The sequence below is a fragment of the Silene latifolia genome, chromosome 10 (genome assembly GCF_048544455.1).
Source record: "Silene latifolia isolate original U9 population chromosome 10, ASM4854445v1, whole genome shotgun sequence".
NCBI classification, from domain to species: Eukaryota; Viridiplantae; Streptophyta; class Magnoliopsida; order Caryophyllales; family Caryophyllaceae; genus Silene; species Silene latifolia.
Genome location: NC_133535.1, coordinates 100,209,201 through 100,281,289, shown reverse-complemented (window position 1 = coordinate 100,281,289; position 72,089 = coordinate 100,209,201). Strand labels below are relative to the sequence as shown.

Below are 72,089 nucleotides of genomic sequence, written 5' to 3'. Positions count from 1 at the left end.
GCTTTATTATTGGAATCATTAGTAGGTATAATCTCTTAATCCCTTTTTAATTATTGCTAATTACTTTCATTTATTCATCATGTTTCATTATGTTAGTATGATTGACAACCTTTCTAGCATGATCAATATGATAATGAGTGAGTAGTCTCTTAGCTAGGGTTTAATGGGTGATTAGGGAAACCAACATGGGGAATGATTCATGCTTAAATCAATATGCTTTCATATCTTATTTGCTTGCTTGTTTTGATCTTAATACATGCACATGTTATGTTTGATGAAATGCTAAGCCTATGAATCCTTGCATTTATTATCATCTACTATCTCTTCAACTTGACTTGTAAGACATAACCCAACTCGAGTCTTGTTAGATCATGCATGTGTTAAGTAGGAAAGATTAAGTCGACTTGTAGGTGTTGTACAATCTATGTGATTCGGCTCCGGGACCCAAACTTTCCTAGGATTGTAAGATATAACCCAACTCAATCCATCACAACAATAATTGCTTGCTTATAAATTGAGAACATGTTTGTATGATCATATCCCATGAATCCCCTATGAACCCATGACACCCTAGTGCTTTTAATCAATTGTTTACACCCTTATTCCATTTACCTTGTTAGTTTATTTTCATTGCTATTTTAGTTTAGTAACCTTCTACATCAACCCAACTTGTGACACCCCTAGACACCACTAGTAGCAATAGAAATCTTCGTTTTCAATACCCGTCCCTTGGGATCCGACCTTTACTTGCCTCTTTACTAATTTGTAGAGTTGTTTGTGAAGTATAAATTGTGTTTTGTATCGACCATTGACCAACGACCACAATTGCTTAATTTGTGAACTAAATGGCTCCGATCAGGGTGTTACAGGTAAGTCTCCTATGAAACCGTCTCGCTCTCACTATTTAATGATAAGAGACAACCAATAAACAATTAAGAACTAATTAAAAAGAAAAGGATAAAAAAATGGTAACTACCTATTAGGTTTAGTAGATGAACCTAAGTTCTAATGCGTAATTTTTCAATAACTTTGCTTAATGAGATAGTGATGATACGAAAATTGTTTTTGTTGGCAATCGATTTTGTGTGACGACATAGGACTTGAAATGAAAATGGATGATGCATATTAGTTAGCGATTTAAAAACCCAGTTTCTATTATCACTAAACGATTTAACGTAATTAACTCAGAATTTTTTATTTTTTTTAAATAAAAAACATCATACAGGAGTAAAGTTGAAATCAAAGTCAACATCTAAGAGACAATTGCATAATGTGGGTCCCACGTTTTTACCCTTTGCACATTTAGCTTCCGTGAAGATTGTTAACGGTAGTCCCTTAACTGTAAACTTCAAAAGTTGGAGTCCGTAACTGTAAAATATTGCATAGTATAGGTCTTATCATAGGCTTGACTCTTAATAACTGTGTCATGAAACAAATTAATCGCATTAAATACAAATGCAAATTGACAAAGTCAAACAAAGACACAAAGCTAGAAGCCCGGAAGAATTCATCATGGATAAGAAAGTGTCTAACCCAACACGAAAAGTTGTCCAAGACTCCAAGTCATCATCAACAGGAGCGGATCCACCCGGTAACATGAGGCAGCGGCCGCTACTCGAAACATAAAAAAAAAATGGTTTAGAAGACGAATTTTTACTACCCCAATTATTGTTGAATAGTAGTTAAGTAAGTATTATTCCACTAAATGTAAAATAAATTGCTTATGATTCAATGACAAAGACATTTGGTTTAATTTTCCACCAATTGCCCCGGGTTTGAATCCCTTTACATGCATACATAGATTTTTTTTTTTTTTTTTTGCTATCCGCCCTTGAATTCATCAAAGATACATCTATTGATAAACGCTTCATAAATTTCACGGGTACGAGACCTAGTTAAAATTTAAAAGCATTTTGAAGAGTCAACAAAAAAATACTTTATTTATCAAAGCCAACTCTTCACTGTTAAGAGTCATGCATGATTAAAATTGTACAAGTAATAAACAAGTAAAAGTAAACCAAGCAATTGATACAATGACTTTGTAGGAATCTAAATCGCACAATAATTACACAAATACAGTACAGTTGAACCTCAGTTCTGCAAATTTAAAACTGTTCTAAATTACATAGGAATATAATCACGTTAGCAATCAGACTCTGAGATAACACGTAAATAGAATTATAGAATCCTATATAGAAGGTGACAAAGGAGCGTTATCCGCTTGCATTCACGTAAGAGTAACATGACATATCAAGTACGGAGGTACTAAAAGATTACTTATCTCATGCATTCGTCGGTCGTAACCAATCAAGTGGTATGTTAGAACTCACCTTATAGGCTTACACGCTGTCCCACCAATCCTAAGTACGGGTGTGCAAAAACATGTTCGGAGCTGAAAAAATGGACCGGTTCGGACCGGACCCAGAATTAAAAATTTCAATGTTGTCGCAAGGTTTTACATGTTTTAAGATTCCGGTTTCCGGTCTGGTCCAAATCGAAAAGACATGAATTATTGTTATTTTGTTTTTCCCTTTAAATATTATTTTAAAAAAAACATTGCAGGCTTACTTAATCTGGTCCAACTAGTTCGATCCGGTCCAATGAACCGAATTTTGAAAAAGTGGGTATGTGAAGACAAATTTCGGTTCAACCGGTCCGATCAGGCCATGGACTGGATTTTTTTTTGTCTCGTCCCGGTTCGAAATTTTTGTAATTCGGTCCATTCTAATCCGGAATTTTTGTTGCTTCAGGTTCCTGTCCGATTTTAGACCCGTGCACAGCCCTAAATTCCTAAGTTCTGAATTACGACCCTTGCAAAAGCTGTTTGCCCATTGTTTGAAGTTTGACTATATTTAGTATATCCCCGTCGCAGTTATTTATTTACCTATTCTATTTTTCGGTGTAACATTTATTATGTATTATGCTTTTTTACATACGAAATTTACTCTTTCACATACACTTTTTCCTTTTTACCCTTTGCATTTTTTCCTCATTCCCTCCCTCAAATCAACTACCCACACCTTCCGTCCCCACCCACTTGTCTACCTTCTCTGCTCCGATGTCCCAATGACTCAACAACTCACCACCCCAACGTCACCCCCACCACCACTACCCTCGTAAGCGACCAAGTCTTCATCTTTATGAGATATAAACACGTTTACACAACCAATCACAAAGAAATCAACCTATCATCCTCATGTTACAACATCATATTTTATCACATCATTCAATCCATAACAGAAAGAGAACTATACCGCATAAAAAATTACTTTTGCAACTTTAAGAAATAAATGCAAAAAATTCTACTAAAACATCGTAATATCTATTACTCTCTTTTTTCTAGTGAATGGTCTACAATTGCTTTATTTTGTGAGGGGCACAATATAAAACAAGTGTAAACTATTAACTGGGATGGAGGAAGTGGGTTTTTATCATAATTAGCCCCATTTCAAAAAATTAACTAATTATTTAGATAAAATGGTGAAAAAGCAAATTACGATGTAAACATAGTATACATCATCGTGAATGACGAAACACTCAAGAGGGTCGGTGTCTTCAATGTGATCAATTGATTGATGTTTATTACCAGTTTTAATTGACATGTATTTATCATCCACCAAAGTTTCTATGTCATTTGATGATTTATCTTCGACCTGATTTTGTTTAAAATCCGAAAAAATAAATTCTCCAATGAACACCACTACCACCGTCCTACAATTCAGCGCGTTACTAGTTGTCTCCAACGACTGGCAGTGTGGTTGGGTGGGTGTATGATTGAGGGTGGAGGCAGGGTGGTTGTTTGGTTGGGACTTGATTGGGAGGGCGCTAATTGAGGATGGTAGAATATAATTTGGGAGTGAGGGTAGGTTATGAAAATTTTATGAAAAATTTTACTCCCTCCGTCTCGGTCAATTGTTGTCCTTTGGTTTGGCACAAAGAACAAGGAAAGAGGAGGACCAATTACTAAATGACAAGTGGACCAAATTGTGTGTGAATGATCAAATTTTTCATCAAGTTCATTCTTAAAATAGAAAAGACAACAATTGATTAAGACACCAAAAACGGACTAGGACAACAAATGACCGGATATGTGATTGAGTTGTTGGATTTGGACTTCCATTAGTCGGTTTTCTTATATGTGTGAAAATGGGTTGAATGTGACCGGTAAATGTTGGAGTTTTTGTCCTCCACAATAGTGCGTGATAATATTATTAAATCTCATTAAGGAATATGCATGGGATATTCATTGGCAATACTAGTCAGCTGATCAACATATATCGGAAACGGTTGGCCAACTAGGGTATAAGTCTAGGGAAGTCGTTAGAGGGTCTCCTCCTGTTGTCACTCCCCATCCCTTTGTTTCTCCTAGTTTAGCATCGTCTAGTAACAGTAGCTCGGGGAATGCCCCAGAAATTGTCCCTTTACCGCCATTGACTACAATGCAGATGGGTTCTTTGTTTCAGCTATTTTCAAACATTAATATGAACAAGTCTAATTCTGCTTACTCTTCGTGTTATCTTGATTGCAATTCTGTTTATGATGATACTGAGGATGATCCTGACCCAAACTCAATCGAACTACCTCCCTACATACATAAAGAAATATAAGAGGAGGGCAAAGGGGAACCAGTTATAGAGAACACTGAACCTATCAATGTAGCGACAGATTTAGAACCCCAAGAACTTAGGATAGAGACAACCCTAGACCCGAATAAAGAGCTCGCTTCATCGACATTCTTCACGAGTTCAAAGACGTCTTCGCTTGGTCCTACAAGGATATGCCAGGGATAGACAGGGATATTGCAGAACATCGAATCCCAATTAAACCAGGTTTCAAACCCGTAAAATAGAAGCTTCGTCGAATGAGAACAAAATGGGCTCTCAAGATCAAAGAGGAAGTGGACAAACAGTTTAAAGTCGGGTTCATCAAAGTTTCCGAGTATTCAGACTGGGTGGCTAACATAGTCCCCGTACCCAAAAAGGATGGACGAATTGTGGATGGTGGACATGATACGTATTTTGCAGGTACATCTTTTCCATCTCATGAGAATTGAGTGGGAAATGTCACATTATGGTCTAGAAAACTCGGCCGAGCAACCCGTTACTCGGTCGAGTATCGCGTACTCGACCGAGTTTACCACGATAATCAACCGAGTACCCGGACGTTGCATTCTTAGTTGTTCATGCTCATTGTATAATAAACTCTAGTGTTTGCTTTTATTCTATATGTATCCTTGGGTGTTCTAGTATCGGTATGAGTCTCGGATGGTATAATACAGTATATATGTTTGGCCTGGAATTGAGACGGTAACGATATAAGAATTGGTATGGATGGTGGCATGACAATCTAATTGCACTGGTTAAAGTTGTGTGTAGTTTATCTCTCTCCTTGTTGATGTTTCATGTTACTTTATTTATAGATTTCGTGAATGTCGTGGTGGTCCTAATTATGTTGCATACATGTTTTAATTGTTAAGAGATGTGATATATGTTCCATGATGGTTGTTTTTGTGTGTGTGTGTGTGTGTGTGTGTGTGTGTGTGTGTGTGTGTGTGTGTGTGTGTGTGTGTGCATATATATATATATATGCACGTCTCGTTTTAGGGGTTGGTGAATTTCGGGGACGAAGTTTCTTTTTAAGAGGGGAAGATAACTGATGTGAACAATATTTGAGCATATTTAGTCCCCGAATTAGCCTCGTTCCTATGCTTTTTAGTGCATAATTGGGTCATTTACTATCTTTAGTCCTTTGTTTTGCATATTCTTTGAGGTTTTGTTTCCTTGGTAGGAGAGGAGTGCAAACCTTGCATTTTAATGGCAAAATGGAGCTAAATTGATCGAATCTAATTACCAAGCATCAAAGTGAAGACAAGACTAGAAGGCCTTTGTAAATAATGGGCAATGATGAAGACGATCCTTGCATCTCCGACAAGATCCTTGAGGATTGTTGGAAGAAGAAAAGAAGAAAAAGCTTGCTGAACTAGAATCCGGCCGTCGCAGCATCGGGACGCTCGTCCAACCTCTACAATCCGAGCGTCCCTCCAGCCAATCCGCTCGTCCAACATCCCCACAATCCGAGCGTCCAACCCTCCCGTCCGCTCGTCCAACTCTCACAATCCGCTCGTCCCGACCCCTTGGCCGCTCGGATTGTCATCCAGTACAGCACGCCCTCTCCTTGTTCTACTCGGGATGCGCATATTTCTGAAAGCCTAGCAAAAAGGAGGCTCGCATCTTTCTTCGAGAGGAGCAGTTCCTCAACTTTTCTTAAGGGTCTTAATCGTCATTTAAGCCCTTAGTAACCCTAATTTATGTACCTAATCCCCACTATAAATACCCCATTGTACTAATTAGATTATCATCAATCCTTAATATAATTTATGTTCTTCTAATCTCTCTTTAATCTTGTAATCAACTTTTAATTAAGCATTAATACAAATCTCATTTCCTTAATTTCTCTATTGTTCATCATTTTATCTTGGGTAATTGAAGATTATTTGGGGTTTATTTGGAGGATTGACAACCTTTCAATCATTCATCAAGTACTTCTATTATTCTTTGCTTATTATTTTGGAATCATCATTAGGTATAATTCTCTTAATCCCTTTTTAATTATTGTTAAGCATCTTCATTTATTCATCAAGTTTTGCTTTGTTAATATGATTGACAACCTTGTTAGCATGTTAAACTTGATAATGAGTGAGTAGTTTCCTTAGATAGGGTTAATGGGGAATTATGGGGAAACCAACATGGGGGATGATTCATGCTTAATCTAATATGTTCACATAATTTATTTGCTTGCTTGTTGTGATCTCAACTTATGCACATGTTATGTTTGATGAAATGCGAGCCTATGAATCCTTGCATTCTTTACCCATCACTTATCTTTTCAATGAGACTTGTAAGACATAAACCAACTCGAGTCTTATTAGACCAAGCATATAGTTGAGTAGGGAGGATTAAGTCGACTTGTAGGTGTTGTACAATCTAATCGATTCGGCTCCGGGACCCAAACCTTCCTAGGATTGTAAGATATAAACCAACTCGATCCTATCACAACAATAATTGCTTACTTATAATTTGAGAATATGTTTATATGATCAATTCCCATGAATCCCCTACGAACCCATGACACCCTAGTGCTTTTAATCAATTGTTTACATCTCATCTTAATCATCTTTCTTGTTCATTTACATTGTTATTTAGTTTTGTGATCTTCTTATCTCAACTCAAATTGTGACACCCTTAGACACCACTACTTGCAATCAAAAATCCTACATCAATACTCGTCCCTTGGGATCCGACCTTTACTTACCTCTTTACTAATAGTAGAGTAGTTTGTGAAGTTATAAATATTGTTTTGGTCTAGGTGCTCCTAACGACAAGTAACCGAAAAATATAGTCCGACCAAAAATGGCGCCGTTGCCGGGGACGGTGTTAACTTGATTTGATTTTCGTTGATTGTTATTAGTTCTGTCTTTCTTTACCTTGGGGAAGTAAAACTCCTGAAGGTTTGTTCTAATTGTTTTCGAGTTGTTTGATATTTTGCATGTCTAGAAGATCACAAGGTAACTTGTTACTCATTCATCACGAAATTGAGAGAACTTTGAAACCAATAGAAGACTTGCTAGAAATACTTTGAGAGGTATTGGTGAGGTTGTAGATATTCAACTAAATACTATTGAGGTCATCAACCATTTTGCAAGAGAAGGTGAGGAGAACCCAACACAAAATCAACCACACAATCAACCCACAATGCCTAAATTTTCATCACATTCCGTACCAACCGAGGAGAGCCTACCCAATGGTACTCCCACACCACAACACTTAACCGGAAATTTCATTTCAAAATCCGCATTTATCCAATTAGTCGAAAGAAGGCAATTTGGGGGGATGCCTAGTGAAGACCCTCATTCTCACATGGAGACTTTTTGTGACTATTGTGATGCGATTTCACAAACCGGAGTGACTTAAGACCAAATTCGATGGGTCTTATTTCCTTTTTCTCTAATTGGTACCACGAAACAATGGTTAAAAAGCCATGATAAGGCTACTCTTGGTATCGACTCTTGGAAGAAGTTGGCTCTTGCTTTCTACAAAAAGTTCTACCCTCCGGAAAAGACTAACATGCTTAGAGCTCAAATCACGGGTTTTAAGCAAAGGGACGAAGAATCTTTGTATGAAGCTTGGGAGCGATTCAAAGGAACTTGTCGCTCATGTCCTCATCATGGACTTAGCGAGTGGTTCATTGTACAACAATTTTGGAATGGTCTTTATGAAGACTCCCGAAACATTCTCAACATGGGATCAAATGGTATGTTCACCGAAGTTGACGATAATCAAACTTGGAACAAGATTGAGGAAATGGCGGTCCATAACTCACAATATAGTAGACCTCGCAAGGCTACTAGAGGAGGAAAGCATGAAGTGGACTCTATTACTCAATTGGGTGCTCAACTTAGTGCTCATATTGATACCATCAACATGAAGTTTGAGAAGCCTATGGCTAAACTTGAAGAAGCCTCAAAATCACCAAAGCAACATGTTAATGCCATGGTGGCATCTTCATCAATTCCAAGTGGAATATGTGAGAATTGTGGAACTTTGGGACATGACCAAAGTGAATGTAGGGGAACAAGTGAGCAACTGAATGCTTTTCAAGCATACAAGAGTGGTACCCCTTATTCCAACTATTACAATGAAAACACCAAATTCCATCCAAATCTCTCATACAAAAGCCAAAATGTTCAAAACCCTCAACCAACATACACCCCACTTCCAATGAGAAACCAAAATCAAAGACCCTTTTACAACCAAAACCAAGGTTACCAAATTCAAACTCCATACAATCAACAAAATGACCAAGGTTTTGATGTTCAAAAAGCGGTCCTCCAAATGCAAAAGAACTAACAAGAGTTTTTCACTCAAATGCAAAAGGATAGCCAAGTAAAAGACATCACCATCAACAACATCCTAGCCCACACAAAGATGTTGGAGACCCAAATGTCTCAATTAGCATCTTCAAGTTCACAAAGACACAAAAGGGGCAGTTACCACCCCCAAGGTAATCCCCCAAGACAAGAATCGGTGAGTGTCATCCATTTACGGAGTGGTACAAGGTATGAAGGGCCAAAGAAACCCGTTGATGAAGATGTTGTGAATGCTAGTGACAAGGGAAGAGTTGTTGAAAACTCTAGGGAAGAAGAACCCAACAATCAAGAAGTTTCAAAGAAGAATGAAGAAAAGGCCAAAGAGAAGGAACCCATTCTGATTAGACTTCCTTTTCCAAGTCGTCAAGCTAAGCCTAAGTTTGATGACCAACTTAGAAAATTTATGGAGATTGTGAAGCATTTAGAAGTCTCGATTCCATTCACGGAATTAATCAATCACGTTCCGGCCTATGCAAAGTATATGAAGGATATTCTTACAAAGAAGAAATCAATCCGGAAGTTTGAGACTATTTCTTTCACTAAAGTAAGTAGTGCTATTCTTCAAGGGAGTTCACCTCCAAAGCTCAAGGATCCGGGAAGTTTCTCCATTCCATGCACTATTGGTGACACTACAATCAACAAAGCTTTATGTGACCTTGGAGCAAGCGTTGGTGTCATGCCATATTCGGTTAGCAAGAGGCTAGGAATGGGAGAACTCAAATGCACCAACATCACGCTTCAAATGGCGGATAAATCAACAAAGACACCTTTAGGGGTATGGGAAGATGTTCCCGTGAGAATTTAAAAAAAAAACTTCATCCCGGTGGATTTCGTTATTGTTGACATGGAAGAAGACTCCAACATTCCTATTATCTTAGGAAGACCATACTTGCACACCGCGGGAGCTGTGATCGTTGTAAAACATGGAGAGCTCACCCTTGAAGTGGGAGATGAAACCATCACTTTCAATCTTGACAAGACTATGAGAGCTCCCCGATTGCATGAGCCGTGTTTTATGGTTAATCACTATAGCCGGAAAGATGATAGGAAGAAGTTGGAATTTCAATGAAAAAAGAAAGTGGATGATGGTCCATCAAAAGAGCAAGGAAATTGCAACAATGAGAGCTTAAAAAGCTCATCCATGACAAGTGAAGAAGAAGGCCTCATTGGCCAAGACAAGAAAGAAGAAGAGTTGTCTTCATCAACTCAAGACATTTTTAGTGATCAAGTAGACGAAGTATGCGGTCTTTGGGATGATGAGTTCGAAGGGATATTCAATCCCTATATTGGTAATGCTATGACCCAAGACCATCATGGAGAACAACAAGTGCAAAGATCTATTGAGGATCTTTATCATGATAACGAGCAAGCTTTCGACTACTTCTTCAAGGTGTTGAGTAACATCAACAACACCTTGAACATGCCCCCTTGACATCTCACATTGGATGAGAATTTGGTGGAGTCCTCCCTAAACCACCATTTGTAAATATTCTAACTCCCTAACTTGCATTTCAATTATTGTATTGCATTTTTGTCATCTTTGGATTTACATTTTTATGCCTTGATCAAGATTTTCATCATTTTGAGAGAAGTGAGGGAGGGACTTATGAGTTTATTGATGTGTAGTGCTTTGCCTTAGTGTGGGGAAAACAATTGCCTAGGCTATTCATGCCTTTGTAGTGCCCCTACAATGAAGAACACGAGAATTGAAGAATGAATTGACATGGGTTACGAAACACCCACGGATGGACCTGAATCCGTGTGGCCAAGGAATAATCCGAGCGGCCCGAGGGACAATCCGCTCGTCCTGAAAGAATCCGAGCGTCCAAGTCACAAGACGCTCATCTTGTGAAGCTGCAGAAAACATATTTTGGGTCTGACTGAGAATCCGAGCGTCCAAGCCTGGAATCCGCTCGTCTCAGTCAGGACGGTCGTCCAACAAGAAAGACGCTCGTCTTTTTACTGCTAAAATTTAGGATTTTTCACTAGAAAGGAATCCGAGCGTCCTAAGCCAAAGACGCTCTTCTTAGCAAAGGAATCCGCTCGTCTTTCTTGCAATCCGCTCGTCCCATGGCGTCTTTACCTGAACCCAATTTTTGAAGAATCCTAGCGTCCCGACACTAAGTCCGCTCGTCTCCCTCTGCATTTCAAAACCAACGGGTCTTTTAAAACCCTCCTTTCCCATTCATTTTCATTCTTTCAAAACACAAACACTATCCAAAACCCCAAAACCCCAAAACCCTCATCCTCTCCATCAACAAAAACCAAATTCATCAACCAAAATCAACCAAATCAAATCCAAACTTCCTCAAAACAAAAATTAATCACTCCTTTAGCATCAACAATTGATTCAAACACCAAAATCTTCAAGTTTTGAGTCGATTTTTGGGATGTAAGGCAACTTTCATTCATCCTAAATCGGTTTGGGCATTACTAGAAATTGAAGATTTTAATCTTTCATTGGTTTAATTAAGCAAAGGAGTATGACAAGAACAAAAGGTGGAAACAAGGCACCCCAAAAAAAGACCCTTTCTAAGAGGCAACAAGCCCTTCTTGATAAGCAAACATCAAAGGCATTGGTAGTCCATGAGGCAAGGTCGGAGATTCCAGAACAAAATTCTCATATGGAAGCTACTACTTCTACCACTCTGGTCATTGAACAATTAGCCGACTATCCGGAGGTAATCTTCACTTCCGACTCCTATAGGAAGAAATTTATTTCCTTTGCTAAGAAAACTATCATGCCTACTAAGTTCATATGTGAACATGCATTGTCAAAATTGGGTGTCCTTGAGCAAACTAAGACCTTTTTCGAGTCTATGGGGTTGAGTAAATTGTTTACAATGCAAGAATTGACATACTCCCCCCTCACCTTAGAGTTTTTGAGCTCTTTGAAAGTCACAAAGGTGGAGACCCGAACCATTATTGAGTTTCGTCTTGAAAATGTTGATAGATGCTTATATTATGACGAATTGGGTAAGATATTTGGCCTTAGTGATAGTGCGAAATTTACAAAGATGCCTACCAAGTATGACCCCGCTCCTCTTTGGATGGCAATTTCCGGAAGGAAATTCACACGTTTTCATGATTGTCGTGCTCTCTTAGTCCACCATCCGGGCATTAGATTATGGCATAAGGTCATTGGGAATACTTTGATAGCTAGAAATGGCACAAACTATGTAACACCCCGCGCTTTCCTCATATTTTAAATAAACTTTTAAGTAATTTTTATTAAATAATTATTATTTAAAGCTCATTTTTATAAAATATTGTCATAGTCGTATAACGATAATAATAGTGTAGATTCTAATAATATTATTCTTCGTCTTAAGTTATAGTAGGCTTGAGACGAAAATCCTAGTGGAAACCGACTCATTTAGAGTTATTGGGCTTATCTTGACTCATGGGTCTTTTCCTTCTCTTTTCTCTACACAAAACCCCAACTAAACCCTCACAACTTCATCTCCCTCACTTCTAATTTCTGAAATTTCCCAACAAACACATCACCATTGTTGAACCTTCTCTTATCAACCCTAAAGTCACCATCTTCTCTCTTATTTCAGAATTTTCATCTTACAAGAACATGGGTTCTTGACTTAATATCTTTGTTTTTGTGTTTAGGGGAGAATTTGGACAACCCGGGGGAGGATAGCTACATCATTGACGAGTCTTTAGAAGATTGAAGTGCAAAAAGGTAACGGTGATGGGTTACTCGACTTTTATGTTAAAATTGTGTGGTTTTATGTAGTAATAATCTCATATGAATGTTAAAGGTTGTATCTTTCATGATTTGTGCTAATTTGGATGTTGAATCTCATGCTTCACCTCTTGAATTCGAAATTACTCATTCACATGCTCAAATATGTTGTTTTTCCGAGTTAGAATCATGCTAGGAGACGTAAACATTTGATAGGAAACGATTTTGGTGGGTTTCCAATGGTTTAAAAGTCGATTTGAGTCAATCCCGTGTAAGTGTATTCCCAGCCAGTGGCCCGGCAACCGGTCCACCAACCGGCTGGGAGGTTCCTGTAAGTTTTGACGAATTTTTAGTAAGCCTGTATTCCCAGCCGGTGGCCCGGCAGCCGGTCCACCAACCGGCTGGGAGTTCTCTGTAAGTTTTTTGTAAAATTTGAGATTGGCATGTAATCCCAGCCGGTGGCCCGGCAGCCGGTCCACCAACCGGCTGGGAGAGCACTGTATGTTTTATAAATTTTCAACGAATGGTAGGTAGCCCCAGCCGGTGGCCCGGCGGCCGGTACCCCTCCCGACTGGGAGTCCCATGTATGTCTCTTTTTACTTGTGACTTCTAATAATGATTGAGTTATGCATGTATCTTCTTCCTTATTGATAATTGGTTATTTTAAGACTTATTCATGTTATGATCATGCAAAATCATGGACATTAACTTTGGACCCAAGTGTGACGATTTACATTGTGTGACGGCTTGACAATTCCTTATTTACCCTTTCGGACCTTTGGTTACGGATATGTGTGCCATATTTCCGGATTGGGTTATCCATCCGCCTCTTCGGACCTTTGGTTACGGACTGTGTGCCATGTTTCCGATTTGGGGTTACTCGACCTTTGGTTACGGTCTGTGTGCCATGTATCGAGTCTTGGATGCGGATAGGTCACCGCATGTCGAATCGGGTGACGTCCATCCCGAGAGTCTGGATCCAGGTTTAGACTAGGACCGTATTATGATCGTCATCCTACCAGGAGGTTGGAGTCTAGGTTGTTCGTCTTGTCCGTCCATTCTTTGTATTTGTCTTACATTTGAGTCGAGTTAATATGTGACAGTTGACCTAATAATTCTTCTCTCATTTGTGTACTTCTATTCCTATTCCCCTATGCTTACTAATCATGATTTTCTTATTACCGTAAGTATCCATTCCTATGCTTGTTTGTTTAATTAAATTCCTAATTACTTGTATTTTGACATATTGTGGCTGGGAGAACCCTGAGTTACTCCCCACTGACTGTGGCTTTCATATTTATTATGAATGATAGGTTTATGATGAAGCATAAGTGGGGAAGACCGTGTGAGCTAGCGAGTTCTTACCTTGGACCTTATTTAGTTATCACTTTGATAGACTCACCTACTTTTGAACTTATGTTAATTCGTGGGATATCTTTTCCCCAATAAATAGACTTGTGTTGTAAACTTAAACTTAACTATCGAAACTTATTTATCGTGTTGGTGATGCCTCGCGTTGGACTTTATTAGAAGCCTTAAAAGTTTTAAAAATCTCGTGTTTCCGCCACGATTTACTAGTTACTTTTAGTTACCTAAACGAGGGGTGTCACAGTTGGTATCAGAGCATATATTGCTCCCGACGCACACACGTGTACCCCGACTTAAAATTTCAACTTGACCTTGAATAATGAATGAGAGATGGGTAGAATTAAGGACCTAAGTTGGTAGCCTTTTTGTGTATGTTTTGTGATAGGCTCTAACCTGTTTGCTCTTGTGCGAAAAGATGGTACGACCAACCAATGTGGAAAATGCTATCATGCAAGCCCTCACTCAAGTGCTTGCTAATCAATAAAATGCTCAACCCACTCCCCCTCCTCATGAAGCTAACCGTCAAGGAAGCTATGCTTGGATTGCAAGTCAACTAGCAAGGAACAAGGCTAGGACCTATGGTGGTGAAGTGGATCCTGTTGCTCTCTCGGAGTGGTTTCGCGATATGGAGAAGAACTTCTCTCTCTTTCATGCCCGAGAGGAGGAAAATGTGAGGTTAGCCTCTCACTTTCTTGTGAAGGAAGCCGATAGGTGGTGGACTTTGACCGGTCCTACCGCTACTCAAGACCCCAACTTCGATTGGAGCCGCTTCAAGTCACTTGTGGAAACTCGCTTCTACCCTAAGGAGCTCAAGCAACAAAGGTTGAAGGAGTTCATGGAATTCAAGCAAGGGAAGCAAGGGAAGCTATCAATTCAAACTTACACCGACAAGTTTAATGAACTTGCTCATTATGCCTCCAAGTTCGTGAAGGATGAAGTGGATCATGTCTACTTCTACAAGAACAAGTTGAATCCTAAGGTGGAAAGCATGGTGAGAAGAAGCTCAAGTACCTTTGTGGAAGTTTATGATTATGCTATTTGGGCCGAAAACTCTTTGAAGGCCATTGAAGAAAAATCCAAGCCCCACTCCTCTTCTCACTCTTACCGTTCTAACTTTCATGGCAAGAGACCATTTGTACCTTCTACTTCCAACTTTGCCAACAAGAGAAGGTTTGTGCCAAGGATACAAGACTACGGAGGACAAGAACCAAGAGTTCAAGAACCAAGAGGACAAGCTCGCACATCAACTAATAGGCTTCAGAAGGACTGTAAGTGCTACCATTGTAGGCAAGCTCTACACCCCGGAATTGGATGCTATGGCAAGCCCTTGACTTGCTTTCATTGCAAGAAGCCCGAACATCGTGCCGTTGATTGCCCCGAAAAGAAGGATGCTCCTACTCCAAATGCTAGGCCAAGAGGAACCATCTTTGTCATGAGTCGAGCCGAAACCGCCGCTCATCCCGATATCATTACGGGAATGTTCTCAATTTTTGATCAACCTTGCCTTATTCTATTTGATACCGGCACATCTTTATCCTTTATATCTTCCAAGTTTTCCGAAAATCGAGCCCTTGAACCTATTCCTAGTGAGGAAACTTCTATATCTTTACCTTCCGGAGAAATGTTCTCTTGTTCCCTTTCTTTCACCGACATTCCTATCTCTATTTCGGGAACCTTATTTCCCGCTAACCTACTTCGTTTTCCCCTTGAGGAATTCGATGTAATTTTGGGTATGGATTGGTTGTCAAAGTATGATGCAAGATTTGAGTGTAGAGACCAAAAGATTCGCCTCAAGAGTCCGCTAGGCACCCGTGTGTCCAATAGAGGAGTTCGTTCCCAAGAAGGTGTGAAATTGATCTCCGCTTTGAAGTTGATGAGTATGAGGAGGAAAGGTTACCAAATCTTTCTTTGTGTGGTGACTTCTACCTCCCTTTCCTTACCAAAGATCGAAGAAGTGCCCGTGGTTTGTGAGTTCGCCGATGTCTTTCCGGAAGAATTGCCCGGAATTCCTCCCGAGCGTGATGTTGAGTTCTCTATCGACCTTGTACCCGGAACCGGTCCGATTGCTAAAGCCCCGTACCGTATGGCGCCAACCGAGTTGAAGGAGTTGAGAAAGCAACTTGATGAGATGATTGAGAAAGGATTCATTAGACCTAGTACCTCGCCTTGGGGTGCTCCCGTTCTCTTTGTGAAGAAGAAAGATGGATCCATGAGACTTTGCAGTTACTACCGTGAGCTAAACCGTGTTACCATCAAGAACAAGTATCCTCTACCAAGAATTGAAGATTTGTTCGATCAACTCAAAGGTGCTTCTACTTTTTCCAAGATTTATTTGAGATCCGATTACCATCAAATTCCCGTTCGTGAGTCCGATATCCCCAAGACCGCCTTTAGCACTAGATATGGACATTTCGAGTTTAAGGTGTTGCCCTTTGGTTTAACCAATGCCCCTTCTATCTTCATGGACCAAATGAACCGGACCTTTAGTGAGTTCTTAGACAAGTGTGTTGTGGTCTTCATTGATGATATTCTCATCTATTCCAAGTCCGAAGAAGAGCATGCCGATCATCTTCGTATCATTTTGGAGATCCTCCGTCGTCAAAAGTGGTTTGCCAAATTTTCCAAGTGTTATTTTTGGTTGTCTAAGGTGTCTTTTCTAGGCCATGTTATATCTAAGGATGGTGTTATGGTAGATCCTTTGAAGATTGAAGCCGTGATCGAGTGGAAGAGCCCAACCGATGTTGGTGAGATCCGTAGTTTCTTGGGTTTGGCGGGTTACTACCGTCGCTTTGTGAAAGATTTCTCCAAGCTTGCTAGACCGATGACTCAACTTTTGAAGAAGGAGACCAAGTTTGTCTGGACCGAGGCTTATGAAGGTGGATTCCAAGAGTTGAAGAAGAGGTTGACTACTGCTCCCGTGTTGACCTTACCCGAGGATGGAGTTGATTTTGATTGTTTTGTGATGCTTCTAAGATGGGTTTAGGTTGTGTCCTCATGCAAAATAAGAAAGTTGTTGCCTATGCTTCGCGACAATTGAGAGTTCACGAGGTGAACTACCCCACTCATGATTTGGAATTAGCCGCCATTGTTCATGCTTTGAAGATGTGGAGACACTACCTCATTGGAGTCCATTGCCGTATCTACACCGATCATAAGAGTTTGAGGTATATCTTCACACAAAAGGATTTGAATATGAGACAACGACGATGGTTGGAATTGGTGAATGATTATGACTTGGAGCTGTTGTACCATGAAGGAAAGGCAAATGTGGTTGCCGATGCCCTTAGTAGGAAGCCTACTCATTCCTTGAGTGCTATTCGTGTACTCCCCGATGACCTTTGTGCCGAGTTTCGTAAGTTAAGTTTGCAACTTGTGGAGAGTGGTTTTGATTATCTTGGTGCTATAGTTTCCGAGCCCGTTCTTCACCGTGAGATTCTAGATTTCCTTGTGGGCGATGCTACCTTTAAAAGTTTTCAAGCCAAGCTTCTTGAAGGGAAAGCTAAGGATTGTGAGATTGATGCTAGAGGTTACCTTCGTTACTGAGGACGCATGTATGTGCCCGATGCCGTTGATTTGAGGAAGAGAGTTCTAGATGAAGCTCATGTATCCCCTTATTCGATTCACCCTGGAGGAGACAAGATGTATAAAGATTTGAAGCTTCAGTTTTGGTGGCCTAACATGAAGAATGACATTGTGTCATATGTTGGAAGGTGTCTTACTTGCCAACAAGTGAAGATTGAGCATAAGAGACCCGGTGGTTTGCTACAACCTTTGGATGTTCATTTATGGAAGTGGGAGTCAATTTCCATGGATTTTGTGATGGCTTTGCCTAAGACCGTTGGTGGAAAGGATGCCGTATGGGTGTTTGTGGATAGGTTGACCAAGTGTGCTAGGTTCATTCCTATCAAAGAAACTTGGAGTTTAGACTGTCTTGCTAGGGCTTATGTTGAGGAGATCGTTCGCTACCATGGTGTTCCTAAGGAGATCGTATCGGATCGTGACCCGCGTTTTTGTTCGAGATTTTGGAAAGCTTTGCAAGATGTTATGGGTAGCAGGTTGTTGATGAGTACCGCTTTTCATGCCGCTATCGATGGACAATCCGAGAGGACGATACAAACTTTGGAAGACTTGTTGCATGCTTGTGCCCTTGATTTTCACGCTAGTTGGGAGAAGAGCTTACCTTTGGTGGAATTTTCCTACAACAATGGTTATCATGCCTCTATCAAGATGGCCCCTTATAAAGCCCTTTATGGAAGGAAATGCCGTAGTCCGATTTGTTGGGATCAAGCAAGTGATGTTCGTGATCTAGGACCCGACAAGTTAGCCGAGACAATTGATCAAGTGAATCTCATCCGTGAAAGAATGAAAGCCGCCCAAGATCAACAGAAATCTTATGCCGATGTTCGCCGTCGACCCTTGGAGTTTGAAGTTGGAGATAAGGTGTTTTTGAAGGTGGCCCCAATGAAAGGAGTAAAGAGGTTTGGAGTTAAAGGAAAGTTGAGTCCGAAGTACATTGGACCTTATGATGTGACAAAGAGGATTGGTGTCGTGGCTTATAGGTTGGTTTTGCCCCCGAGTTTGGGTAACGTTCATGATGTCTTTCATGTTTCTCAACTTGGGAAATAAATTAGTGACCCTAGTCATGTGTTGCAAAATGAGATTCCCGAGCTTGAGCCTAGTCTTTCTTTCGAGGAGAGACCGATTCGTATCTTGGACAAGAAAGAGAAGCAGCTAAGGAGCAAGGTGGTGCCTTTGGTGATGGTTTTGTGGAAGTGTGGTGATGTAGAAGAGGAGACTTGGGAGCCGGAGGCTTCCATGCGTGTCAAGTACCCTAGTTTGTTTTCTTAAGGTAATGCCTTTCGTTTCAAGTTTCGAGGGCGAAACTTTTTAAAAGGTGGGATGATTGTAACACCTCGCGCTTTCCTCATATTTTAAATAAACTTTTAAGTAATTTTTATTAAATAATTATTATTTAAAGCTCATTTTTATAAAATATCGTCATAATCGTATAACGATAATAATAGTGTAGATTCTAATAATATTATTCTCCGTCTTGAGTTATAGTAGGCTTGAGACGAAAATTCTAGTGGAAACCGACTCATTTTGAGTTATTGGGCTTATCTTGACTCATGGGTCTTTTCCTTCTCTTTTCTCGACACAAAACCCCAACTAAACCCTCACAACTTCATCTCCCTCACTTCTAATTTCTGAAATTTCCCAACAAACACATCACCATTGTTGAACCTTCTCTTATCAACCCTATAATCACCATATCTCACTCAATTCTTCACCAATCTCGTTCCTTTTCGCGCCATTCTCTTCCTTTTCTCATTTCCCTTCTTTCTAAGTAAGAAAGTCACCATCTTCTCTCGATTTCAGAATTTTCATCTTACAAGAACATGGGTTCTTGACTTAATATCTTTGTTTTTGTGTTTAGGGGAGAATTTGGACAACCCGGAGGAGGATAGCTACATCATTGACGAGTCTTTAGAAGATTGAAGTGCAAAAAGGTAACGGTGATGGGTTACTCAACTTTTATGTTAAAATTGTGTGGTTTTATGTAGTAATAATCTCATATGAATGTTAAAGGTTGTATCTTTCATGATTTGTGCTAATTTGGATGTTGAATCTCATGCTTCACCTCTTGAATTCGAAATTACCCATTCACATGCTCAAATATGTTGTTTTTCCGAGTTAGAATCATGCTAGGAGACGTAAACATTTGATGGGAAACGATTTTGGTGGGTTTCCAATGGTTTGAAAGTCGATTTGAGTCAATCCCGTGTAAGTGTATTCCCAGCCGGTGGCCCGGCAGCCGGTCCACCAACCGGCTGGGAGGTTCTTGTAAGTTTTGACGAATTTTTAGTAAGCCTGTATTCCCAGCCGGTGGCCCGGCAGCCGGTCCACCAACCGGCTGGGAGTTCTCTGTATGTTTTTTGTAAAATTTGAGATTGGCATGTCTTCCCAGCCGGTGGCCCGACAGCCGGTCCACCAACCGGCTGGGAGAGCACTGTATGTTTTATAAATTTTCAATGAATGGTAGGTAGCCCCAGCCGGTGGCCCGGTGGCCGGTACCCCTCCCGGCTGGGAGTCCCCTGTATGTCTCTTTTTACTTGTGACTTCTAATAATGATTGAGTTATGCATGTATCTTCTTCCTTATTGATAATTGGTTACTTTAAGACTTATTAATGTTATGATCATGCAAAATCATGGACATTCCCTTTGGACCCAAGTGTGACGATTTACTTTGTATGACGGCTTGACAATTCCTTATTTACCCTTTTGGACCTTTGGTTACAGATATGTGTGCCATGTTTCCGGATTGGGTTATCCTTCCGCCTCTTCGGACCTTTGGTTACGGACTGTGTGCCATGTTTCCGATTTGGGGTTACTCGACCTTTGGTTACGGTCTGTGTGCCATGTATCGAGTCTTGGATGCGGATAGGTCACCGCATGTCGAATCGGGTGACGTCCATCCCGAGAGTCTGGATCCAGGTTTAGACTAGGACCGTATTATGATCGTCGTCCTACCAGGAGGTTGGAGTCTAGGTTGTTCGTCTTGTCCGTCCATTCTTTGTATTTGTCTTACATTTGAGTCGAGTTAATATATGACAGTTGACCTAATAATTCTTCTCTCATTTGTGTACTTCTATTCCTATTCCCCTATGCTTACTAATCATGATTTTCTTATTACCGTAAGTATCCATTCCTATGCTTGTTTGTTTAATTAAATTCCTAATTACTTGTATTTTGACATATTGTGGCTAGGAGAACCCTGAGTTACTCCCCACTGACTGTGGCTTTCATATTTATTATGAATGACAGGTTTGTGATGAAGCTTAAGTGGGGAAGACCGTGTGAGCTAGCGAGTTCTTACCTTGGACCTTATTTAGTTATCACTTTGATAGACTCACCTACTTTTAAACTTATATTAATTCGTGGGATATCTTTTCCCCAATAAATAGACTTGTGTTGTAAACTTAAACTTAACTATCTAAACTTATTTATCGTGTTGGTGATGCCTCGCGTTGGACTTCATTAGAAGCATTAAAAGTTTTAAAAATCGCATGTTTCCGCCACGATTTACTAGTTACTTTTAGTTACCTCAACTAGGGGTGTCACAAACCATCTTACCAAGCTTGATTTTATCCTTCTTGAGTCGGCTTTGAACATTGGGAGAGAATTTACCAAGCCATAAAATGCTTTACGAATTTTGGTTGATCGATGGCTTAATGTTGATTGTGGCAAAGAAGGCACGGCCTTTATTGCCAATGGAGGATTAGTTACCTATTTGGCTAAGCATTTTAACCGGGATTTCAACAAGAACAACACTTATAAACCGGTTAAAGGAGGCCATCTTATTGATTTTTCCATCATGATTCTAAAGTTTAAATGGGTCAAGAATGATACTCTGGACAACAAATTTGAGTGGTTGACAAATGAAGCTAGATCCTTCACTTTGCCTAGCAAAATTTGCCAATTGAATGTTCATCGACCGAACTACCTTCTCCCACTCTCCGAGGAGACCGAGTACATCATTCAACACCAAGGGGAAGAAGTTGCCGAGCCCTCCCCCTCCATTATCACCCCACCTTATCCATTTGAATACCACGAGTTCAACCCCGAAAATGCCAAGGCGGGAAATGATTACTTGACTCTACTAATGAAGGAAATGCATAAACAAGCTTTTAATGATAGAGTTGATGCTTACAAGGCCCAATATCCGCCCCTCCTACATCTTGCTAGGCAAGGACTTCTCGATCCATCTTGTCCTTTACCTAGTTGGGCGGATAGGGAGGTATTCTTTCCTAGCACTTCTAGTGGTGGTAGACCGGGTGGAGAGGAGATGGTTGTTGATGAGAGTGGTGACCAAGAAGGTGAAGATGAAGAAGTTCAAGAAGAAGAGGAAAGTGAGGAAGAACAAGAAAGTGAAAGTGAGAGTGGACATGACTCCACATCCATGGAGGTTGATGATGCCTCAAGTGAGGAAGAAGATGATGATGATGACACGATGGGTGAGGACTAGCAAACTTTTGGAGGCTCCTACATTTTTACACCTCCTTTATGGTTTGTCTACTTCTCTTGTTTTTATTTTATCTTGATCATTTTGTGGAGTCCTAGCAACATTAGAGGACTAACACCTTGGCTTCATTAAGGTGTTCATTTTTATTGTTCCCAACTTTCAAAATCCAAAATGATAAATTTTAGTTTCATGCATTGCATTTTATGTGCATGAACTCCCCCAAAAATTTTGACATTAGAAATAGTGTCTATTTTGGTTTGGGGAAGTTTATGCATATGCATTGGGAGCTAATCTAAATTATGCTCTCCACCATAACAAAAACAATGCATCATATAGCATAGTTTAGTTTGCATTCACTCTTGTTTATATATCATTTGCATTTAGTTAAGAAATCATGCATATTCATATAAATTGCATAATTTCCTATCGTATTGGTCATTGAGGACATTGCCCATACTAGTGTGGGGATGGGAAATTCTAACTTGACCTTTTTAAAATCAAAAATTAAAAAAATTAAAAAATTTTAAAAATACAAAAATATGTCCTTTAATTTAATTAAAACAAAATACAAAAAAATTTAAAAATTTAAAAATCCAAAAACAAGTTCATTTCCTTTATAGTGTAGTCTTGTATATATTGTATATATTGTGTTTGTTCATCCTTTTTCACAATGATTGACTACGCCACATCCGAGACATGCGGATATAGAAGACCGCATGGTATGATCTTTTCAATCTCATTTTTCTTCTTTATGTTAATGACTATGTGGCTTTATTTTGATTGATGCGGTATAAACAATGTGAATTTAGGACTTGCATTTAGATTATTTGGCATATTAGTTGGTAGAAGCATATGCATTAGGATGTATATATGTTAGTTGCGTCATGGCATGTAGTTGCATTTAGGAAAACTTTGTGTAACCGTCTATTTGAGAAGCTTGACAAGTGTATATAGGCCCTTGTAGATGCTTTTTCTTCTTAAGATTTTTCTTGTTAGAATACTTGTAAAACACACTAGGATGTGTCATGCTAGTATCCTGTGACCCATGGATTAAGGCCTAGTCAAGAGTACCTTGTGGTGTAATAACTCCTTGGCTACCGTTTATTCCAAGGTGACCCTTGAAACCATGCAACCAACCATCATCCATGTTCTACCACATTTTTGTCATCAAAGGGAATAAGCACAAAATTTGTTCAAAAATTTGAGTTCAAGAAATGAAAAGAAAAGAAAAAATTTTCAAATTGCATCAAAAGAAAAGAGGAAAAAAAAATTTAACTTCTAAAGCTTCAAATATAAGCACCCTCACTACAAATGGGGTGACTTTGAAAATGTTCAAAAGAAAATGCAAAAAGTTGAAAAATTGTCAAGTATTGAAATGCCAAAAATCAAAAGAAATGGCAAAAAGAAAGTGTTCTCAAATGTCAAATGCCACAAGAAATTGGGGGGAAAATCAACCACAAAAGCAAACTCCCATATGAAACTCAAATATTATTGATACCTTTTCCATCGTATCCACTTTTGTACATGGTAGAGAGGGGACGACCCTTCTTCTTGTCTAGGCAAGAAGGGGAATTCCGCGATCCTCCAGTGTTTCTAACACCATAGGGAGTCTACTCATGACGAAAGCATTTAACGATTGAGGACAAAGGTACCCTAGCTTGACACAACTTGGAGGTGATTTATTGATATCCTTCTAGGCTTAGTAGTTTGAACAAACCATATCTATAATGGAGTGTGTACCCTTGAATTGCTTCCCCTTTAGATAATTTCCGCCACTTAGATAAGGAAAGTGGCTATTCTTTTGTAGATGCATCCATTACTTGATTTTGTGTGCTTTAATGCTTGGATGTGTCGCCATTTTGGCAAGACCCACCTTGCCTTGCAAAAAGGCATCCTACCTCATGGTTGTCTTGTTGTGAGTTGAAGGGGCGGAGTGAGACCCGCTAATTATCTCATATCGTTTATATTATTAGGATAGTTTAAATAAGGGTCCTAGTTTTTGTCACCTCTTTACTCGGGACGAGCAAAGGTTCGGTTTGGGGATATTTGATGTGACCAATATTTGAGCATATTTAGTCCCCGAATTAGCCTCGTTCCTACGCTTTTTAGTGCATAATTGGGTCATTTACTATCTTTAGTCCTTTGTTTTGCATATTCTTTGAGGTTTTGTTTCCTTGGTAGGAGAGGAGTGCAAACCTTGCATTTTAATGGCAAAATGGAGCTAAATTGATCGAATCTAATGACCAAGCATCAAAGTGAAGACAAGGCTAGAAGGCCTTTGTAAATAATGGGCAATGATGAAGACGATCCTTGCATCTCCGACAAGATCCTTGAGGATTGTTGGAAGAAGAAAAGAAGAAAAGAAGAAAAAGCTTGCTGAACTACAATCTGGCCGTCGCAACATCGGGACGCTCGTCCAACCTCCACAATCCGAGCGTCCCTCCAGCCAATCCGCTCGTCCAACATCCCCACAATCCGAGCGTCCAACCCTCCCGTTCGCTCGTCCAACTCTCACAATCCGCTCGTCCCGACCCCTTGGCCGCTCGGATTGTCATCCAGTACAACACGCCTTCTCCTTGTTCTACTCGGGATGCGCATATTACTGAAAGACTAGCAAAAAGGAGACTCACATCTTTCTTCGAGAGGAGCATTTCCTCAACTTTTCTTAAGGCTCTTAATCGTCATTTAAGCCCTTAGTAAACCCTAATTTATGTACCTAATCCCCACTATAAATACCCCATTGTACTAATTAGATTATCATCAATCCTTAATATCATTTATGTTCTTCTAATCTCTCTTTAATCTTGTAATCAACTTTTAATTAAGCATTAATACAAATCTGATTTCCTTAATTTCTCTATTGTTCATCATTTTATCTTGGGTAATTGAAGATTATTTGGGGTTTATTTGGAGGATTGACAACCTTCCAATCATTCATCAAGTACTTCTATTATTCTTTGCTTATTATTTTGGAATCATCATTAGGTATAATTCTCTTAATCCCATTTTAATTATTGTTAATCATCTTCATTTATTCATCATGTTTTGCTTTGTTAATATGATTGACAACCTTGTTAGCATGTTAAACTTGATAATGAGTGAGTAGTTTCATTAGCTAGGGTTAATGGGGAATTAGGGAAAACCAACATGGGGGATGATTCATGCTTAATCTAATATGTTCACATAATTTATTTGCTTGCTTGTTGTGATCTCAACTTATGCACATGTTATGTTTGATGAAATGCGAGCCTATGAATCCTTGCATTTTTTACCCATCACTTATCTTTTCAATGAGACTTGTAAGACATAAACCAACTCGAGTCTCATTAGACCATGCATATAGTTGAGTAGGGAGGATTAAGTCGACTTGTAGGTGTTGTACAATCTAATCGATTCGGCTCCGGGACCCAAACCTTCCTAGGATAGTAAGATATAAACCAACTCGATCCTATCGCAACAATAATTGCTTACTTATAATTTGAGAATATGTTTGTATGATCAATTCCCATGAATCCCCTACGAACCCATGACACCCTAGTGCTTTAAATCAATTGTTTACATCTCATCTTAATCATCTTGCTTGTTCATTTACATTGTTATTTAGTTTAGTGATCTTCTTATCTCAACCCAAATTGTGACACCCTTAGACACCACTACTTGCAATCGAAAATCCTACATCAATACTCGTCCCTTGGGATCCAACCTTTACTTACCTCTTTACTAATAGTAGAGTAGTTTGTGAAGTTATAAATATTATTTTGGTCTACGTGCTCCTAACGACAAGTAACCGAAAAATATAGTCCGACCAATAACATCGCGGCATAAGTTATGGCAAAGTTAGCAAAACTTTTTTAATGTGTTACTTTGAGTCTTTAAGTCGTCGCTTCATAACTTAAAATAATTTTTGACATCGGCTTTGTTTCCTAATTAGTTGACGGTTTGCATATAATGATTGTATAGTGCCTTCATGGTGGTCAAAATCATATCAAATAATGATAATAACTTAGTCTTTTATGTGTCATAGATTTACATGGTGTTCTTTGTCGCGCGGATATTAGGTGATCCCTTGAGTTGCCTTGACGTGTTGTTTTTGGAAGTGTGGGACGAACTTCGGGGATGAAGTTCCTTTTAAGGGGGGAAGACTGTAATACCCGCCTTGTTTAAGGACTCTTTGACCGACCTACTGACCAAAGGAGACCCTAAGCAAGGGATACGGGAGAGATTGGATGACCGATGTAGCGTGTTACTCGACCTACTTAGGGTTACTCGGCCGAGTAACTTGGTTACTCAACCGAGTCGGGCGTACTCGGCCGAGTATGTCTATACTCGACCGAGTACCTCGTCAGTTAACGCGTTATTATAAAACACAGAGTCTAAAATGTAATTCATTTTTCGACGGTTCCTTTATCTTTCTAACCCTAATTTCTCTCTCCTAACCTTCTCTTATCACCCTATACTTCTCACTTGACCTTAGACAGTAACACAAGAAGGGAGATGGTTTGTGAATGAAGTCATCGAGTCAGGTTGTAGCCATCGTCGGCATCTGTTGCGTCTCAAGGTGAGTTGTGTTTAGTGGTTATCTTTCAGTAGATCTTGATTAGTTTAGTAATAGGATATGGTTGTTACTTATCGGGTTCATCGTCGAGTCTTACTTGGCTTGTATGATGGACGCACTGTCATGGAATAGGGAAAAGGTAGGGTGTCCCTACACAGTTGTATGTTTAATTAATTTAAGATGGATTTATTGTTGTATTGACATGATTAGTATCATTGTTGGAATTGTCTTTCTTGGCTGTTGATTTGTTGTTGTTTGTCTATGATTGCGAGGTGCGTCCTCGGCTGAGTAGAGTCATCATTCGAGAATGGCTTCACGCCCTTGTGGTTCCCGTCACAATGGGGGATGTGTACATTAATGAACATGGGTTATTGCTCGTTGCGATGAGCGGGACTTAGGTAGGCAAGGCTGCGGTCCCCCACTGGCGGTGAGGATTATCCGTTGCGATGGGTAATCTGGCGGGGCTACACACTTGAGTGTGTAGCCAGTTATTGGTTATTGGTGGAGTCTGGAGGATGATTGCATGATTGGATTGAATGTCATTAGCTGTCTTTGTGCTTTACTTATCTTAATTACTTAGTGAACTGACCCCGTGTTGTGTTTTCAAAACTGTGGTGATCCATTCGGAGATGGTGAGCATTTGGTTTATCAGGTGTTGCTTGTCACGGTGCTTGCGGGACATGGAAGGGAATTGAGTCATCACGCTGTCGAACTAGATGCCGCTGTCACTCATGTCTAGTTGTTCTTCCAGTTGTTTATGTTGTAATCTTTCTCACGTTGGGTTATGTTGTAAAGGATAAAGATATTTAATAAATGTTCTGTTATTGTTTATTTGATCTACTTACCTCGGGCAACTGAGATGGTAACACCTTTATATGCTGGGGTGGTCCTTGCTAAGGCACCTCGGTATATGAGGGTGTAACAGATACTCCCATCCATCCCGCGAGAAGCTCAACTAAACGAAACCTGCTAGACATCTGCTCACCATCCCTCAATGGATCACCGCAGGTTTAAAACAAAAAAGGGGTCAGTCAACTACACAATAAAACATCAACTACAATAACAACAACAACAAACCATCCAATTAAGTCATGCAACAATACAATCTTTAACCTCCAATTACATTATCTGAAACGCAGCCAAGATTTGGCAGGTTACCCATCGCAACAGGTACCTATACCACCAATGGGAGACCGCAGCCTTGCCACCTAAGTCCCACTCATTGCAATGAGCGTACCCAGATAATTAATGTGCACATGCCCCTCGTGACGGGAGCCACAAGGGGCGAACATTGGGGTGAAGACTATCTCCTAGCAATGTCTCCACAATCGATACCAATAATGCCAATAACGTCAAGTCAACATAACACTACCACAACAAGAAAATCATACAATATCACATCACTTGTAAACAATCGTACAAAAGACTGAGTAAGGAAACCCTGTCTTATTCGCAAATCTGAAAGACAAACAATCAAAAGAAAGAAGTTGCCCAATATTAAATATAAGAAGGATGAGAGAGAAGTCCTAGAGAGAGAAACCTCTAGATTTTGAGATTAGTGAATTTCATGGAGAAAGCTAAGAAAAATCCGCGTCATAATCCTTCAAAAATACAAAAAATAAGAATAATGACCTTGAAGCTGCTAGTTCCTCGTTTAATAACAGGAATAGAGCTAGGGTTTTGAATTTTGGGAAAGATGCACTTCAACCTCTGGATCTGGATGATGTTCAAGAGTCGATTGGAGAGGAGAATGATGAACTTCTTGCCCACGATGAGGAGGCTGAAGAATGGCAGGTTGTGGGTGGGAAATTTGTTAACCCTATCCTTAAGCTGACTTCTGATGATGTCAAGGAAGAAGTCTCTTTCTGGACTCCGTCGGTTTATGGGTATGTTGTTGGCGCTAATCCGCCCTGGAATGTGATATCGGGTTATCTGTGACGGGTTTGGCAGGGTGCTCAACTTGACAAACTCTCGTTTATGCCTAAGGGTATATTCATTGCTCGTTTCAAATCCATGGCTGACCAGCAGAAAGTGTTGAAGGAGGGTTATTTGATGTTTGATAACAAGCCGGTTATCTTGCGTGAATGGACTCCTGATACGGAGCTGGTTAAGGAGGAACTCACAGCTCTCTCGATTTGGGTCAAATTGTTTGACCTTGATTTGAAGTTTTGGGGGAAAACTTATGTGTAGAAAATTGGACGCATAATTGGGAAGGTTATAAAATCTGAGGAGGCGACTGAGAAGAAGAACTTCCTTGGATATGCGCGATTGTTGGTTGAGGTACAGGTGAATCAAAAGTTCCCTGAGTGTATCAAATTCTTTGATGAGACAGAAAGGAAAGGATGGTGAAGGTCGGGTATGACTGGCTACCAATTTCATGTGCTGTTTGTAAAGGGATTGGTCACAAAACTAACGATTGCAGAAAGAAGAAAGAAGCTATGAAACCCACGAAGTATGGAGGATAAAGGCGCGGCCAGCTGTCTACAAGACACCACCAGTCATGGGTCCTAAGGAGCTGAGCATTCCCCCTCATCTACAAAGGTGGTAAGTAGGATGAATAGATAGGAGCATTCTAGTGTAGTCTCTCATGGGGAGGCTTCATATATGGAAGCTCTAAACAAATTCTTACAAGAAACGGCTCAGAAAAATTTGCAGTAGTCTGGTCAGGAGGAGCAGCAGCTGGATCTGGACTAGCCACCTGGTCTGGTGTTGCTACAATCTGATCAGGAAAGTGAGCAACAAGGAAGTGGGTCAGGTGCTCAATAAGATCATGGGTAGCCTGGGATACTGGAATGTGACAGGTATGAATATAATGAATAAACAATTAGAGGTTAGGCGTTTTCTGCATATGAATAATATTAGCCTGTTTGGTATCATTGAAACTAGAATTAAGATAAAAAGTTGGTTAAATGTGAGGAATAATTTGTGGACAAACTGGTCAATTTGTACAAATAACTCTTGTCATAGTGGAGGACGAGTTTGGGTTATTTTGAATCCTAACATTTTTCACTTGGTGATCATTACTGCTCAATCAATTCATGTTAAAGCCATAGATAGAGGGAACCAATGTCAGTTTTGGGTCACTTTTGTGTATGGTTACAACAGATTGAATGACAGGGTACCACTTTGGGATTCTTTGAGATCTTACAGAAGGGAGATAGAGGGACCTTGGCTCATTGGAGGGGACTTCAACAATGTGTTGTTCCCAAATGAGAGGTTATGGTCTGATGTTACCCTGGCTAAAATTACTCATTTTCAACAATGCATTCATGATTGTCAAGTGTTTGATATTAAAGCTATTGGCTCGTTTTTCACCTGGAATAACAAACAAGAGGTTGAAATCAGAGTTTATAGCCGAATTGATAGGACTTTGGTTAATGAGGATTGGATGGATACTTTTCCCGATGCTTATGCCAACTTTATGAAAGAAGGTGAGTTTGACCATTATTGTCCTTATTTTATACACTTGGATGGTACTCCAGGGGTAAAAATATCTCTTTCAAATACATGAACATGTGGTCTTTAGCCCCAGATTTTCAAGCTACAGTTGCTGGAAGTTAGGGGGAACCTGTTGCAAGGACTCCCATGTTTCAAATTGCAACTAAATTAAAGAGATTAAAGAAACAGTTCAAATTGTTGAATAAGGATCAATTTAGTGATGTGCAGAACAATGCTAGAATTCTGAGACTGGCTCTGAAGGATATTCAAAAGAAATTAGTTGACACTCCTCTGGACCCTATACTTATAGGATCTAAAAAGGAAATTCTAAAAGATTATAGTATGATGAAAGAAGCCAGCTATTCTTTTCTTGCTCAGAAGGCAAAACTGCAATGGATAAAAGAAGGTGATGATAATACCTCTTATTTCCATTCTACAATCAAGAGGAGGAGGAGCATGAATAAGGTAATTAAAATTGAGGATAAGGATGAAACTCTATGTTCTTCAATGGAGTATATCAATATGGCTTTTGAAGATTATTTCAAGAGTATATTGGGAGAGAGCAAAGCTGTCATACATATTCACATCCCTACTGTAAGGAAAGGGAACATTCTCTTAGAAGAACACATTGAGAGCCTGAGAAAACCTGTTACTGGTGAGTAAGTAAGGCAAGCACTTTTTTCAATTCCTGGTACAAAAGCTCCTGGCCCTGATGGGTTCAGTAGCCAATTTATAAGGATGCTTGGCCAATAATTGGGAATGAGATTATAGGGGCTGTCAAGAATTTCTTTATACATGGGAAGCTTCTTAAGCAAATTAATAATATTACCATTATCACTCTCATACCTAAGGTGGATTTCCCTAAGTCAGTTTCTCAATATAGGCCTATCTCTTGCTGCAATTTCATCTACAAAGTCACTTCAAAGATCTTATGTAGCAGATTAGGGGAGATACTTACCTGAGATAATAAGTCCAAATCAAAGTGCATTCATAAGAGGGAGGGATATAGTGGGGAACATTCTCATATGCCAAGACCTGGTTAAGCTCTATAACAGAGTTCTCTGCTCCCCAAGAGTGATTATGAAGCTGGATTTGCAGAAGGCTTATGACACTGTTGGGTGGAGTTTCCTGGCAGAGATGTAAAATACCTTAAATTTACCTGACTTTTTCACTAAGATGATCATGGAGTGTGTCACTACTTCACATTACTCTCTAGCCTTAAATGGAGAAACTTCTGGTTACTTCAAAGGGAAACGTGGACTGAGACAAGGAGATCCCTTATCACCCTTGCTCTTTACAGTTTGTTTGGAGTACCTAACCAGAGTTCTAGCTGTGGCACAGGAATATGAAGGTTTCAAATATCACTCCCTTTGCAGAGGCCTCAAACTTTCTCATCTTTGTTTTGCAGATGACCTCCTACTATTATGTAGGGGAGATAAGAGGTCTATTGTGTTACCACTAAGAGCTTTCTCCAACTTCTCTGTTGCTTTTGGTTTATCAATGAATCCTAGCAAGACTAATATCTATGGTAATGGACTGTCTCAGGGGTTGTTGCAGGTGATTGCAGACTTATCAGGGCTTAAATGTGGATCACTCCCATTCAAATACCTAGGTATGCCTATAGCACCCAGGAAGCTTTCAGTTCTGGAATGCAGTGTCCTTGTGGAGAAAATAGTTGACAGGATCAGGGCCTTAGGACCCAGGAAACTCTCATATGCTGGACGTTTAACCTTGATCAAGTCAGTATTGAGCACATTAGACTCTTACTGGGCTAGGATTTTTATTTTGCCTTCATGTGTAATGAGGAAGATAGAGTCCATTTGTAGGAATTTCCTTTGGCATGGAGGAGTACATGCTTCTTCCCCTACTCTGGTTTCATGGTAAACTGTTTGTTGGCCTAAGAAACAAGGTGGGCTGGGCATAATTGATATAATGCAATGGAATAAGGCTGCCATTGGAAAATATGTATGGTGGGTGATGCAGAAAAAGGACCACTTATGGGTCAAATGGGTTCATAACATTTATATAAAACATAGGTATTGGCTAGATTACAGCCTTAATGTGGGTGCTAGTTGGGCCTGGAGAAGTATATGTAGAGTGAAAGAGGAATTGAGAGTGGGATATAGTGATGGCTGGTGGCTTGAGGAGGATGGGGTATATACAATCTCTAAGGGTTACCAGTGGTTGAGGGGAGACAAAGCCAATGTGGAATGGTGTAAGTGGGTATGGTCCATACTGGGAATCCTTAAACACAATTTCATCACCTGGCTGGCTGTTTTGAAACGATTACTCACTAAGGACAGGATGTGTAAGATGTTTAATTACATAGAAGAAGAATGTGACTTGTGTGGAAATGGAAAAGAGGATAATCATCACCTGTTTTTCACCTGCCCATACAGTAAGAAGTGTATTCATCTAGTGTCCAACTAGTGTCAGTGTTTGTTACCAGTGGAGGACATTGGTGAATGGTGGACTAGGAAACAGTTTCATTCCCAGATTGAGGCTGATAGTATAGCTGCTGTTCTAGGAGCTTTATTTTACAACATCTGGTGGGTACGAAACACTTGCAGACTGACACGGGCTGTGATCAGACCTGAAGTTGTTTTGCAAAAGATCAAGGAAGACATTAAGCACATGATCCTAGCTCATAATCAGGGTCCTCAATTGAATTGGCTTAATCTCTAGGTTTAATATTGGCTTATGTTGGAAAATGTAATGTAATCTGAAAAGTGAATAAGGGATATAATTCGCCCAGTTTGTTTATAATATAACTTACATTTTACCAAAAAAAAAAAAAAATAAAGACAAACAATCAAGCGAGCTAGAACTGCTCCTCTACGAAATCGTCACCTAACAATGATAACGAAACAATACTAATCAGTAATCACAAACCATCACTAATCACCCCTTCATCCCCAAATCAACCCAAATTAGGATTTGCTCAACTTATAACAACAAATAAAAAAGAAAGCATAAAGAACACTTACTACTGCGATAGACACGGAAAACACGATGTAACTCAAAGATCACCCTAGCCATGGAAATGATCGAGATAATTAGAGAACCAGTAATGTAGTTTAGGTTTTTTTGAGAAATGTGTTTTAAAAACTGATTAGACTGCTGACCACGACTTTTATACTTCCTTAATCATTTTAATCAAAACCGCGGAAAATAACCCGCCAGACCGGGTACACGGTCGAGTGCCAGACATACTCGACCGAGTACGTCCTACTCGACCGAGTGCCTCACGTACTCGGCTGAATGCACCCAAGGCAGTAGCTTGTCTCAAAACACTCGACGACCCACTCGGTCGAGTACAGCCTACTCGGTCGAGTTCACTATGCCCAGAAATTTGTGGTATTACAGCTCACCACTATGGGAGTATGTAACTTAAAAGCAAAGTTGCTAGAAATACCTATGTGGCAAGTCAAGCTACAATAAATTGTGGATCACCATTAAAGATGCTCTAAGTCGATCATTTCACGTCATGGTTCGCTGCAATTTTGAACAGAATTTTTAGTTTAGACCTTAACGCAATATTGTTACAGTCACTCTTTCGGTTCTAAATGAATCAGCATTCCCTTCTAATTAATAGGTTCCTTTACTCCCTTAGAAACCAAACTTGTAAATCTATGCTCACTTGTAGTTTTTAATCAACAAACCATAGCCGTAGACCCGTAGTAGGCACAGGAAACTCACCTTTACCTCATCGTCTTTGGAATATTATATAGATTAGCTGTTTTTTTTTATCTAACTGGTAGAACTCCCGCGGTTCAACCTTGTCACTAAAAGTTTTGTCCCCTTTGAAAGTTTTTTGCAATCGAAAATGATATTAGTAACACTGCGTATAAAATTTTTAAAAAGGTCATGGCCATAGGGTTGGCCGATAAGGATGGCCTTCTCAATGCTTCGAACAAACATGAATTCAACAATTCAACAGTCTTGTACTCATAGATAAAAAATATGCCAACAAGTGTTATAGTAAACGCTGTGACGCTGCATATGATCTAAATAATGCAATTGAGGCTTAGTTGTGCTTAAAAAATATTGTTCACGTAATTTCCCAGCAACTTTCCTGTCGTTGAAGTCGTTCCCATTTTCACGTACACATTCCTATATATAAGGGGACGGCAAGATTAACACAAATCGGACCCAAACACAATTACACATCAAACACACATACATACTATAAAACATTGAAAGATCTTTAGCTCTATAAGACCAAAAATATGGCAATATCGAGAGTTGTGTTCCTATTGTCAGTCCTAGTCCTTTTTACAGTATCAACTGCCACCTCAGTCGTGGACTTCTGCGTAGCAGACTACCAATTCCCCAAGGGACCTGCCGGATTTCCATGTAAGAATCCGGCAAATTTAACAGTTGACGACTTTGTTTACTCAGGATTAGGTGTTCGTGGAGACACGAATAACATCTTCAAACTCGGTGCGACTTTTGCAGTCGACACAACATTCCCAGCTTTAAACGGGTTGGGCCTGTCTATGACCCGGCTCGACCTAGGTGTGGGTGGAGTAGTCCCGATCCACAGTCATCGTGTATCGGAGCTTATTTTGGTAATTGATGGTCCAATTATTTCCGGGTTTATTGACGAAAATAATGTTGCCTACTATAAGAAGTTAAATAAGGGTGACATAATGATATTCCCACAAAGTATGTTACATTTTCAAGTAAATGTGGGTAAAAAACCAGCTCTTGCATTTGTAAGCTTGAACAGTGCTAATCCTGGTTTCCAAACTACTAGCGTTTCTTTGTTTGGAAACGATTTGCCTACGAATGTGATCGAGAAGATCACTTTGTTGGATGCTAAACAGGTGAAGAAGTTGAAGAAAATCTTCGGTGGTACTAACTGATCAAATATTCTTCTTTACAATTTAATAGTTTGCATCAAATGTACTCTGAATCATTTATTTTCAGTAAAATAGTTCATATAAGATGTCCTATACTTGTATGACAGCTGGTTATTTCAAGTGAAAGTTTAATTCTGCATTGTCAAACTCTATTATTCAAACAAAGATCATTATCAATATTAATGTTTGAGTCTGCTTAACCAGTTAACCCCACTTTATATATACTATCTTCTACTGAGTGACTCTAAAACTAAGAACATAAGAATGCAACGATATCACGTGAAAGTTGGTCAAAGACGGAGGGATTATAAATTAGAGTAAATTATCAATTACTCTCGGTTTGGATCATTTGTATACCTATGTTTTAGTACAATACAAAGAGTAAGGAAAGAGAAGAGAGTCACTTATTGGATGACATGTGGAGGGTCAAATTGTCTATAAACGACATTCCAAAAAAAAAAATCTAAAAGTACTACTGCATAGCTACAGAACCGCAAACCCGGTTTCCAAACCAAAATAATTTTGTTTTCTTTTTCAAAAAAAAAAATGCAATTGAATTGATCTTTTAGAAAAAAAATCCAAGGATTTATTTCTTTCTCAATTCATGAGTTTGCTGCTTGGCCAAACTGTAGTACCACCATTGTTGACATGAGTATCAGACGCTGATGACGGAGCTCGATCGCTGCAAGGGGTCGTCGCGTGGAAGCTCTTAAGTGAAATCGGTACAAGTAAGCAACAGGAGTTAGGGTTCAGTTCAATGTCGCTTCTGATTGGCATCGCTCGTGTTAGCCGCTGTCAAGAAGTCAGTCATGTTAGAATATATTGTATATACTCGTTTATAATGTTCTATGTTTGTAATTATTTGTTACCTAGTTTACGTTTCTGATTATGGAAAATATCGTCATGTTTAGACTAGGAAATCGTCATTGTAAATGTGTATATATTTCAAGGATTGTCTCAATAATAATTCAAGCAATACATTCCTTTATGGTATCAGCTTCCTAGGTTTATCGATCCAAATCGCTTCCGCAACCCTAGATCTCTTCTCCCTCCGGCTAAACTCTCTACCTCTCCGACCTCACGTCATCCTCAAAATGCCTCCCAAAAACAATTATCACCCTGCTCTCGCCGTTACGCAGATTCGCAATCACATCACCGTTACCCTTGGCATGGATAATGACCAATATCCGCTTTGGGTCGCTCTCTTCACGAACCACACAAAAGCCACACGCGTGCTTCACCATATCATCGAGACAGAATCCGGCAAGCCACCGGTGCCTACGACAGCCGATGAGAAGGAGTTGTGGGATGCTATTGATGCTACGGTCCTTCAATGGATCTATGCGACGGTTAGCACGGAACTTCTTGAAACAATTGTCGAATCAGAGTCTACTGCCATGGAATGTTGGACTCGGGTTCAACGAATTTTTCAAGATAATCAATACAGCCGTGCCGTCACTCTCGAGCAAGAGTTCTCCGGCACGTCTATGGCGGATTTCGCATCCGTCTCAGCATACTGTCAACGTTTGAAGGCACTTGCTGATCAATTGAAGAACGTCGGTTCACTGGTCACCAATAATCGTCTTGTTCTTAAACTTGTCTCCGGTCTCACATCGGCATACCTGGGAGAGGGAACAGTCATTCGACAAGCCAACCCGCTTCCTGAGTTTTATCGCGCTCGCTCCATGCTCACTCTCGAAGAAGCCGGCCTCGCCAAAGCTGCTGCCTCTTCTGCCTTGTACGCCAAACACAACGATGATGGCGACTCATCATCCTCAATTCTAGGTAAGCCTCCTAATTCCTCTAACAAGAATAAGGGTGGTCATAATAAGAAGAAAAGGAGGCGGGAACAAGGGGAATAAAGGTGGAAAACAGAGTGATGGGGGTGGTTCGAATGGGGGCTCCAACTCTACAGGAAATCAGCCTAGTGGGTCTCTTGCTGCTCCGTGGACGGGATATGGCGGTTGGCCGTGGGGACCCTCTTCCTGGCCTTATCCACCATGCCCATACCCCACGGCACCAGGCTATGGCGGTTGGTAACGTCCTGCTGTCCCACGACCATCTTTCCCTCCTCGCCAACAGACATACACTACCGCGGCTCCACCGTCTCAAACAGACATCGAGCAAGCGATGTATACTCTCGGATTGACTCCACCAGATCCCAGATGGTTCATGGACACCGGCGCAACTTCTCATTTGACATCGGACACAGGTAATCTCACGTCTTATGTTAATTCGAGCATTAAAAATGGTGTCATTGTTGTTAATGGTCAATCTATTCCGATTAGTGGTCACGGACATGCTACCCTTGCTAAACCACACCCTCCCCTTCAACTTAAAAATGTCATTCACGTACCTTCAATTGTCAAAAATTTAGTCTCCGTACGAAAATTTACTACCGACAATTCAGTCACCGTAGAATTTGACCCTTTTGGTTTTTGTGTGAAGGATTACAAGACGGGGACGCGTCTAATGAGGTGTAATAGTCAGGGCGAGCTTTATCCCATTACCGTGTCAAACTCCTCGAGTCCAGCCGTGTTTGCAGCTCTATCTCCATCCGTTTGGCATGACCGTCTGGGACATCCCGAGCCTCCGATTTTTAGTTCCTTACGCACTAACATTTTTATTTCTTGTAATTCAAATAAATTGCCTTCTTTGTGTTCTAGTTGTTCTACTGGGAAAATTGTCAAACAACCGTTTTACGCATCAAATTCGCACACTATATTACCTTTTGATATCATACATTGCGATCTTTGGACATCACTGGTGCTTAGTTCATCTGGCCATCGGTTTTATCTAGTTTTGTTAGATGATTTTAGAAATTATGTTTGGACGTACCCTTTATCTCATAAGTCTCACGTTTATAATGTATTTGTTCAATTTCGAAAACTAGTTAAAACCTAATTTGAACGAAATGTAAAGTCTATACAATGTGACAATGGAAAAGAGTTTGATAATGCTCCATTCTGGGATTGGTGTGCACAACATGGGACGGTTTTCCGTCTTACTTGTCCATACTCATCGTCTAAAAATGGCAAGGCCGAACGCAAACTTCGCTCTATTAATAATATTGTACGGACATTACTACTTCGAGCTTCTGTCCCTCCATCTTTTTGGCATCATGCGCTACAAACGGCCACCTATTTGTTAAAAATTCTTCCCAATAAACAATTAAATTATCACATACCCATGTCGGCTCTTTATTTCAAAACTCCGTCATATACTCACTTGCGTATTTTCGGCTGTCTATGCTTCCCTCTTATCCCGTCCACCAATATTAACACACTACAACCTCGGTCTCTGCCTTGTGTTTTTCTAGGTTTTCCGGATAATCATCGAGGGTATAAATGTTATGATCCGACAACAAAGAAAATCATTATATGTCGTCATGTTGTGTTTGATGAGACTCGTTTTCGCTTTGCTGAAACTCCCTCCTCACCCACAACTGATTATGATTTCCTTGATGACGGTCCTCATCCTAGTATACTCCAACTTCGTCTATGTAACACCACGCCTGACCCTTCACCAGGCCCCACCCCGAACCTCCCGTTGTCCCCTCTACCCCGTGATATTCCCACTTCTACCACAGCTACACCTCATACCCCACAAAATGACCCTATCACACATACCATCCCATCTCCTCCGCCAAATCGTCCTATTGTCACTAAAGCTATCACACGTGGTGATCATGGCATTCGCAAACCGAAACCTATTTTCGACCTTAATACGACCCTTGCCATCTCTCCGTTACCCCGTAACCCCGTGTCTGCTCTTAAGGACCCTAATTGGAAATTGGCTATGGATGATGAATATGGTGCTCTAATTAGCAATAAGACGTGGACATTAGTCCCGCGTCCATCTAATGTGAATGTTATTCGGTCTATGTGGATTTTTCGTCACAAATTTAAATCTGACGGATCTTTTGAGTGGTATAAAGCTCGTCTTGTAGGTGGTGGCAAAACACAGCAGGTGGGGATCAACTGTGGTGAAACTTTTAGCCCGGTAGTTAAACCGGCTACAATTCGAACGGTTCTCTCGTTGGCTTTATCTCATGGATGGTCTATCCGACAATTAGACGTCAAAAACGCCTTTCTCCATGGACAGCTTCAAGAGACCGTCTATATGTACCAGCCTCTTGGCTATCGTGATCCTCAATTTCCCAATCATGTTTGCCTCCTTCAAAAATCTCTTTACGGTTTAAAGCAGGCACCACGAGCATGGTACACGCGTTTTGCTTCGTTTGTGGAGCAGCTTGGTTTTACACATAGTCTATATGATCATTCCCTATTTATCTACCGCGACAGAGATGGTAATTGTGCTTATTTTCTTCTTTATGTTGACGATATACTTCTTATAACTTCTACTGATAAGTTCCGCCAGTCTATTATGTCTCGTCTTGGCACCGAATTTGCGATAAAGGACCTAGGTCCTCTCACTTACTTCCTGGGCATTGCCGTGACCCGACATAATAATGGGTTATTTTTATCTCAACACAAATACGCATCTGAAATCATCGAAAGAGCGGGAATGGCTATGTGCAAACCATCATCCACACCCGTTGAAGTAAAACCGAAGCTCAGTGCTTCCTCTAGCACTCCTTTTCGTGATCCGACGTTGTATCGAAGCCTCGCATGTGCGTTACAGTATCTCACTTTTACACGCCCCGACATATCATATGCAGTGCAACAAGTCTGTTTGTTTATGCATAACCCCATGGAGGAGCACATGAATGCACTTAAACGAATTATTCGCTACTTTCAAGGCACGAAAAGTCATGGTTTATGGTTGGGTAAATCATCACCCACAACCCTTACATCATACACTGATGCGGATTGGGCTGGGTGCCCTGACACCAGACGGTCCACCAGTGGCTACGGTGTCTATTTGGGCGACACTCTCGTCTCTTGGGCATCTAAACGCCAGCCCACAATATCACGGTCCAGTGGTGAAGCTGAGTATCGTGGCGTTGCAAATGTGGTGTCCGAATCTTGTTGGTTACGGAATTTATTGCTCGAGCTTCATCACCCAATTAGTAAGGCTACTCTCGTCTATTGTGATAATGTGAGTGCGATTTACTTATATCCCGTTCAACATCAAAGAACGAAACATATTGAGCTCGACATTCTTTTCGTTCGAGAAAAAGTATCCAAAGGGGACGTTCGAGTTCATCATGTTCCTGTAGATACCCAGTATCTGCTGAGACTCCAACAAACACCCGATGATTATCGGACTACAACATGTTTTGGGATCGCAGCGTTTGATCGACGGTTTGTGTACAACTCTACGTCGGAAAATTTAAAACGATTTCGAAAACAAAACATTTCAAAACATTTCAAAAATACCTGGAGTGTTTAATGCACGACGACGGGGTCGCGACGACACTAACTAGAGTCAAAACCGACACCGGACCAAAAACCGACTCAAAAATCCAAATCCCGACTCCAACAACGAGTCAAACCGAGTCAACCACAAAAACAAAATATCTTCAAGCCTTCTATACTAAGTTTTCCCGGATTCATGTTGGTCAAGTACCAAACATGTGACTACAAAACCTAGGATAGAACAAATCATGATTGCGTTTGTTGTGATAGTGACAACACGACTCGAAGTGCCGCGACGTGGCTCGCGCCTCTTTGAGCAGCCCAGGTGGCCACGTCGCTCAAAACTCACACAACCACTCATTCTCCTATAAATACCCCTCAAATGCCACCCATTTGAGACTTACGCGAGTGTCCGCCCCCTCTTTTCTCCCTTAAAATTCTCGACTCGACTTCTTAAGTCACAATCCGACACGTATTTACGACCTACCGATCATAAATACGAGCCTTACACATTGTTTGGTACCGTCATCGTGCATTAAATCACTTGACCGACCACTTTGACCACCACACCATCACTAAACTTTTAAAACACTCTTTTACTTACCAAAACGGTTTTAAACCGAGTTTTTTCCGATCAAACGAGTTATTACACTTACGTCGGTCACTCGCCATAACCAAACATGTAAGTATGAGGGTGTAAAAATCCTCTTTTATTATGTTTTTATTTGTTTCATGACTTTAACATGCTAAAACATGCATAACATGAACCAAAACATGGAATAAACGAGCCAAAACTGATTTTTGGTCTGAGGCAGAAGCCCCTTGGGTCGCCAACAGGCTCGCGCCCAAATGGGGTACTCAGACCAGAGATCAACCGTGTTTGTTCTCGTCATTTCCCTTAATCTATTTTTCATATTTGTAATCGGTTTTTACCATTTCAAGTATTTTCGGAACCTTTTTGTTTCATTTCACATGTTTTAACCATAAAGCATTTTTCACCCTTGGTTCCTCATACCATGACGGTTAAATCCGTGTTTCGGTGATAATATTTGGTTAATGACATTTAAAAGGTATTTTAAAGCCTTTTATTTCATTTCTTCATATTCTCAAACAAACATATTAGTCACCAACACAAAATCATCCTTGGTTATATATACCATGCCGGATTTTAACCCGGGTACGATGATGAGTACCAACTAATTACATTCAAAATGGACTTAAAACAATTAGTCCATAATCATTTTCAAAACTATTCATGTCAAGTTTGTCAAATCGAACCCGACACCGAATATTATCAAACAATGATGATTATTCGAGTCTAGTTCTTCAAATCAACAAATGCGGTCTAAACGACCCTTTCAAAATCAAACCGGGTTCAAATACCCATTTTCAACACGTTTTATAACGTTTTCTAAACAGTCAGAACACGGCATACAACCGTTGGCTAACCCGCGCCTCAAGCAGGCCTTTTCTTTCTCATTTTCAAAACCAGAGGGAGGCCCCTTACACCATGGCCTGGCTCGCGCCTCTTATAGCCGTCTGGTACAGGGCTGTTCCTTCCAAAGATTAGTCTAGGACGATCCCGACTCCGGTTAACCCGGATATAGGACGGATCAGACCACTATTCAAACCATATTTGCAAAATGCCTTACTAAGACAAATGGATCATGTTATGCACCCTAAGCCTAATACGGTAAATGGATGTTTAATTTCCGTCTTGCATGCAAATCAACCATTAATCCAACTCGACATCTTATACTTGATACTTGGATTAAATCAACCGACTTAGAAAGCTCTCACATGTTAGGTTTAAATCATTGGATGCGCATTCATGCATTTAAGCCGTTTTATCAACTTTTGCATTCAACCAACCAAGATCGATCAGTAGAGGCCGCTAAACGCGGGCGGGATTGGGTGTCTGATTAAAGGGCTTCCCAATACGTACCTTCACCTCTTACTCAGAAACTTTCGATAGTGGACGGCCTTATCCAGGGCGTACGAGAGTCATTCTAGAGATAGGATGCTAAAGAGGGACGATTTCCTTATCTTTAGTACCTATGTCAAAAGTTTCTTTGTGCTTCGATTTGACCGAAGTATAAAGTGGATTTCGAACGGGTTCCAGGCATCCCACAAATGCTTGGTGGCGACTCCGAACATCTCTAATCGTTTCGAGACCCTTACCGAGACGAAACCGACCGATCTAAAACGATCCGGTCGAAGGCATTTTTACGCCGCCCAGCATGGCTTTCAAAAGACCGCTGCATGTCCACAAATCGACTGGGCTTGCAGGTGGCCCGTGACTACGGATTGGTAGGTGTCCCAAAATCCACAGACCTTGACGTGGCCCATGACCACAGATTGGCAACTCCGCTGGGGATAACTAGGACACTTACGTCTTTGTGATCCCTAGATGGTGAGACTCGAACGAGGTCTTGGTTGGAATGCATTAATTGATATTACGGTCACGGTCGGGTTCCTTGTCCGGGCCCACAACCTAACCCTTTTCGACCAATTGGCTCGTCCCGTCGGCGTGAGTTTTCTCATCCCCGCGTTTCGAATTCCGATTGAGTCAAGCATACCGTTGACGTTACACATTTCTGTTTCGTCAAAGAGCTTTCATCACTTTCGAGCACGAGGCTAGGGCACCCTCCTTACACATTTTGTTTGGATTGGTATCCCTCTCGCAAATCGGGGTTTGATTGCTTGGTGTGTAACCCACCCTTTTAAGCCAAAACCCGTGTCAGCATGATGCATAATATAATGAACTGTGAGTGCTTATGTGCTACTTGATCATAAGTCATTCCGTGTCATTTTCAAACTTTCAAAAAACACCCTTTTTGCGCCGTTATAATGGCCATTTCAAACCTCGGTCTTTCGCCGACCGTTGCACGCCTTTCTAGGCCGTCGTAATGACGATTTTCAAAATCCGGTATTGTATAACCATTTCAACACGCCTTTCTAGGCCGTCGTAATGACGATTTTCAAACTCGGTTTTGTATAACCATTTCAACACGCCTTTCTAGGCCGTCGTAATGACGATTTTCAAACTCGGTTTTGTATAACCATTTCAACACGCCTTTCTAGGCCGTCGTAATGACGATTTTCAAACCCAGTTTTGTATAACCGTTTCAAATCACCTTTTTACGCCGTTATAATCGCCGCGTCTAGACACGGATTTTAACCCGTTTCGCGTCGACAATGGCTCTTTCAAAACCCGAAAGCACACACCCTATTCTCGAGACACTTTCGGGATCCCGAGGACCATACACCGTCCCCGAGACCTCTTCAAACATTTCAAACCCGATCTTCAAAACATACAATTTTGAATTTCAAAACCGTCTTGGGAAGCAACACACTGTTTTCCGAGCCGACTCGAACTCAAACCGTCTTTTGCAAATAAACTTAAGACAAACCTTTCAACTGATCGACTTGCGGAGATTTCTATCTTCGGAAGCCGCCTATTAAAGCGACAAATGTATCTTTTTTGAAAATTTCTATTTTCAAAAACTTCAGTCCACCATTCCAATTCCGCCTCTTGTCTATCGAGTAAAAGCAAATGTACTTATGGGTCTTTACTTATGAGTCGTCTCACCACGAGAACCTTCCAATGGCGTCACGCCGTCATAATTGGACTCATGTCAAAGTTTCGGTCAAACACCGTCACGTCATAAATCGAGTCGGCACCGAGGTACCACACACACGGTCCCCGTCTTCTTTGAGTCGATCTTGGTCTCGTCCTCTGTGTTGTGCGTTCGGTCTTGTAACCGTGTCGGATTGAGTTGTAATATGAGCCGTTTTTCTGCCTCAGAGCCATGGCCACGTCTCAGCTTCGTCCAACAACAACAATGATAACAACAGAGATGTCAGAACTGATCAGCTAGCCAGCCTGCTTACCGATCTTAATGTCACTCTGGATCGCGTTGAGACCCGTATCGACGCCCTAGAGAACAAGGAAATTGGGGAACATAATACCCCACCTCTGACTGAGACTGAAAAGAGGCTGAAACTCTTGGAAGAACAACTCCTAGCCCGGGGTAACAACATCCACCTTGAAAATAACCGAAGGTTCGAACTGTTGGGGACCGGTTACGACAACTTCACCCTCTTCGATGTGCCTAAGTTCAAGGGAGTGGAGGACCCACTCAACCACATCCGTGCTTTCAAAGACTACATGGCCATTAAGGGGGTCAAACAAGAACTTTTTACCAGGATCTTCCCATCCTCTTTGGAGCCGATTCCTCGCCAATGGTACTACTCCTTGGATCCGAAAAACCTTACCACTTGGGATGAGATCGCAGTTGAGTTTGCCAAACAGTATGCCGACAACGTCGAAATCCAGGCCAACACCCGTACTCTCGAGGTGTTAACCAAAAACGACAAGGAAGGATTCACTGAGTTCCTAACCCGTTGGAGGAGGGTGAGTACTCAATTGGTCAGTAAGCCGAGTGAGTCAACTCTGGTGGAAAAATTTGTCAACAACCTCCGCCCGGTTTATGCCAACCTGCTGAGGTATCAGAATATCAAAACTTTTCAAGATCTGCAGATTCTGGGGACACGTATTGAAGACGACCTCCGAAAGGGTGTCTTAGCAAAGACCACTGGCAGGGGTTATCAAGGATCCACCTCAACCGGATCTCGCCCTTACGGTCAGACAAACAAGATTGATGAGGTTAACCTCGTCGAACCATCTGCCAAGAAAATCGAACGCCCCCAGAGAGTGTTCACCAACATAGGGTTAACTTATGCAAGTGCCCTGAAAAGGCTCATGGACCAAGGGAAGCTACAACCGATCGGGCCCACCCCGGACCCGGCCGACGCCAAGAAGTCCCGATTTTGGAACCCCAACGCCTACTGCCAGTATCATCGAGGGAAAGGGCATGATACCGAAAATTTCTTCAAACTCAAGCACCTCATTCAAGACATGATTGAGAAGGGAGATTTGCCTATACCCCCACCAACTAAGCCAAACAACAAGACGAATCCTCTGGGAATTCACGCCATCTCTGACGATGAGCCGACCCTAGACTGCTCTCATCTCATCTTGCCGATTGACGACGAGGTGAATGTTCTGGAAAAGGACCCTTCAGACGGAGTGTTCGTGTTCAGCGCTGCCACTATGCTCACTATGTTTCAGCAAGTTGAGGAGGCTGTAAACCATAAAAATTCGTACCTGCGATAATTAATAAAGAAGAACAAAATAATACGGAAAACAAGAGTTTATTTTATTATTGGAAGATTTAGGGTTACAATTTCCGTAAATCTCTTGATTCCATCTCTAGGGTTTGGGGTTTGATAGTGACTCAGGGGTCTTATCGACTTAATTCCGTAGGGAGATGATAGGGTCTTTTAGTGACTTATTCCATCCTACCTACAATTTGGTAGTAGGAGTATGGGATCTGTTTGACTTAATCCATCTGTTTTTCTATTAAACCCTAAAGATGAAGTTATATTTATAGTAGAGTGGATTGGAGGACAAGACGACATATTCTAGAATATTCTAAGATATTATCACATTATTTTCTGATAATTATCTCTAAAATACAAAAGATATTGTAAAATAAATAGATACCAAAATATAAAATTTCGGTGTCTACAGAGGCCATTGCCAGCCTTTCAGAGAGAATCACCCGACTCGACGACGCCTACCGTCGACTCATCTTAAATCCCCCGGCACCACGTCAGAGGGAGAATTCGGTTGGAGCTTGTGTCCTCCACAAATTAGTGTGATAACATTTGTAAATCTCTTACAGGTTCATAAGGGTATACTTCGAATATTTAATCAGTTGATTAACGTTTACCTAATAACGGTTGGCTTGCTAGAAAGTTTGACGTTATTATCATACAGATGGCGGTGATCAACTGGTCCCTAAAGGTCACACCTATAGGATGTGTTTGAGAGATGTGGTTATAGAAATATGATCACATTGATGCCTAATATGACTAAATAGTTAGTCAATGTGTTGATGAGATAATTATTTAATAAAGATTAAATAGTATTAGTTGAGACGAATTAACTGTGAATTCGTAAATTAAATATAATAAGTTATATTTAATTAAATGTATGTAATGTTAGCTTGGACGAATTAATCTGTTAATTCGTAATTAAATGTAATCGGTTATATTTAATATCAACAAGTTGAATGTGTCATAGTGGTAATAGTGAGGGTACACAAACCAAGAGGTCATGGGTTCGATCCTCACTAGATGACAATTTAACACATTTTATACATTTTTGGAATAACCAAAAATAAGGAGACCATACTCCTTATCTCGGTTAGATGGGCCGAATTAGGGTAGATTATATCTCCCTAATTCACTCCCATATTTCGGTTTACAATATGAAGGAAAGGGAGATCATTTTTCTACATTAATTCTCTTTTTAACCTAGCCTCCTCTCTCATCAGAAAAAACACAAAAACAACCTAAATTTTTACAGAAAATTTAGATCGATTTCTAGCATAATCAAAGGGCATATCTCATATCATCTTGGGTGCAACTGATAGGAGAATATCTATTTTGAAATTGTTCTTAGGCCGTATTTGCTAGGACCGAAGGTTGATTCTTCATCTCTTTATACTTTTGTATATGCAATTTATTTTATGACTAGTTATCATCATTGTTAATTCGCTATAGTCCTTAAAATTAAAGGGATGCATACAGATAAATCCCACAAGTGGTATCAGAGCGGAGGCCACGAATTTTAATTTTGATGATTTTCATAAAATTGTTTGTAAACAATAATTAGGGTTTGCGAGAAAAATTTTTTTTTTTGAGCCGTGGAATTTTTTTTTTCGTTTCGGTTACTGTTCACGGATGAATAGTAATTTTAAAAAAAAAAAATTCTGTTTTTTTCTTTCGGTTTCTCCTGAAAAACCGATTAAAGTTTTTTTGCGGCTGTTTTTGTTTATGCCGATTTGAAAAGCGTCCGAGAAAAGAAAGTTTTTTTTTTCTTGTTACTGTTCACGCTACGGGTACTGTTCACAGAGGCAGCATATAAAAAAAAATTTTTTTTTTGTTTGTTACGGTTTTTACAGAAAAACCGCGAGAAGAAAGAAAAAAAAACGGGCTGTTTTGTTTTTCCTCTTGGTTTTGCCGAGAAAAGATAAAAAAAAAAAAAAAAAAAATTCGTTTTCTGTTACTGTTCACTAACTGGAAAGAATTAAAAAAAAAATTTCTGTTTTTTTTTCGTTTTGCCAAGACTATAAAAAAAAGTGGTTTTTATTTTTGTTTTGTTTTGGCAAATTAATTATTGTGAAGCGGTTCATAATTATTAGATACCTAATTATTTTAAAGAAGTTTAAAATATTGATGGATTAAATTCATATTACAAGTTTAATATGAATTAAGATTAAAATTAATGTGATTAATTGAGGAATTGTCACTTAATTTGATCAATTAAATAGGTGGTTTGGAAAATTAATCTACATAATTAAAGAATTATGTCTTGCATGTTTAATTTTTTTTTAGTTGATGCTTTTCTTTTGTTGAATGAATCGTTGAATGAATTTATTTACGTACTTTTGCAATCGGTTGTAATTTGTAATACTTAGTGTGACCTTAGTTAATTATGTTTTCGTAATGCAAGAAACATAATTTTTATGTAATTATGAGATCTCGTATCTCCTTTTATTTTTCCTTTAGTTTTTGGGTTTTGAAATTAGAATGTAATAAATAGGTTTATTATGTAAATTTTATTTATTGTATTTTTCAAAAGAAGACTAAAGATGGAGAATAGAGCTCACTCCCGCTACATGGATCAAGATGGAACATCAAGACAAGCTTCTCGGGTCCAAGGATGGATTCCAAACTTGTATTTATTGTTCATTTTGATAGGATAGGCCACACTAGGACTTTTATTGTTTTACATTTTCATTCTTATTGCTTTTCATTCACATGATAGTTTATGCATCATATTCTGCCTAAAACCAAACCACCTACTACTAAAATGCATGAAAATTGACTCATATAGGTTGTATGTTAGTTTTCATGGACATACAGATGTCACAGACTTATTAAGCCATCACCTTAATTTATTCATTCTCGCATGCTAGATATTAGTTCACTTAAAATGAATTAAAATAAAGTTGATGGGATCTTCCTCTAAAACGGAAATTGAGATTAGTCTTTATAAGGGCAAACAACTATGAATCCCTTCTTCGTCGGTAGGCATAATATGACCCCTGATACGTTGGGTAAGTAGTTGTGTTGACTTAGTTTACCTCAACATCATAGTCCGAAGAGTTTCTCGTGATTATGATGGACTAAAGATAGAATTTACAGAAATTTATCGACCAAGAATTCTAACGGTAGAATTAGCTAAAAGGTTAGCTTATCAATTTACAGAGAATTGAGTCTTGGGATCATTTATATAATTCTTGAGGGAGGTCAATTGTATAAATGTTTTGAGTCTTCGCGTTATGATAGTTCATTAGACTTAAAAATATAAACGATGCACATGCTTATTATTTTTATTCTTCTTCTCGCAGTGTAGAACACGTATATTTTCATAATACTGTTACAACGAAATGGCTGGAAATAACGCAATCCCAATGCCTAGTGCCACACTTGATCGCGCGTCCTGGATTAAAATGTTTATGGACCAGATGAATCAGTTCATACGTCTGAAAAACGACGGGTCCAACTTTGCGGACTGGGAGGCGGCAATACGGAATGCTGCCATTGCTGACGGTAAGCTCAAGTACTTAATTGAGCCAATACCGGTCAACCCAGGCCCCAATGCAGGAGTCAACGAGTCACTCGCTTATAGTGACTTCGTTATGGAAGCGGGTGCGATAAAGAACGTACTCATCTTTGCAATGGAAACCAATTTGCAGAGACGCTTCATTGCCCAAGGTGCAAACAAGATTTTCACCACGCTCACTAACGAGTTCTCAAAAGCACCGAGAATCGTTACATATGAGCATACCTGTCGCTTCTTTGATGCAAAACTCCAGAAGGGCCAACCGGTTAGCCCACACATTCTTCACATGATTGAGAATGTCGAGAAGCTGGAGGCACTCAATTGTAAAATCAGTGAGAGCATTGTCATTGACCGAATGCTTCATTCTCTTCACGATGGTTTTGCCCTTTTCAGGGAGAACTACTACATGAATGACTTGAAAAAGAGTACTCATGAGCTACACTCTCTTCTCGTACAGACCGAGAAGTACATGAAATTGAGTGGGAGCATGAAGCAGGATGTTCTCATGATTTCAAACAAGGGTAAAGGTAAGGGCAAGCCTCATGGCGACCTAGCTGTAGGTAAGCCAAAGTTTCAGAAGCCAGGAAACGGTAAGAGTGCGCCTGGTGAGACTAGTGGCTCACAGGGCAAGACAAAGAGCAAGGGCGGTGACATTGAGTGCCACCATTGTCACAAGACTGGACATTGGAGGAGGAACTGTCCCGTCTACCGTGAGGACATCAAAGCAGGCCGCGTCGTTCCTGTTGGTATGTCATCTTATATTCATATGATTGAGATTAACCATGCAAGTTTTGGAACTTGGGTACTTGATACTGGTTGTGGTTCTCATCTGTGTAATCATTTGCAGGGCCTAAAGAACATCATACCTCTCGAAAAAGGTGATGTGGACCTGTGAGTCGGGAATGGAGCACAAGTTGCTGCAGTCTCGAAGGGAACATAAGTAATCCAACTCCCTAGTGGTTTTGAGTTATTTTTAAATAACTGTTACTATGTACCCAGTTTGTCTAAGAACATTATTTATGTTTCCGTATTTGCTAAAGACGGTTTTGCATTTTCAATAAAGGATAATAGCTGTATTTTCTCTTTTAATGAAATGATTTATGGCAAAGCAGTTTCCATGAATGGAATTTACATCTTATATCAAACCACGGAAATATTACACATGAATAATAAGAAATTAAAGGTTGGTGACAAATATCAAACCTATCTATGGCATTGTCGAATGAGACACATAAATGAGAAACGCGTAAAGAAACTCGTCGATAATGGGACTATTCCCGCATTCGAATTTTCTACATATGACACGTGTGAATCATGTCTCATTGGCAAAATGACTCGAATTTCCTTCAAAGGTGTTGGAATGCGCGCTAGTGACCTATTAGGACTCATACATACGGACGTATGTGGACCTATGTCAATTACCGCTAGGGATGGCTATAGATATTTTATCACTTTCACGGACAATTTAAGTAGACACGGATATGTCTACTTAATGAAGCATAAAAGTGAATCCTTTGAGAAATTCAAGGAATACCGTAACAGTGCTGAGAACCAATCGGGTAGAAAGGTTAAAGCACTCCGTTCAGATCGGGGTGGCGAATATCTTTCAAATGAGTTTGATCAACACCTTAAAGACTGTGGAATCGTTCTACAGTTAACTCCACCTGGAACACCTCAATTGGATGGTGTGTCTGAACGGAGAAATCGAACCTTACTCGATATGGTTCGATCCATGATGAGTCACACAGTAGTGCCTGATTCATTATGGGGTTATGCTCTTTTGTCAGCTGCTCTTATACTTAACCAAAGTCCGACTAAAGCTGTCGACAAGACTCCATATGAAACGTGGAAGGGAACGGTCCCTAACTTGTCCTTTATTCGGGTTTGGGGCTGCGAGGCTTATGTCAACTGGAGACACGAGGATAAGCTCGGCCCGCTATCGGTCAAGACATACTTTATAGGTTATCCAAAAGGAACATTTGGTCATTACTTCTATTCGCTTGCCGAACATCGAGTTTTTGTTGCGGCTAGTGCGACGTTCTTAGAGAAAGAATTTCTCGAGAACAAGACGAGTAATAGAACCTTCGAGCTGTCGGAGATTCCAGAACCAACAACCGAGGAACAGATGGAGGAAGATGTTCCTCCAACTGATTATACGGTTAATATCCTGAGGAACCTAGGAGGTCGGGTAGAGTCTCTCATCCTCCGGACAGATACATTGGTATGGTCGAGGAGAATGACGTTTTACTCCTAGAGAGTAATGAACCCGCTACCTATAAATGTGCTATGACCTGTTCCGACTCAAAGCTATGGCTCGAAGCCATGCAATCCGAGATGGACTCCATGTATGAGAATGACGTGTGGGATCTAGTTGATTTACCTAATAAGGTAAAACCTCTAAAGTGCAAATGGCTTTACAAGATAAAGCGTTCTGTAGACGCGCAACCAGATACCTATAAGGCACGACTTGTGGCAAAAGGTTTCACTCAAGTGCATGGATTGCATTATGATGAGATTTTTGCACCTGTAGTCATGCTACGTTCCATTCGGATAATCTTAGCGATTGCCGCATTTCATGATTATGAAATTTGGCAAATGGATGGAAAACCGCCTTCTTAAACGGTTATTTGGAGGAACAGTTGTACATGGTGTAACCCGAAGGTTTCATAGATCCTGAACATCCTAAGAAAGTATGCAAGCTTAAGCGTTCCATTTATGGACTTAAGCAAGCTTCTCGGAGTTGGAATCATCGTTTCGACCAAGTGATAAAAGAGTATGGTTTCACTCGATCGGTCGAGGAACCATGCTTATATATCAAGTCGAGTGGGAGCAAGATTGTATTCTTGATATTGTATGTCGATGACATACTCTTGATTGGGAATGACATTCCTCTCCTATATTCGGTTAAAAGATGGTTGATGAACCATTTCCAGATGAAAGATCTGGGTGAGGCACAGCGCATTTTGGGAATCCGTATCTACCGAGATAGATCACGACGGACGTTATCACTTAGTCAGGAGTCCTATTTGGATAAGATTCTTGATAAGTTCAGCATGACCAACTCCAAGAAAGGGAACCTTCCAATGACGTCTGGGATGCAGTTGAGCAAGTCTCAAGTCACCCACGACGCCTGAAGGGGTTGAACGCATGAATCGTATTCCTTATGCATCAGCTATAGGATCAATCATGTATGCCATGATATTCACACGTCCAGACGTGGCACATGCATTGAGTATGACGAGTCGGTACCAAAAGAATCCAGGTACCTACGGAGGACTAAGGATTGGGTATTGACTTATGGAGGAGATACTAAGCTATGCGCAACCGGTTGCACAGATACTAGCTTCCAAACGGATCTCAGTCCGGTTCGTCTTCACTCTTAGTGTGTTGTAGCAGATTCTACTACTAAATCGTTGAATTATGATAAGCATGTAGGGCCATCATTTCCATAGGAATTAAACGTGTTCCTGAGTTGTAGTACTTGATTATGTATTTGATACATTATCTTTTTTCATATACTATTTATAACTTCATCGTTTTATGATAATATTTTGTTTTTCATGTGGATTGTACTGATAACATTGAACGCCACAAAGTGAACTGAATTACATTATATTTGTTTTGGTCCGTAATCGCCAATGTGAGCTGATAACTCCGGCTATTATATTGCGCAGTCGATTGATGGTGGGTTCAACGAGCCATAAGTCAAACGGTTGACTGATCGATCACAGATGCGAGATTTTAACGATAACTCGTAGGACAACTTTTTGTGACAACGTAATGGAGTCCTAAATGTTTAAAACATTCGGTGCCAGGTCGTGGATAGGACATCCATTGTCTTCCTAGAGTCGATTCTTTTGACTATCGACTGTCTCTTGAGATTAAGGCAGTTTTTGGGTGACTTTGGTTTCTTTCTCACGGTCTGCCGTAACTGGAGGCTAAGTAGATTTTTTAGGTCATTTCATACTTTGTGCTTACATCTGCAGGATTCGATTTGAGGAAAATATCCAACCCTTATCAGGTATAGTTATTTCTCAGGGCCACTCGAGGAGTTGTAACTGAAATGCATGGCCATGCTCGAATGATGATTCGTTTAACAGTTAAGTTACTCTATAGTCGGGGAAACCACTCTTGATGATGATCGCTTGTAAAATACGACCTTTATGAATACGGATTTGCAAATTGTTTTACATTGAGTGGGAGAAATTTTAGGATATGGGAATCGGTTATCGCACATACACTTGTGAGGACAAGTGGGAGTTTGTTGGAGCTTGTGTCCTCCACAAATTAGTGTGATAACATTTGTAAATCTCTTACAGGTTCACAAGGGTATACTTCGTATATTTAATCAGTTGATTAACATTTACCTAATAACGGTTGGCTTGCTAGAAAGTTTGACGTTATTATCATACAGATGGCGGTGATCAACTGGTCCCTAAAGGTTACACCTATAGGATGTGTTTGAGAGATGTGGTTATAGAAATATGATCACATTGATGCCTAATATGACTAAATAGTTAGTCAATGTGTTGATGAAACAATTATTTAATGAAGATTAAATAATATTAGTTGAGACGAATTAACTGTGAATTCGTAAATTAAATATAATAAGTTATATTTAATTAAATGTATGTAATGTTAGCTTGGACGAATTAATCTGTTAATTCGTAATTAAATGTAATTGGTTATATTTAATATCAACAAGTTGAATGTGTCATAGTGGTAATAGTGAGGGTACACAAACCAAGAGGTCATGGGTTCGATCCTCACTAGATGACAATTTAACACATTTTATACATTTTTGGAATAACCAAAAATAAGGAGACCATACTCCTTATCTCGGTTAGATGGGCCGAATTAGGGTAGATTATATCTCCCTAATTCACTCCCATATTTCGGTTTACAATAAGAAGGAAAGGGAGATCATTTTTCTACCCTAATTTTCTTTTTAACCTAGCCTCCTCTCTCATCATAAAAAACAAAAAAACAACCTAAATTTTTACAGTAAATTTAGATCGATTTCTAGCATAATCAAAGGGCATATCTCATATAATCTTGGGTGCAACTGATAGGAGAATATCTATTTTGATATTGTTCTTAGGCCGTATTTGCTAGGACCGAAGGTTGATTCTTCATCTCTTTATCCTTTTGTATATGCAATTTATTTTATAACTAGTTATCATCATTGTTAGTTCGTTATAGTCCTTCAAATTAAAGGGATGCATACAGATAAATCCCACAAATTCCCCAAGCATTCAAAACTACCCACCCCAGGATGGATTGCTCCCGCGACCATTCTGGCATAGACCCCACGAAAATCACCTTCAAAATAACCACCTTCACGAGAATTACCCTCAAAATAACTACCCTCAAAATAACTACCCTCCCAAAAATCGCCCTCACAAAAATATCCCCCACAAGAACTACCCACCGAGGAATACCCCTCCAAGGTATCCTCGAGACCCTGAAATTAACGGCATATGGCGTGATGATGTTGAGGATGTCTATGTCATCCCAGGGAAGGAAAAGCGGACGAAGGAAATCGGACATCTCACCCAGTCCGGACGTCCCTATCAGAATCCAAGCAACCCAACGGTCGTTCCAACAACGAATGACCAAGTCGTCCCAGAAGTGGACACCCAACCAAAGGCTCCCGAGAACTCAATCCTAAAGCAGCTCCAGAAAGCAAAAGCCGAGATCTCTATCTGGCAATTGATCGCAACGTCTTTCGAGCACCGACAGGCCTTACTACAGGCCTTGGGAAAATTAACCGTGCCCTCCACCTCTTCTCCAGAAGAAATAGTAGCACACATGACGAGAGACGCCCCTGATCTGAGTAACCCGGTCGTCTTCTCCGACGAGGATATCCTCGGAGCCAACCATAACCTGGCCCTGTACATCACCGTGCAATGCCTCCAAAAGAATATACCAATGGTCCTCGTAGATGACGGTTCCGCCGTGAATGTCATTCCTCTCAATACTGCCCACAGGCTGGGTATTAAGGAATCTAATTTAATCCCAACGAATCAAGGAGTACGCGCCTACGACGGCACTCGTCGCAAGGTCGCTGGGCTAGTCACTTTGACCGTCGCAACCGGGCCATTAGAAAGACAAACCAGTTTTCAAGTGGTCGACATCGACGCATCCTTCAACATGCTCCTGGGACGTCCCTGGATTCACGCTGTCAAAGCGGTAACCTCAACGCTCCACCAAAATATCAGGGTCCCCTTCAACGGAAAAACGATCACGATCCCCGCTTCCCCAATCAATGCAGTTATGAGAAGAGGGTTAGCCTCCCAAGCCATTGAGGAGGACGACAATGAAATGTGGGGTTTCCAAGCCGAGAACGCCATAACTGATGAACTGACAACCTCTGAGTGTGACCCATTCGCCAACCTCACGATCAACCGTATCATGATGCGTCAGGGTTATTTCCCGGGTTTGCCGCTCAATCCACTAAAGGACCCTTTGCCCCCCTTGAAACAGGCTAAAGTCCCAAACATTCCTTTTGGACTGGGGTACGAACCTACTCACGAAGATATCCAGGAGATGAACCTCCTAGTCTGAAAACGCAAGAAGCATGGAGTCATCCTCCGTCCATACCACCTAACCCTCAACGGATACTTTGTCCCCGAGGGAGAGTCTGAACTCTACCACGGCTTTCCGGAGCCAGTCTATGACTCCGTGGCCAGGGCTAGATACCCGGGAGTGGAAGTCTTCCAGGACTGCTACTTTATCCCCGACAACATCGAAGCCGCATCAACTGAGTCCAAACCGTCACCATGCCTCGACGGACAAGCTGTCACACTACTCTTTGGGGAAGATAACGTCAAACACCTCGACTATGAGGACATCATCAACATCGCCCTAAAAGACAATCAGTTTGATCCAACCGCCTTGATCTCCCATCGACCGGAGAAAGCCACCTAGGGCCGGAGGAAGACCATCAAGTGGACCGATCGCAAGGCCGCATTCTCAAGGTCACAATCGGAGAAGGCCCTATGTTCAAGGAAAAAAGTGAAGAAGGATCTCGAGTCGAGTCCGAGTCGGAGTCGAGTCGTTATAGCTCCTAACGCTCCGGAAGTCCCAGTCAAGGTCCCCTTGCCACTGTTTTATCACAAAGTCGTGGTTGATTCAGAGGCTGAGTCTACTAAGGTCACTCCCATTCCCATGAAAGGTGACAACCTGGAGCCTGTTCCAGGGGCCACTTCTTCTGTCATGTCGCCTCTGACTGACCACGAGATGTCTGTCCTTTCCGAGCTTTTCGCTCGTGTCAACTTAATGAACGCTAAGTTTGCTTATGACTCATTTTAATTTAACTGCAATGCAATTCTGAATGATTATGAGGAATTTGACTTGAGTGACTACCCACCTCACTTAGCCAAAGAAATTGACAAACGGGAAACCAGAACCCCCATCATTGAGGAAACCGAGCCTATTAACGTAGGAACCGACAATACACCTCAAGAACTTAGGATAGGGACAACCCTGGACCCCTCGGAAAGACAACAGTTCATCGACCTCCTCCACGAATACAAAGACGTATTCGCCTAGTCGTACAGAGACATGCCTGGGATTGACAGAGAAATTGCAGAGCAGGATACCCATCAAACCGGGGCTAAACTGTGAAATGAAGCTACGCCGGATGCGTCCTGAGTGGGCCTTAAAAATCAAAGAAGAAGTGGACAAACAGTTCAAGGCTGGGTTCATCAAAGTATCCGAATACTCGGATTGGGTGGCCAACATTGTGCCAGTACCAAAGAAAGACGGACGAATTCGGGTTTGCGTCGACTTCAGGGATCTGAACAAGGCGAGTCCAAAGGACGACTTCCCTTTGCCACATGTTGACATTCTGGTTGACAACACCGCCGAACATGCTCTCCTATCATTCATGGACGGGTATGCCGGGTACAACCAGATTAAAATGGCTGAGGAAGACATGCACAAGACTGCGTTCACTACACAGTGGGGTACATATTGCTACACGGTCATGCCTTTCGGCCTCATCAACGCCGGAGCAACCTATCAAAGAACCGCTACCACTCTCCTACATGATATGATGCACAAGGAGGTAGAGGTATATGTCGATGACATGATTGTCAAATCGAAAGAACGGGACGGCCACATCAATGCCCTCCGGAAATTCTTCGCTCGTCTGCGGAAATATAACATGAGACTAAATCCTCAGAAGTGTGCATTCGGGGTCACCTCCGGAAAACTCTTGGGACATGTCGTCAGCAAAAGAGGCATTGAGATTGATCCAACCAAAATCAAAGCCCTTCAACAAATGCCTCGGCCTAAGAACGAGAAGGAGATTCGGGGATTTCTCGGTCAGGTCCAATACATCAGCCAGTTCATTGCCAAGCTCACTATGATCTGTGAACCGATATTCAAGAAGCTTCGCGCCTCCGATCACACCGATTGGGACGACGACTTCCAGAAAGCCTTCGACAGGATAAAGAAAATCCTATCCAAACCTCCTGTCTTCATGACACCTCAACCGGGGATTCCTCTATCTCTGTACCTGACTATAACCAACACAGCCATGGGAGCAATGCTAGCACAAACAGTTGGCAACGAAGAGCGAGCCATCTACTACATCAGCAAAAAGTTCATTGAGTACGAGACGAGGTATACCCAACTGGAAAAGACATGCCTTGCCCTAGTATGGTCAACAAAGAAGCTGCGGCATTACATGCTCAGCTACTCGGTCCATATCTACTCCAAGATGGACCCAGTCAAATACATCTTCGAAAAACCCGTACTAAAAAGAAGGCTGTCTAGATGGACACTCATGCTGTCCGAGTTTGATCTCAAGTTTGTACCTCTCAAGGTTATCAAGGGAAGAGCAATCGCCGACTTCCTAGCAGAAAATCCCGTCAACGAGGATCCAACGACCGACACATGGTCACTTCCCGACGAAGACATCCTTTGTGCCGACTCCGACGCATGGGACCTATACTTTGATGGTGCATCTAATCCGAGAGGCTTCGGGTAGGAATCCTTCCGATATCACCGGAGGGAGAACATGTTCCGATCTCGGTCAAGCTAGACTTCGCCGTCACCAACAATGCCGCTGAATATGAAGCATGTCTCATCGGCCTACAAGCAGCCATCACACTTGGCATCAAGATATTGAGGGTCCATGGCGATTCCTCACTCATCATCAATCAGGTATCCGGATCATGGAAAATCCGATCTGACAGCTTAGCTCCCTACCGAGCAAAGATCAATCAAGAGGCCGAGTTCTTCGACCAAGTCGACTACTTCCACTTGCCACGAGAGGAAAATCAATTTGCGGATGCCCTGGCAAAACTTGCCGCACTCGTCAACATACCCGACGACGTGACATCGATACCCCTATGTGTCGAGAGAAGGAGCGAGCCAGCTCACATTTGTGCCATTATCGACGACGAGGAAAGCCATGATGAACCTTTGTACCAAGCCATCCTCAATTACAAAACCAAAAACGAATTCCCTCCCAACTCTGATCAAAGAGGACAAAGAGCCATCCGTTTACTTGCATCACAATTCGTGATAAACCAAAATCAACTCTACAAAAGAACACCCCAAGGAATTCTCCTCCTTTGCATTGACCATCACAAAGCCAAGAAAGTCATGGGAGAGGTTCACGACGGAGAATGTGGCCCTCACATGAGCGCATTGATGCTTACACGGAAAATCATGCGGCTGGGTTACTACTGGACAACCATGGAAGCCGATTGCCGTAACTTGTTAAACATTGCCACAATTGCCAAATCTTCGCCAACATACAACATATACCACCATCACTTTTATACACCATGACATCACCCTGGCCTTTCTCAACCTGGGGCATCGACATCATCGGGAAATTCAACCCGATAGGCACCAAGGGGCATTGCTTCGTCCTCGTCGCCATCGACTACTTCACCAAATGGGTAGAAACACAGTCATATGCAGTCTTGACCGCCAAACAAGTGGCCAAGTTCATTCAAAACAACATCATCTGCCGATACGGGGTACCCCATGAAATCATCAGCGATCAAGGCTCTCACTTCCGGGCGGAAACTCAGGCTTTGCTGGACAAATACAAGATCAAACGACATCGATCATCCCCCTACCGTCCCCAAACTAACGGAGCGGTGGAGGCGGCGAACAAAACTCTTGTCACCATTATCAAGAAAATGCAAGACAACTACCGCGATTGGCCGAGCAAACTCCTATTCGCACTCTGGGGATACCGAACCTCCATTCGAACACCGACAGGCGCCACACCCTTCTACCTAGCATACGGTATGGAGGCGGTTCAACCGGTAGAGTTAGAGGTCCCATCTCTACGCATCTTACTGGAGAGTCAAGTCCCTGAGGCGGAATGGACCCGTCGAAGGTACGAACAACTCACTCTTCTAGACGAACGGTGACTCAACGCCTTGCACAACGTCCAGCTATACCAACGACGTATACAACGGGCATTCAACAAGAAGGTTAAACCCAGAAACATCCAAGAGGGCGACTTGGTCCTCAAGTCAGTTCGAGCACCATTACCCGTCGATCCGAGGGAAAATTCAAACCCAATTGGGCCAGGTCATACCTGGTCAAGAAAATACTTTCGGGGGGCGCAGTGAGACTGAGTGACCTAGATGGGGAGGACTTTACCAACCCAACCAACCAAGACCAACTCAAGAAATACTACCCTTGAACCCTAACAACCAACAACCTAGCCTAGTTTTGCAACTAGAAACGACCTCAACCCTTTTCAAGTCAAGTTCCTCAATACGTTCTTATTTGAAATTGCTTGTTTTATCGAGTCTAAGCTGCGGCACCTGGCCCGTTTCAAATGTCCTTTGATCCGTCAAAGGCAACGTCCATTTGCACTACAAAAACCAAACCCCCTGAACTACGAGCATGGTTTGATTTCACCTCTTCGGGTGGATACGTAGGCCGTCCCTCTTATGCTTGAGGGATACAACCACAAAATCCAATTCAAATTCACAAAACATTTCGAACTACGATCACGGTTTGATTTCACCTCTTCAGGTGGATACGTAGGCAGTCCTTTTTTACACAAGAAGGATACAACCATTCCCACAATCAAGTACAACCATCCCCATCAAAAGGAGAAAAGGGAAAACCATTCCCTTTCCCCACAAAAATACAAAAATGAGCCTTTCTCCCTTTCCACAAAATACCACTTTCCCAAGTGCAATTGTTTAGGACGATTCAAATCGAATTGCCTTCACAAAATGGATGGAAGAAACAAACGTTCACAACTTTCGACACGAGCAATCCTCTTATTTATTTAATAATGGGAGGGATTACAATTTTAACAACAAATAAAGCTCGACAAGTCTACAACTTGTCAAAGCTAAGGTGTCAACTAACACACCTCACATAGTAAAACTAGCACAAAACACACAATAACTAGCTAGTACAACATAATAAAAACTCACAACAATAATACAACATAATAATAAAGTGGGTAATGAAGGTCTTCAATCTTCCATTCTACCCTTGCCTTTTCCTTCGGGGTACATCCTCCCCTTGTTCTTCTTGTTGGCCCGCCTAGCATGGACTTCCTCCTCGGAACGGATCCTCAACGGATCTAAGACGGCGACGGCCTCCGGTCTAGCACAAGACCCCATGTTCGACCCAAGACGAGCCAAGGCACGGCCCACCATACTCTTGGGGCCGGAACTCCTCCTCTTCGGTGGTCTCATCACATCTGGAGTAGCTCCATCAACATACTCCTCAAAGAAGGCACGGTTGGCCTTCACAACCTCTCGGTACTTCAAATCAATGACCTCGTCCTTACGAAATTTGGATCTCTCTTCCAAAGACGGAGCACGTGACCACTTGACATAAGCGGGAGTCACCCATGTCGTGGCAACGGGGTTTGGCACCTCCCAAAGCGGCCGAGTGGCCCACCATCTTTCGAAGAATTCCACAAGCTCGGAGTTCCGGAAAACATTCTCTTGGACAAGAGTATCTTGAGCGGGCACCTTTTGTTGACGCCCCATTTGCCTCATGAGCCTTTCGGGATAAATGAAGGAAACAACCTTCAAGCCCACCACCATCAAAGAACGAGGACTAGCACCCGAAGCGGGCAACCCCGTGAAGGACCTCAAGTGCCACCACGGCACCACCCAACGGATATGAGGACCACCCTCCTCCGCCAATCTTGCGGCCTAATAGGCCTCGGTGGAAGCAAAACTATCCGGGTATAACTTCTTCCTCATAGTAAGGTGACGGAAGGAGTAAGAAGAAGGGTTAACCGGAGGCTCTACATACCTTAGCCTCTCCAATAGCCACACTTGGAGGATCCTTGGCGATCCAAAAGAGGGAGCTTCTCCACAAGAGCCTTCCTTGTCCAAAGCTTGGATAATCTCTCCAAGCACCAACCATGATGGATCTCTACCATGCTCCATTTGCTCAATCACATGGATAAGGGTCATGCTACCATGTCATCTTGGCCCCTCCTTCTTCAAGACATCAACAAAGAGGTACACATGGATAAGGCAAAATGCAAGAGCCCTTCTCCTAGCAACCTCCGAGACATTAGCATCTAACCGATTCGAGAAGATGTTGATAAGAGCCAACATATCAACACCATGTGGAGCAAGAAGAAAGTTGACTTGGCTTGTTGACAAGCCCAACATGGAACGGAATTTCTCCTTGTAGCACAACCGAGTCGGAGGAAGCACCGGAGCACAACCCGGCCACCCACCAATGGCTCCAACTTCTTCAGCAAGAGGACAAATCTCGCCCTTCGGGAAAACGAAAACATGATGTTTCGATTCCCAAAACCGAGAACATGCTTCAAGAAACGAAGGTTGCACCTTGACTTGACGAAGCACCAACAATTGACCAACTCCCATGCAATCGAGTTGATAGATCCCGGCACCATTGTCGCAATGCGTTCTCAAAAGCATCCATGAAATATTTTTGTGGAAGAAGAAGAGGTTTTGTAGAGATGTTTTTGTGTTTCGGATGATGAAACAATGAAGCGCAAACGTCCATACTTATGCAAAATGATCAGCGCGTTTTTCAGAAAAAGGGGAGAGCCGACTTCCATCGCCAGGATGCTCGCACCTCTTTGAGGCTTCCCCAGGATTCCCGCTGTTGACTTGTCTCTTTCAACATGTGTTTTCTCCTGACACCTCAAACCTCCCGCCAGGAACCTCGCGCCTCTTCGGGATGATCCGGGAAATTTTGTGTTTCTTCACACTCACATTTCTTTGTTTTCGCGTTTTACGAAATCCGACACAGTTTCCATGACGCAGCTTTAAACATACGGATTTTTCTTTCTTTTTTTAAAGGGGGAAGGGCTAGTCGCCCCGATCCGCGACGGATCGTTTCCATGGCAGTCAAAATTCCGAAAATTTTTCGGAATTTCGCAAATCAAAAATCAAAATCGAAAATTGATAACACGTCATCAATTTTCCTCAAAAAATTCAAGCACTCACAAATTCGAGTCTTGACCTCAAAAGCCAAATGTTCTCGCAAAAATCCTTTTCAAAATTCTTTCCTGACGGTTTGAGTTTTATATTTTTTCGAGTCAATTTTCAATAATTTCGATGCAATTTAATTCATGACACGAGTTAATTGCTCAAATTTTCAACAATTCATTTTCAATTCCGAACGTGGCGATTTTGTCACGGAATTTTCAAAATTTCAATTTTAACTTCAAGTCATCTTGGTTAATTTTGATTTTCAAACAAATGCTTTACGTGATCAAATGCTTCTACGTGTTTACGTTTATGCGTATATGCTATCTGTTGCCTGTTTTCTACAACTAACGATGCAGGAACTGGTGCAAAGCAAAAGGAGAGTCGACAGCCAACAACGCTCCTCTGAAACACAACATAAAAAAAGAAGCCAAAAATCACAAAACAAACCACAATCCAAAACACATATATACAAACCGCCTTACGCAAAATACATCGACAAACGTCTATCATACAGACACTGGCCTAAAACAAACGTTTATCATACAGACAATGGCCTAAAACAAACGTCTATTATACAGACACTGGCCTAAAAAAACGTCTATCATACAGACAATGGCCTAAAACAAACGTCTATCGTACAGACACTGGCCTAAAACAAACATCTATCATACAGACACTGGCCTAAGACAACGAACGGGGGGCTAGCCGCCACCTACCGAACTAAGCACTCTCTATCCTCTCAAACGGAAAAGAAAGAGAGCAACAGGGGAAACAGAGGAGCAACAGTGAAAGCAGAGGAGGTTACCATGGCGATAACCCTCCGCTCCTGCTCCATGACAAAAAGGTAGACAATGCCTGGCAGATTTTGGATGATGAGGAGGCCAAGAACCATGATGCGATGCACCGTTCCGATACTGAACCCCACTCATCAGCCACCCTGCCCATGAGCCACGACGAAAAGGACAAACCGGCCATATTGGCCGCCTATCCGGATCTCTACAGACAACGACCAACGATCGATACCTGATCGTTGGCCGGACAAAGGCCGCCAGGGAGAAACACAACGAAGCCTGTAACAAAAAACAGTCTACTCTCCCACTCCGGGATCGACTTCCTCCTCTAAAGCCTCGACAACGGACCCCATCGGTCCCAGACGATACCCTGCGATAAAAAAAAACAACGACAACAAAAACGTCAGCCGAAATTTCGGCATTACGATGGCATGACATGGATAAATCCCAACAAAAACAAAAACAACCTGCAATACAAAAAACACAGGGCAATCCCGCCCCCCAAACCACTCACAAAAAACAACACAAAAACGACTCGCCCCTCTTTTCAAGCAAAAGACGAGTCAAAACCACAAAAACGGCACTTCAAGACCCATACAAGGTCTGCCAACAACCCAAAATACATGCCCGACACAATGGGGATTTTTCTACGGTTCAAAAAGGCAATTTATACGCTAATTTGAGCCAAAACCGGTCAAAAATTCAAAAACGACCGCAAAAAAAAGGGGCAAGCGTGATTTAATCACGCCCCAAGGTGACCTAAAATACCAATAAAGACCATTTCAAGGCAAACTGACTCAATTCAAGCCCAAACAGGCGCTTATTTTGTCAGACGTAAGACCGTCGCAAAAGGCAAAAATCCAATTTTGCCCACAAACATCCAATGAAGGTCCTTAGATGGCAAATACGGGTTTTCCCAACTACAATGCAACCTAGTGGGACCCACTACCCAAGCAAATAAACATGGCATTGTGAAATGAGACGGTTTCTCGCCTCACTCACGTTTTTCGAGCCTAGGGAGCGGGAACGGGGACCAAAATGCAAACTAAAAGCACCACTATACTCCTAAACAGGTTTCTAACCTAATGCAAACATCAATTTCACTCGAAATTGGCTCAATCAAAAACGCCCAATTCGATTTTTAGGGCAAAATCCGCCCTAATTCAACTAAGCTAACAATCAACAAATTTGAAAAGATTCAAGAGGAAATACTTACCTTGAGATGACATTTGTTGACAATGGCACGAGTGAAAGCAAACTTGAAGGTCATTTAATGGCGATTTTGCGAGATTTTGAGGATGAAGACGAATAATCATCCGCAACTCAACCTCGCGTCTTTATAACAAGAAATAGGGAAGCCGGCTTGCATTGCCAGGTGGCTCGCGCCTAAACCAGGCCTCCCTTTTCTTTTTCAGCGAAATTTGGGCTTTGGCCCAATTTCCCGTGACAAATTCAAAAATTTTCGTTGACGATATTGAATGCCGTCATTTCCTCGAAAACAAACAAAACAAATAGTGAAAATTTAAAACTCGCTATTTCAAGCAAACGGCGATCAAAATAATGGTGAAATCAAAATTCACCATTTTCCTTCAAATTTTCCAAAACAATGGCGAAAATTCAAAAACAGCTATTTCAAGCAACGACAGTTAAAACCGTCAATTTCAAAATAATAGTTGGAAATTAAATTCCACTATTTTCACCACACATGTCAACGGCGGCACATTAACCGTCACTTCAATCAATAGTGAAGATTCCAAATTCGCTATTTCTTCCAAATGTCAACGGCGGCACATAAACCGTCACTTCAATCGATAGTGAAGATTCCAAATTCGCTATTTCTTCTAAATGTCAACGGCGGCACATAAACCGTCACTTCAAACGTAATAGCAGATTGAAAATTTGCTATTAAGACAAACGGCGATCAAGACCGCCACTGCAAATTCAAACCGAATGGTGAAAATTCCAAATTCACTATTCCTTCAAATGCCAGCAGGGGCTTCCTCGCGGAACCCGCTCATTCTAAAACAGTGAGAGTGAAAATCCATACTCACTATTTCCCCCAGCGGCATCATGAGTTCGCTACTTTCAAAACAAGCCCATTTGACGCGGCTACTCCCATGGTCCATTAACTGACCGTACCACGGCTGGCGAGCCTTTGTCCGCACCCTTCCAAGGACACATCCCGAAGATGCCTCGGGTACATTTTCTTGTCTCGGCTGGCGAGCCCTACAACGCACCGCGGCTGGCGAGCCCGCCTCACGTACGCACCACAGCTGGCGAGCATTCGCCCGCACCCCTCCAAGGACACATCCCGAAGATGCCTCGGGTACATTTTCTTGTCTCGGCTGGCGAGCCTTACAACGCATCGCGGCTGGCGAGCCCTCCTCACATACGCACCACGGCTGGCGAGCCTTTGTCCGCACCCTTCCAAGGACACATCCCGAAGATGCCTCGGGTACATTTCCTTGTCTTGGCTGGCGAGCCTTACAACGCACCGCGGCTGGCGAGCCCTCCTAATACTGACCGCACCACGGTTGGCGAGCCTTTGTCCTCACCCTTCCAAGGACATATCCCGAAGATGCCTCGGGTACATTTCCTTGTCTTGGTTGGCGAGCCTTACAACGCACCGCGGCTAGCGAGCCCTCCTCATATACGCACCACGGCTGGCGAACCTTTGCCCGCACCCCTCCAAGGACACATCCCGAAGATGCCTCGGGTACATTTCCTTGTCTCGGCTGGCGAGCCTTACAACGCATCGGGCTGGCGAGCCCTCCTCATATACGCAACACGGCTGGTGAGCCTTTGCCCGCACCCCTCCAAGGACACATCCCGAAGATGCCTCGGGTACATTTCCTTGTCTCGGCTGGCGATCCTTACAACGCACCGCGGCTGGCGAGCCCTCCTTATGTACGCACCGCAGCTGGCGAGCATTTATCCGCAACCATGCAAGGACATATCCGAAGATGCCTCAGGTATGACTTCTTCTTATGGCTGGCGAGCCTTCGTATGTAGTCTAATGGACTTTAAACGACCCGCACGGACAGTCGACAGACTCTAAAGTGTCCCCGACGATAGGTCCTTGACTCGTACCCTCGAGTCGCCTTGGCGTCGCCCATCCCGACGGCAGGTCCTTGGCCCGAATCCTTTCGAGCCGCCTCGATGTCGCTTGGGTCTTCAGGTTGTAATCTTCGATTGACCTGGGGACTCTACTTTGACTTTCGCCCTGTCCAAGCCTCAGTCAAAGTGGGGGCTCTGTAGATACCCAGTATCTGCTGAGACTCCAACAAACACTCGATGATTATCGGACTACAACATGTTTTGGGATCGCAGCGTTTGATCGACAATTTGTGTACAACTCTACGTCGGAAAACTTAAAACGATTTCGAAAACAAAACATTTCAAAACATTTCAAAAATACCTGGAGTGTTTAATGCACGACGACGGGGTCCCGACGATACTAACTAGAGTCAAAACTGACACCGGACCAAAAACCGACTCAAAAATTCAAATCCCGACTCCAACAACGAGTCAAACCGAGTCAACCACAAACACAAAATATCTTCAAGCCTTCTATACTAAGTTTTCCCGGATTCATGTTGGTCAAGTACCAAACATGTGACTACAAAACCTAGGATAGAACAAATCATGATTGCGTTTGTTGTGATAGTGACAACACGACTCGAAGTGCCGCGACGTGGCTCGCGCCTCTTTGAGCAGCCCAGGTGGCCACGTCGCTCAAAACTCACACAACCACTCATTCTCCTATAAATACCCCTCAAATGCCACCCATTTGAGACTTACGCGAGTGTCCGCCCCCTCTTTTCTCCCTTAAAATTCTCGACTCGACTTCTTAAGTCACAATCCGACGCGTATTTACGACCTACCGATCGTAAATTCGAGCCTTACACATTGTTTGGTACCGTCATCGTGCATTAAATCACTTGACCGACCACTTTGACCACCACACCATCACTAAACTTTTAAAACACTCTTTTACTTACCAAAACGATTTTAAACCGAGTTTTTTCCGATCAAACGAGTTATTACACTTACATCGGTCACTCGCCATAACCAAACATGTAAGTATGAGGGTGTAAAAATCCTCTTTTATTATGTTTTTATTTGTTTCATGACTTTAACATGCTAAAACATGCATAACATGAACCAAAACATGGAATAAACGAGCCAAAACTGATTTTTGGTCAGAGGCAGAAGCCCCTTGGGTCGCCAACAGGCTCGCGCCTAAATGGGGTACTCAGACCAGAGATCAACCGTGTTTGTTCTCGTCATTTCCCTTAATCTATTTTTCATATTTGTAATCGGTTTTTACCATTTCAAGTATTTTCGGAACCTTTTTGTTTCATTTCACATGTTTTAACCATAAAGCATTTTTCACCCTTGGTTCCTCATACCATGACGGTTAAATCCGTGTTTCGGTGATAATATTTGGTTAATGACATTTAAAAGGTATTTTAAAGCCTTTTATTTCATTTCTTCATATTCTCAAACAAACATATTAGTCACCAATACAAAATCATCCTTGGTTATACATACCATGCCGGATTTTAACCCGGGTACGATGATGAGTACTGACTAATTACATTCAAAATGGACTTAAAACAATTAGTCCATAATCATTTTCAAAACTATTCATGTTGAGTTTGTCAAATCGAACCCGACACCGAATATTATCAAACAATGATGATTATTCGAGTCTAGTTCTTCAAATCAACAAATGCGGTCTAAACGACCCTTTCAAAATCAAACCGGGTTCAAATACTCATTTTCAACACGTTTTATAACGTTTTCTAAACAGTCAGAACACTGCATACAACCTGTAACACCCGCGAATTTCTCATTTCGACAATTAAAATTTATTTAACCGTTTAATTGATTTATTTTATATCTTTAAATTATTTAATTTAATTAATTCATTTTTAAAACTTAATTTTTATTAAGGCTATAATTTTAAGGCTTAATTTATATAAAAATAAATATTTTGTCGGATAGTATTAATAAGGATAATAATAGTAATTTTCCGTCTTAAATTATAAGTGTATTTCCGTCTAGCAAGATCGTTGCATTTCTATTATAAAGTTGTTTCTTTTCGGACCAACCCGATTCCGACGACACACTCTCTCACCCTCTAACTTAATGATTATTATTATTATTATTATTATTATTATTATTATTATTATTATTATTATTATTATTGTTGTTGTTGTTGTTGTACCCGTCCCGATTCCCCTTTCATTTCTTCCTTTCCTCTTTCGACCTATCAGCAACAACAACAACCAACAACCAGTGAACCCAAAACGCCATTTTCGTGACCTCCAACCTCAGATCCCGCCTTCATTCTCAACCAAATTCGATAAACTTTACACCAAACTCTTCCTCTTTCCGTCCTCCTTCCTTCTATGTAAGAAAGGGACCGACTTTCTTCACGTTTTAGGTCAGCCGCCCCTTTTTCAGTTCGAAATTCCTTTTTAATTTTGTGTATTTTGTGTGTAGATATTAACTCGGTCAACTCGGAGTAGCTTTGAGTCGGAAATGTGAAGAGCAAAGAGGTAACGGTGATAGGTTACTCGACAAAAATGTCGAAATATCGTCTTATGTTTTATTTTACATTCTATGATCCTATAAGGATGAAAGTCGTATGTTAAATTTATAGAATACACTGTATCGTCTTTTGTATTGTTTGAAGTTAGTGTAGGATATAATTGTTGTCCTTAGCATTGGTTAAATGAATTCAGAGAGGGTGTGAGATATGGATGAATGTACAGTCCATTAAATGAATACTCACCAGTATTATATATTGTCTTAGTAATGGTTGAAGGTAGTGTAGATTCTAATTGTCAATGAAATTTGAAAGATTTAGGATGTCAGTGTTACGTGAGGAGACCACTCAGTGGAATGTCAGTAATCAAACGCCAGAAACAAGGTTCTTGCGGCTATTTTTAGACGGGTTGCTAGCTTGCATTTGAGCCAATTTGTTTACTTTTGTCTCAAGTGTATATGCAAGTATGATATGGGTCCTTTGTATGGTTAGTTTCCGCCTTCTAACATGCTTAAAAACTTGTCTTTAAGTCGGCCTCATGAATTGTTAGAAAAACCAAGTATAGATAAGTTGATGATGGATGGTTTTGGTGGACTGTTTTTGGGTCGATTCCACGGATGGTTTGAACCAAATAGTTGATTTTCGTCTCCCTTGTATATCCAAGTATGTAACGGGTTGGTTGTATGTGAGAAATTTCACCTTTTTCATGCTTAAAATCTCGTCTTAAGACGGTCACAAAAGAACTTTAGAAATCGTGAAAATGGACCTTGTCGAGCAGTTTTCGCGGGCTGTTTTGACCGGTTTTTTTATGCTAAATTGAACCAACTTTCTTGCTATTGTCACAAGTACAAGTACATGTACATGTTGGGACTGGGTCTTTTGTACGGATGAAATCCGTCCTGGTTTAGCCTAAGAAACCGTACTAAGACGGCTGGACAAAGAGGGAAATAATGTGTTTCTTTGGATTTATATGCGTTTTTTTTTGGCATGTCTTTGTCTTTTGCTGGTCTGCTGGCTGCTTATGCCTGGACTGGACTGCCAGCATTAGTACTGAGACGGGTTGCGGCCAGGCCGTTGCCGGGTTAGGCCGGTTATGGCTAGGCCGTAGCCTCAGTTGGGTTAAATTGTATCCGTGAAATATTTTTGTCCGGGTTTGATTAATTTGAATTTCTGTCACATGATTTATGTATCTTAAATTCATTATTTGTCATTTATTTATATACTTCTCACATGAATCGTAAATGTGGAATTATTTATTTATTCAAGTCAGAATTTGATGAAATGTCTTATTTACCTATAATATGAATTTTTAATCCGTTCATTCTCATTTATTTATCGTATCTCAAATACGAGTGAATTATTCTACTTGTTTAATTAAATTGAGTCATTTATAAATAAATGCTTGTTTTGCTTATTATAAATGGTTCATTTCCGTTTGTTTACATTTTTATTCAAGTGACAAATATTGAAGAAATGGGTTACTTATTCATATTCATGATTATGATTTGGCGTGAAGTGTCTCACTTGGATTATCATCGGTTCATTACATGTAGTAGTCTCTTTCCAAGTTGATTCGTATCGCTTGGTTGAGTCGTATTCTTTTGATAATGCCTTTATGCTATACCGTATTGCTTGACTTATCTTTACGCCTCTTTCGGACTGTCCTGCCGATTGTGGGTTTAGCTCATAGGACTGAGTCTTGGGAGTACCATTTTCGTCCTACCAGGGGAATTATATATTTATATATGAGTAGTAAAGGTCTTGCTTGGTTATAGATATTGGTATTTGTCTTTCAAGGCAAGAGTTATGTCTTGTGTTGTTTTGTCTTGGTCCTATCGGATACTAGGGGTGAGCTATAAGCCCTCTAGTTGCGATATGATCGTCGGAATTGATGCTCCCATCCGTTCTTATGGTGAGATGCAAGCCATAAGTATGAATGTGACATTAGTAGCCACGTCCGTGCAATGTTTTCTAAGTGGTTTTCCAAGTAATGGCTACGATTTCTATTCTTGTAATTTGCATTGGTTGATCCCTTACTTAACTGCTTCACATGATTCGAATTCTAATCTCATATCTATATTGTATTTCCTTGAAATGCGTGCTTTTGTATAAATGACCATATTCCTGACTTTCATATTATTTAATTGTTTCACATGATCAGTTGAATCTTTATTAAGCTAATGTTGGCCTATCTTGTTCCATCTCAATTATTTGCCATGTTTACATATAAACTTGATATTCTTATCTTTTGTATGTATCTTATATGACATACGTGTTTTAGTTCCTTGTTATGTTCGTTTTGACATTTTGTGGCTGGGAGAACCTTGAGTTACTCCCCACTGACTGTGGCGTTCATGTTTACATGAATGACAGGTATTAGTGATGCATTCATGGGGTGAAGACATGTGTGAGCTAGCGAGCACTTCGGCCTAGTAGTTGGTTTATTAGGATTGTTTGGACCTACCTTTTATTGTATTGTCATTCGAGGGATATATTTTCCCTCACCTCGACTATTACGTTTGTATAATTTAAACTTTCTTTCCGCATTCTTTATTTATGTTTTGGATTTTAATGAACCCGCGCTTTAAATTTTAAAAGTTTCAAAAATTTCCTAATTTCCGCTTGAATTTATAAGTTATGTTTTCCGCTTTATCGCGGGGTGTCACAGTTGGTATCAGAGCCTATGTTGCTCCCGACGCACACACGTGTACCCCATAATTAAACTTGAACTTGACCTTTAATAATGAATGAGAGATGGGTAGAATTAAGGACCTAAGTTGGTAGTCTCTTTGTGTATGCTTCGTGGTAGGTTCTAACATGTTTGTTGAATTGTCAACTGTTTTTGTGCCCTTGGATCAATGACCGTAAACCTACCAACGTGAAGATCAAGATTTGGTGCCTATTGCCAGAAATTGAAGATTTGCCCAACCTTGAAGAATGCTTCTACTTCCTCGAAGATGTTTCTCATTCTTTATTCTTTATCTCTTGGTGCTTATCCTTCTTCTAAACTTTCTTCTGTTTTGCTTGAAAGATATTCTTGTACCCCTAACTTGTCCTTTGTTCTCTGCTTATTCTCTCTTAACGCCTTTTGATGGTACTCTTTCTTTTGAGGAATGTTGACCTTGGTTGGAAATTCTGGCTTTGTGGAGTTTGTTTGTGGTTGACCTATAACCTTGGTTTTGAGATGTCGTGATGTTGGAAAGACTTAGGCAGTGTGGTGAGACATACTTGGTGATTCTTATACCTACTTCCTTGATTAGGTGAGTATAATTGATTGGTGGATTCTATGTGTCAAGTGTGAGTGGCATTTGTTATTATGGTTATAGGACTTGGTTTTGTTGTTTATGTTTGGGATTTGAAAGCCTAGGGAAGTATAGTGAGACGATAATAGTGCTTAGTACTTGACCTAAAATGGC

General features: G+C 41.2%; 4 protein-coding genes and 1 non-coding gene across 5 annotated transcripts; 4 read left to right on the top strand and 1 right to left on the bottom strand.

Annotated features, from left to right (window-relative positions):
* Positions 1–8,123: 8,123 nt before the first annotated feature.
* Positions 8,124–8,230, bottom strand: LOC141610040 (small nucleolar RNA R71). Its single transcript, XR_012527935.1, has one exon. It is a non-coding gene; the product is annotated as a small nucleolar RNA R71 (small nucleolar RNA).
* A 21,925-nt stretch (positions 8,231–30,155) lies between these two features.
* Positions 30,156–31,151, top strand: LOC141607963 (uncharacterized). The gene is made up of 2 exons (XM_074427312.1): positions 30,156–30,667; positions 31,064–31,151. Exons 1-2 carry the CDS (start codon positions 30,156–30,158, stop codon positions 31,149–31,151), a joined length of 600 nt encoding a protein of 199 aa, XP_074283413.1.
* Positions 31,152–31,940: 789 nt separating this feature from the next.
* LOC141607961 (uncharacterized) lies at positions 31,941–32,693 on the top strand. Its single transcript, XM_074427311.1, has 2 exons — positions 31,941–32,406; positions 32,458–32,693. Exons 1-2 carry the CDS (start codon positions 31,941–31,943, stop codon positions 32,691–32,693), a joined length of 702 nt encoding a protein of 233 aa, XP_074283412.1.
* Positions 32,694–34,184: 1,491 nt separating this feature from the next.
* On the top strand, positions 34,185–34,979 carry LOC141609097 (auxin-binding protein ABP19a-like). The gene has a single exon (XM_074428312.1). The coding sequence runs from the start codon at positions 34,238–34,240 to the stop codon at positions 34,874–34,876; it is 639 nt and encodes a 212-aa protein (XP_074284413.1). The 5' UTR covers positions 34,185–34,237; the 3' UTR covers positions 34,877–34,979.
* A 988-nt stretch (positions 34,980–35,967) lies between these two features.
* LOC141607960 (uncharacterized) lies at positions 35,968–36,735 on the top strand. The gene has a single exon (XM_074427310.1). It carries the CDS (start codon positions 35,968–35,970, stop codon positions 36,733–36,735), a length of 768 nt encoding a protein of 255 aa, XP_074283411.1.
* The last annotated feature ends 35,354 nt before the right edge of the window (positions 36,736–72,089 follow it).

What these genes read in the sequence shown, in the direction of transcription:
- LOC141607960 (XM_074427310.1), top strand. Translation starts at nt 35,968, where the DNA reads ATGCCTCCCAAAAACAATTATCACCCTGCTCTCGCCGTTACGCAGATT.
- LOC141609097 (XM_074428312.1), top strand. Translation starts at nt 34,238, where the DNA reads ATGGCAATATCGAGAGTTGTGTTCCTATTGTCAGTCCTAGTCCTTTTT.
- LOC141607963 (XM_074427312.1), top strand. Translation starts at nt 30,156, where the DNA reads ATGTTTCAAATTGCAACTAAATTAAAGAGATTAAAGAAACAGTTCAAA. An exon ending in AGAAAACCTGTTACTGGTGA is followed by an intron (nt 30,668 to 31,063) that starts GTAAGTAAGGCA and finishes GCTCTATAACAG; the next exon opens with AGTTCTCTGCTCCCCAAGAG.
- LOC141607961 (XM_074427311.1), top strand. Translation starts at nt 31,941, where the DNA reads ATGCAATGGAATAAGGCTGCCATTGGAAAATATGTATGGTGGGTGATG. An exon ending in GTTTTTCACCTGCCCATACA is followed by an intron (nt 32,407 to 32,457) that starts GTAAGAAGTGTA and finishes GTTTGTTACCAG; the next exon opens with TGGAGGACATTGGTGAATGG.